At 38.4% G+C, this 72089-nt stretch overlaps 1 protein-coding gene across 3 annotated transcripts; it reads right to left on the reverse strand.

Moving 5' to 3' along the window:
• Positions 1-10871: 10871 nt before the first annotated feature.
• On the reverse strand, positions 10872-58221 carry LOC149223933 (exocyst complex component SEC15A-like). Of its 3 annotated transcripts, none has more exons than XR_016249495.1 (4): positions 57811-58220; positions 55076-57661; positions 11303-11374; positions 10872-11206 (listed from the first exon to the last, which is right to left on the reverse strand). XR_016249495.1 is itself a non-coding variant. In XM_089385974.1 (3 exons), the coding sequence occupies exon 2, from the start codon at positions 57460-57462 to the stop codon at positions 55087-55089; it is 2376 nt and encodes a 791-aa protein (XP_089242100.1). In that variant the 5' UTR covers positions 57463-57661; positions 57811-58221; the 3' UTR covers positions 54333-54676; positions 55076-55086. The 3 variants fall into 3 exon arrangements, 1 of the variants encoding a protein (XP_089242100.1); XR_016249496.1 differs by having other exon boundaries at positions 10872-11230; XM_089385974.1 differs by lacking the exons at positions 10872-11206; positions 11303-11374 and adding an exon at positions 54333-54676 and having other exon boundaries at positions 57811-58221.
• Between the last annotated feature and the right edge of the window lie 13868 nt (positions 58222-72089).

Consider the following 72089-nt stretch of genomic DNA (forward strand, 5'->3'; position numbering starts at 1 on the left):
GCAAACTATATTTTGGGCATGGAAATTAAATGAGATTGGCAAAAAAGAAGCTCTAGTTAAACCAGAGGAAGTATGTCAAGACAATATTGCAGAGGTTTAATATGCAGGATAGTAAACCGGTGAAGGTTTCTATTCTTGTTAGTGTAAAGTTATCTATTGAACAGTGTCCCAAGACACCAGAAGAGGAAGAGGACATGTCCCGTATTCCATATGCAAGTGCAGTCGGTAGTCTGATATATGCAATGGTTTGTACTAGACCAGATATTGCACATGTAGTGGGAGTATTGAGCAGGTTTATGTCAAAACCATGGAATGATCATTGGACAATAGTGAAGCAAGTTTTCAGGTATTTGCATGGCACTAGTGACTGTGCACTGTGCTACCAAGGAAGACCAGGATTGGACAGAGTTTTGGACATCTGTGGATTTGTTGATGCACACTGGGCTGGAGATCTGGATCAAAGAATATCTACAAGTGGGTAGGTATTTAACCTGTTTGGAGCTGCAGTCAGTTGGATGAGCAAGAGACAATCTGTAGTGGCACTTTCAACTACAGCGGTAGAATACATGGTAGCCACTCATGCAAGCAAGGAAGCAATTTGGTTGTAGAGATTGTGTTCAAGTATGGGATTGATACAATGAGCTATAAGGATAAACTGTGACAGCCAAAGTGCAATTTTCTTGGCAAAGCGCCCTGCTTATCATTCAAAAACAAAGCACATTGATGTTCAGTATCACTTTGTGAAGGATATGATTGAGGACAAAAGGATGTTGTTGGTAAAGGTGGACACTTTGAAGAATGTTGCAGATGCATTGACGAAGTCTGTGAGCACTGAGAATTTTTCTTGGTGTAGAAAAACAATGGGGCATTGCAGGGGTGGACTAATGACTAAGCTCCCATGTGGTCCCCCATGGAAAGAAAACAAGAAGTGGGAGAATGTTGAGTGTGTGTTATATTCTTTCCTCAACTAGTCCCATGCGCGGGGGGTCACAGGGGGGCAAAATACCCCTCATGTTTGTTGCATCGGGTGCAGCAGGGGGGTCACAGGGGGGGCGATAGCCCTCCCTGTCAGGGGGTTTGAGGGGGGTGGTAGCCCCCCTTTACAAGGTCCGGGGCAATGCCCCGGGGAAAAAAAATTGGACCCTATATTAGGTGGTCAGACCTAAATATGGTTTTGTGGGTGATTTTCACACATGGTTTTGGGCATGATGGTCTTCTGCCCATGGTATTTTGTAGATCCAGTCAAGGGAATTGTGGTTATGTTCTAGTCCATGGTTAATGGATTGGGGTTTATGGATGCTTTGGCATGTATATATATGTATTGTAACATTGAAAGGAATATAATGAAAAATCAATCTGGTAGTCTCGGTTTTGGGATCCAGGGGAAAATCTTTGTGTATATTTGTTTTACGTTTTATGCTCTCGCCATTGTTTATTTTATGTTTTTAGAATTCGTATGCAAACAATTTCTGTGCGGGGTTAAAACTTACACTTGAAAGGCTAGGGCGCGACCAAGTTGGCGAGGATGTGCATTCATGAGGATTTGAACAGTCAACGCACCATTAGCCACATTTTGTTTTCATAAAAGAGCTTGCGGTTGGGACGTAATTCGAACTCGAAAAAATCAATCTATTCTCGTGAGATTTAAAGCACTTGTCTTCATGTCAAGCACGTAGAATTTTTTTTCATGCAACACAATGTTGGTTGTCGTAGTAGAGGATTGAGGTCTCTTGTAACCATTTGTCATGACTCACGGGAGAAGAACCATTTCCTTTGCGAGGTTCTTTATTTTCAAGGCCATACAAAATAGGGGCCTAGTTCAGGCGAATAATGGGAATGATAGGACAGTGTCATGTGTTTGTAAGCATTAGACTTAGTTAACATAAAAACAAGTAAAATGCTTTGTTAGATGAGAAAGAGAATTTGAAATATATTTAAAAGTTGTACATCGTTATCATTGATTTGTTCAAGGATGAGATCTTAACAAGACAAAAGAATAAATTGTATAGATGATGATATGATGATGGGCATCCCCAAGCAAGCCAGACAAAGAGTTTCCTCTGATATAGAGTTGTGTGCTACATTTTTAAGTATTGTGTAATGCTAATGTGGCATATTGTAATTAAGCCACGCGGGGTTTCTATGGAAAATTAGGATGTATTATTATTGTTGTTACAAAAGGAAATGAGAATATTTAAGATTGTTTTTATTCAATGTGTTATATGAGTTTAAGCATACATTGCAAAGACTTTAACCCAAGGTTCTACTTAAAGATGCACTCTTTGATCTCCATTATGGGTGTGGTGCTCACTGGCAAAGAGAAATACCATGAATGGTCTAGAAATATCAGGCACACCCTCATCTTTAATGACTTATGGAAAGGTGTTTATGAAGGAGAAAGTGACAATGAACCTGCTAAACTCGTGTTAGACAAAGAGCTCGCCATATAGGAGACCAAGGACAATAAGGCTTATGCCCTAACTGTTGCTCTTGTAAGCGAAGAGGTGAGTCGTCATATAAATGCTTATGAAGCATTGAAGGAGTTAAAAAAATTGTATGACTCACACTAAGAATTGGAAGCGGATCAATTGATGATTAAGCTCTTCAACCTTAAATTGAAAGATGATGATGACCCCTTGACCTTAGCCTTAGAGATTAGAGTTATCATGTATGATGTAGACACCATTGGAGTTAAAATGGATATTTCTCTCATGGCCTTTTGTAGAAATTTCACACAAAATCACTAACAATTCTCTTAATACTGATTTTTTTCAAATACTCAGCATACACAAATTTTTGTCTCCAATAAAACTTCAAAGCAAATGCATTTCACTCAACACTCACAACTTGAATTTTATGAGCATAAATACAATGTTAAGTAATTTGCAACACAAAAATAATGACAATAGACAAGCATTCATTGACACAATGGCATTGGAGCAAAGCCCAGGAAATAAACCCCCCAAGGAAATAACCCAAAGAAAGAGATTTTTATTATTTCTTTGAGCATTTAAGAATTAAATGCAACAGTACAACTTAGCAATACACAACAACTTATCTCTTTAACTTATGTTGCCCCTCCTCAAAAAATGTGCTAAATCTCCTCCCTTTGATTTATATGGCAATATTGCTTAGACATATGTACGGTTGTACTGCACTGTAGGGTCAAATTCCAACTTGATCTTTCTCAATTTCTATACATAAATTATACATGTTGTCAAAACAATATGGAATATCCAACCTGTGTTTTCCCTTGGAAATCATGCCTCAAACTACCCTTCACACTATTGTACAATCGTACATTTTAGTAGCAATTAATGTTGAATATTTACTTGGATTTTTATGCCCTTTTCTCTTTGATTTTCACTCAATCTCTGCTTCAAAAAAAAACTTCCTCTGGTCTTCTCTCTCACATTCAATGCACTCATGAATACTCTCTCCCTCTCTCTCTCATGTGAATCTCTCACATTCTCTCATGTGAATCACTCACATGCATTTCTCTATAAAAAGTTTTTTTTTATACTTTTTCTCTTAATGACTTAACCCTAACTTCTCTAACCACCTTTTCAGTGGCTCATATCAGATTAGATCTAGAGATAGAATTTAATCTCGCATTAAAGACAATTTATTTAATTTCTCTTTAAATGTATTTTTAAGTCATTAATTACAAAAATTACTTTTTCTAATATAAAATACAAAACTCACTTTTATAATATAAAATCACTTTATATGAAAAATTCACATCCTAGACAGAGAACTTTAGTGTCCCCCACCATGATAGACGTCAAAACATGGAAGAAGATCTCCTGAGCTATAATTTCTCAACACCTTTGTCAAGGCTCTTTGTCTTAGATACTTGCACTATCGTGAATCTTTGCAAGTTAGTACACAATTCAAGGATATTACTTTTGACTCTCTTGTGGAGAAGTTTGTAGATTGGGATAAAGTGTTTGGGAAGAGGATGACAGCTTCTCGAACACCTAAAGAAGTAGTGTGTCTTGCATAGAAAGAAGAATCAGTGACAAGATTCTTCTAGAGGACAAGGTAGTAGAAGAGGACGTGGAAGGAAGAATCACAAAGGCAGGGGGTAAACATCATCAAGGAGAAAATTATAACCTCCATTGCATTCGTTGTAATAGAGATGGTCATGATGCATCCACATGTAGAATCCCCTGGGAGAGAATCCAGCAAGAATGCAAAGAAAACAAAGGTAAAACACCAAATCCAGTGAAAGGTAAAGCACATAAATCTGCTCATTACATAAATCACTTTATATGAAAAAGTCACATCCTAGACAGAGAACTTTAGTGTCCCCCACCATGATAGACGTCAAAACATGGAAGAAGATCTCCTGAGCTATAATTTCTCAACACCTTTGTCAAGGCTCTTTGACTTAGATACTTGCACTATCGTGAATCTTTGCAAGTTAGTACACAATTCAAGGATATTACTTTTGGCTCTCTTATGGAGAAGTTTGTAGATTGGGATAAAGTGTTTGGGAAGAGGATGACAGCTTCTCGAACACCTAAAGTAGTGTGTCTTGCATAGAAAGAAGAATCAGTGACAAGATTCTTCTAGAGGACAAGGTAGTAGAAGAGGACGTGGAAGGAAGAATCACAAAGGCAGGGGGTAAACATCATCAAGGAGAAAATTATAACCTCCATTGCATTCGTTGTAATAGAGATGGTCATGATGCATCCACATGTAGAATCCCCTGGGAGAGAATCCAGCAAGAATGCAAAGAAAACAAAGGTAAAACACCAAATCCAGTGAAAGGTAAAGCACATAAATCTGCTCATTACATTGTTTCTCGTTGCTATATTGGAGTAATTAAGATTTGTTTCATACTTCATTTGCTTCTTGGAAAGATGCATGGCTACTTAATACATGTGCAACCTGCCATATGACCTTCTGAAAAGACTTCTTTGAAAACCTCAATGACAATGTAGATGGAGCAGTTTACTTTGTAGACAAGTCAAGTCTCAAGTCATCTGAACTTGGCACCATCATGCTTAAATTACCTGGAACTTTCTTTTGTGTGATGTACTCAACCTTCTCGAACTATAGAGAAATTTGATGGCAAAGTTGAGATAAGAAAAGCATCATAAAACACAGTTATCATGACTAGAATAGAGAAAGAAAGATTGTTGAAGCTGCAAGGAACATTTGTCATGCACAAAACCCTACGTACAATTCTTTATACAACGAAGGTACATTTCCATCTAGTATTCTTTGGCATGCAAGATTTTGAAATCTTAATTATGACAGTATTCATTTGTTGAAAAGAAATGGTGTTTCTAGTTTGCCAATTATTCTAAGGAAATTGAAGCAATGTGATGCTTGTATACTAGAAAAACATAACAAACAATAATTTCATGAATATGCTTCCAGAGCACATAGAAAGCTTGCACTGACTCATTCTAGTTTGTGTGGCCCTATGCCTATTTCTTCTGCAAATGGAAATAAACATATTATGACTTTTATTGATGATTACACCAAAATGTGTTGGGCATACCTATTGAAAAGTAAATCAAAAGCTTTTGAAACTTTCAAAAACATCCATGCATGGATTGAAAATGATGCACAATCATGTATTCATCTCTTCATACAAATAATGGAAAAGAATATAGTTCTAATGAATTTGAAAACTATCTTCGTCGACATGGGATTCAACATCAAACAGTTGTTCCATACAATCATCAACAAAATGGTGTAGCTCCAAAAATGAACAAGACTCTTAAATATGGTTCGTTCAATGATGTTTTTCAAAAATGTAAAGACGGTGTTTTAGTTTGATGCAATTCTATGTGTAGTATATATCAAAAATAGATGTCCATCTCATGCCCTCTAAAACAAGACTCCTTATGAAATGTGGTATCGCCACTTTCCACAAGGCATCTCAGTATCTTTGGTTCCACCTGTTATGCATTCATTCCTAAGTAACAAAGAAAAAGCTTGATGCAAAGAGTCGAAAGTGCATCTTCTTGGGGTACTTGGATACCACCAAAGCATATCATCTAAGATTAGGTAAATATGAAGTCTATATTTTCTAGAGATGTGATTTTTATTTAATCTTCCAAGGCTGACAACATTGTTGAGTGGCAACTTGATTGGTTGGATAGATTCAATCATGCAAAAACTTACCATGAATTTGATAATGAGATTCCACATCTTGAAAAGGGGGATCCCTATCTTGGATCAATCTAAGGAATCTTCTTTTGAAGCAATGTCTCCCCCTCATAATGTTCCAACCACTTCTTTAGATCCAAAAGACCCTTTGAGTGATGTGATTGAGAGAATTGGAAGGCTAAATCATGATGCAACCCCAGCTCAATCAACGGAGCAACCTGGAACATCTCAGAAAGAGTCCTTCAAAATGTCTCATTAAAACATTTGAAAGTGTTCATCTTGATGAGATTGGAAAGGCAGAAATTAGAAGTTCCACCAAACAAAATGGAGGTGATGTAGATGATTCTAATTCAATTGAAGATATAGATGTTTCTTATGATTATGAATTAAAGATGTCTGCCAAATTTGAACCAACTTCCTTTAAAGAAATCACTTCTCATGATGAATGGAAAGAAGAAACGCAGGAGTATGATGCTCTCATAAAGAATGAAACATGGAAGCTAGTGGACCCTCCATTTAGAACCAAACCAATTGGCTACAAGTGGGTCTTCCAAAACAAGTATAAATTAGATAGCTCAATTGACAAACGCAAAGCAAGGCTCATGGAAAAAAGGTTTGCACAGAAAGAAGGGGTTGATTATGAAGAGACCCATGCCCCCACAACAAAATGGACCACCATCTTGACTCTTTTTGCCTTGGCGGCTCAGAGTGGATGGAAAGCCCATCAAATGGATGTAAGGACTTCTTTCTTTAATGGAGACTTGAAAGAAAATGTTTTTTATGTTCCAACCAGAAGATTTTATTGTGAAGGGGCAAGAAAAGAAGTATGCAAACTCATCAAATCCTTGTATGGCCTCAAACAAGCACTGCGAACCTCGTATGAAAATTTCCCTGAGCATCTTCTGAAATTAAATTTCAAACACTTTAATCTTGATGATGCAACTTCATTTGTCAAGAGTGTTGGCAAAATTGTTGTCTATTATGTGGTTTATGTAGATGATTTGTTGATAACAAGGAACAATGGGAACTATATTGTATCCATAAAGAAAGAATTGAAGAAAGGATTTGAGATGACAGATTTGGGATACCTTCATTACTACTTGGTCATTGAAGTGACCCAACATCTAAGGTAGAAATTCCTTTGCAAAAAAAAAAAAAAAAAAAAGTACATTGGAGAATTGTTGAAAAAGTTTTGCATGGCTTAATCAAATCCTTTGTGCACTCCAATGGAACAAAATCTGCAATTCACATCTAAAAAAGGAAATGAATTTGAGAATGCAACTAAATACAGACAACTTGTGGGAAGTGTTATCTACCTCACCATTGCTAGACTAGATATTTCATTTGTTGTTGGAATCCTTTCCAAGTTTATGCAAAAGCCTTGTGAAAGACATTGGTCTGCTGCAAAAAGAGTTCTAAAGTACTTGAAAGGAACTTAAGATTTTGGACTCAAATATTCATAAGTGGATGACTTCAACTTCAGAGTTTGATAGAGAGAAATAAAATGGAATGTCTACTTCAGGCTATGTTATGAGTCTTGGATTAAGAATTGTCTCCTAGAGATCACGCAAATAGTCAGTTCTAGCAGATTCCACAACAAAGGCAAAATATGTCGTAATTGCAGAAGCAACCAAAGGAATTGTGTGGCTCATGAAAATTCTTCAAGATTGGCAAGAGAAACAAGTGAACTCTACTCTTCTTGTGATCAACAATACTCTGCAATTAAATTGGCCAAGAATCCCAAATTCCATGATCGAACCAACATATCAACACAATGTATCATTTGATTTGGCATCATTTAGAGGCCAAGACTATTCACCTACGACATTGGTCCGCAAATTATCAAATTGAAGATATCTTCATCAAAGCATTTAGAAGAGAAAAGTTTAAAAGATTCATAATGATGCTTGGACTCACAAACACCCTTTCAGATTAAGAGGGGGAATGTTAAACACCCAATCCTCGGGGATTGGGTGAAAATGTGTAAATTGGTAAATAGAAAAATTTGAATAGTTAGAATGGGAAGAGACTTCGGAATCTGAATCCCAAAGGTCTGAGGATTGGGTGAAATTGTGTAAATATGTAAATAGAAAATTTTGAATAGTTAGAATGGGAAGAGACATTGGAATCTGAATCCCAAAGGTCACCCCTCTTCATGTATATAATGATGCTCACATTAATGCAAAACATAATTTTGAGGAGTTAATCATCCTAGCTTAGCAATGGTGGAGGATGAAAACCACCTTTGATTAGACCAAATTGCATACACATGTATTACATCTAACTTTTAAACTATTTGTAGCACTATAGATCTTCATAGTTTGTTAATTCATGAAGACCAAAGCATTTATCAATTTGTTTCTATCATAAGAACAATGCCAATCCAAATAGAAGGTAAATTAAGTTCATTAAGCACAATTGTGAGCATGCTAAAGGGGTTTCCTATAAGGCAGACAGCCTAATAATTTATTATTTGGCCTTAGGAGAAGCTTCAAATCCCTTATTCAAATATAGCACATGTATGCATGCAAAGATCACAAGGTTGATTAGGCAAAGAAATACAGAAGCCCATAATACAATATGGCTCCCTCCTAGTTGCAAACTTCACAAGGATAATGAGATAAGAAGATTCTGATGGGAAGCAAAAAACTCGCTAAGGACTAGAGACGCATTCTCAGACTAATAATAGTTGCAGAGAAGCTAATAAATTCAGGGCCAGCCTAGAAATTTAGGACCACTCCTTCATGTAAAGTAAATACAGATGCAATCAAAGAACTGTTAAACCCCAATCCCCTCAATATCTCAAGGCATGTGTCAAGAAATCTACTGCATGGAGGATATATCTAGCTTTGCCTGGACTCCCCACTATTGTCATAACAAAGAACACAAAATAGTGGTAGATTACTATGAGATAATGATGTCCAGAGTAATGCAACTGATGATGTTGCGCATAGACTTATGCAAGACCACCCTTAATGAATCAATTCACCTACTTTCACAATATGCATGCCAAAGTCTCTTCTAGAAATAGTAACGGAAGATGTTGATGAGTTATAACCATCGCTGAAAGTTCAAAAGGGGATCCATGGGATGTTATTGTTCAAAAACCACGGCAATGACCATACAACATATTGCGTACTGCCACATAGCGTAGAAAAAGCAAACAGCCCTGGAATAAATCAATAAATTATCCCAACAAGGGTCACTAAATTTCTTCCTAAAAATATTCAAGTCTCTGTGAATCGATAGGATCGATAGATCTTTCTACCACAAACCAGAGGAGGAAGTCAATTCTAACTAGGATGCTTTAAGCCTACAGAAATTAATAAATTCTAGTGATAACAAAATCTTCTTATTGTATTATCTTCTGAATATGTTCTGATTTAAGTTGTTACTTATGTGAAGCAACAACAGGAAAAGTCATTTTCTTAATATAAATTTTGTTATATATAAAGGTCTAGACCTGTTTTATTGACATAATTCTTAACAACCAATAGAATGGTATGGTTGCTTATCGGTCTTACATATAGGTATTATGATCATAGATGGTCTTCCATGTAAAGAAATCTCTTTGGGAAAACTATGACAAATGTTTTTTGCCATTAAAAACTTGTATTTACCTAAACTCAGGAAGTGAAATTTAAAAGGGATAATACAATTTCACATTGCTAAAACGAACCTGTTCATAGACCAATGCTGAAACAATCTGAATCGGGAAAATATCAATGGTTGTCATCAGCTCAGAAAATCGGAAAAAACACATCAAGTAATAAAAATGTAAAATATCTCTTTTGTTTTCTTATATATTTAAATTTAAAAATCAGCAAAAAAAATCATATTTTCAGGTGCAGTTCCTATCACTACAAAAATTGTAGTTTTTCAGTAAGAGGAAAAAATTACGATATTTTCCTGGTAATTAATCTGAAAACACTAAGAAAAGACGATTTTTCCAACTTTTTTCTGATTAATCAGCAATCTTTCCACACTGATAAAGAATGCAATTTATCCACGAAACTGAATGATATTCCAAAACTGGCATCAGAAACAAAGATAACACGGAATGTATCAACCATGCAAAAAGAAAAGCTCCTGTCAAATGGAAGAACATAATAGAAACTCTCAAAGAATCAGTGTAGTTTTTCCCATTGTACTTTACCTTAATTCTGTGGTTTCTAATATCTATCATATAGGCTTTTCATTTTTACTTCAAATTCTCGAGCTATCAAGTTAGTCCAACCAAACATGTGTTTTTAATCAATAAATATTAATGAATATAGAGTTCCCAATGTCCTTTGAACACCGATCAATCATTTCAACAAAAACAGGAGGCTAACATGATGATTGATTATATGGAACATACATGTTTTTCACACTGGACCAATTCTGAGATGAAAATAGGAACCTACAGATGATTTGTTCTTTGTCAGGTATTAACAACTTGACCCAGTATTTTACCTAATATGATTTTGTCCAACCTAATAAACCTATTGATAATGCCGATAAGAGCCTCAATTTCCTTCTTTTGCTAAGCATGAAAGGGATCCAAAAGTTCATCTACATCTAACTAGTAACAACAAAGTCAAAAACTTCTGCCAGCAATTAGGCCAAGCAGAAACAGCATTGCATTGTGTCATTTACTATTTCATACAAATAAATAGAATACAGTCTTCTATAGGTACTAGTTCATATGCTATCTTGAAAGAACACTGATAAAAAAAAATTGAAACTAAAACCATGAAGAATTTTAGTAAATAAGCAACTTAGTAGGTTAGAAATATCGTTGTCAAGGAAAAAAGATATTGGAGTAACCGGTTACATGCTCATCTAGAAAGGAAAGATGAATCTTTTGTCAAAAGAATAGCATGGGAAAACATTTAACAGACACAAAGCCATGAGATTTCAAAGAAATGATAAAAGCAGTTCAGATTACCACTTCAAGCTAAAAGAAATAACACATGTTGAGAAACCCTAAGGCACCCAACTGTGAAAAATTTGGATATTCCATAGCTTACAGTATATTGTTATTTGTTAAATACATCAACCAGCTAAGCATGCTACCTGAATGCCTTTGTAGTCCCTGCAACCAAGGATAAATCCATAACTAAAAAAGGAGGATTATACAATTTCACAATGCAAAAACAAGCCTGGTAATAAGGACCAGAATAAGACTTACAACAGTAACAGAAATATGAATCAAATATGCCAAAATGAAGAGCTCCTGTCAAAAAGCAGAATGTAATAGAACCTGTGAAACAAGGAAAATAATGATATAAGTTTTCCCATTCTCCTCTACCCTGTTGTGCACTCTGTCATGTAGAACCTTCAGCATTACTTCAAACTTTCAAGCTATCCAAAAAGTTAAACAAAATATGTGCTCCCATAAATAAAGTAAGTAGGGGTAGCTCCCTTTAAACCAAGTGAACAAGTAATTTAAATGAAGATAAGTTACATAGAATACCCATTCGAATCAGATGGGTCAAGAATAAGTAGTTTATAGGCACAAATGCCATTACGTATAGGGGATATCTAAATACTCGAAACCCACTACTCCATTTCCATTTTTTGATTCACAGATATAATACAATCGATGCCTGACAAGAAAAGCTATCCTTCAAGCATGTTACAAGACAGTCCATCAAAATTGGAACATGCGGACAAAATCAAGCAATTTATGCCTATGTCACAAGGTTCGTCGAACTTTAACCTTGAGGTTCGAATTTTGGCGAACCTTAAAAAAAAATTGAGGTTCGGCGAACCTCATCGAACCTCATAGCCATTGACCAAGTCCATAGACCAAAACTCGTAACTTCCTGTCGCAACTCAAGCTCGTAATTTATCCTTGTAGTTTCCATGCCTGTGATAGCATTTTTGATGTTTACTGATGTTGATTTCTTACTATTTTATCGTATAATTCATTTTAAATTAATATATATAGACGAACCTAATGACGAACCTCATCAAAACATTTGAACTCAATCCGAACCTAATCATTGTCGAATCCAAACTCGAACCCGAACCATGTGACATTGATTTATGCTACTGGAATCAAGAACATTGTAACATGAGAGCAAATGGATGCTAACAAAATGTATCAAGTTCAAAAAGTGATCTCAGCCATGCCAGAGAAAGCAAAGGGCCAAAATCTTCCAGCAAAAATGGGACCACAAGAACCAAGATTGAAAAGAGGAAGAACATGCTCTTCCTAACCAGCAAATGGCATGTCAACATCTGCATTTTTTTGTTGGCAACCCTATTTTCTTTTGTATAATAAGCGAACAGAATCAAAACAGATATGACAGAATAGAAAAGATAAAGTTTGCAGTAAATTCCTTGCAGGTTTTACTTTGGTATCCATGGAAAACATAACAATGTATGAATAAAAAGTGGTCTTCATTTTCTTTTTTACTTAATGGTACTAATAAATCTTTGCTACAGCACATGACGTCATTGCAAACAGGATAATTGGCAGGTGTGGTATCCTTCAATCTGTGGAGATTAGTTAGACAGCATGACTTGAGTAGCACTATAACAAGGCAACAGCCTCATCATGATGAAATGGCACTGGAGAGATTTTGTAGGAAGTTATTATCACCATAAATGGAAATTAAGCACATTAAGAAAACAAATATAAACTGGAGAGTGAAATGAGTGAAAGCCTCCTTATCAATGGCTACATGCTAGTCGAGTCAATCCACTTTATGAATGTGGGATACACCAAGAAACACACTAAAGTGAAATAAAGCGTAAAATAATCTAAAGTCAAAGTGACTTTATTAATGTCCATGTCTAATGTCTAATTGACCATGATCAAGCCGATATTACTTTAACAGCCTCCCTTAATGATCAATCTACTAACCACACCAAGCTTATCCTGAAATCTGACATATTTGTCAGAACCCAATGACTCGGTAAAAATGTCTATAATTTGATCCCAATGTTATTGGAACCAGACTGGAATTAGTGAAACAAGCCGGTCCAACCTGTTTGGGTGTCCAGCCAGTCAAGCTGGTCCAATTCGAGGTCTAGAACTGAAAATGGCCGGTTCGGTACCGAACCAACCCTTTTTCACTGAATCGGCCAGTTTTGTACCAAACCAATTGGTTCCGTACAATGTAACCAAGGATGTTCCAAACGCAACTAAAAAATACAGACAAACAAAACAAAAAACAAAAATAAAAATAAAAATTAAGTGGGGCAACCTAATATTCAAGCCTATGGCACTACCATTGCTATAAATTTAATGGCAATGTTAAATTCTTAAAGTAAAAGGAACTTACATTTTTAACGTTATCACTAATTGACTCGGATGTTTGAGAGTGGTTCTGACTTCTTTGGATTTTATATGGGGAAAGTAGAATTTTAATCTCATTCAAATTCCGGCTGACTTAACAGTTTTCAATATTTCAGGATTGGGGGGATTGCAATGCTTCCATTGGATTATGTCCCATACGAGGGTATGGAACTAGCATTTAATCAAGAGCAGCATGACCCCAATGTACCTTGTTGTTAGTGGCATTGACTGTTGAACTCCTCTATCATGACCCTCGTAAAAATGTACACATCACTCAAACAAAATCTCAATTTGACATGTGAAGCTTTTTTCTATCTTTGTTTAATGCTTAAAGCGTGATATTAATGATGAAGATCCCAATATAGGCAATGATTTTGATGATATGTAGGTATTTGTTGTAGCATGATTCTTTTTTACACTGCGGGCCATCTAGAGCCTCTTTGTTGATGTATTTTTAGTTCAAAAATGTATTGCACTAAGCAATTTTGGTTATATGCACCTCTTATTTGCAATAAAAATGAGAACTTTTGCATATTTGTGTATAAATGGTTTGGATTCATATGGATGCACATGAATATATATGTTTTTCTTTAAAATTTGAATATTTTGTTTTTTTGGTCGACCAATTTTTTGGTCAAGTTTTTTTACGGGTTCCAGTCTGGTACAAATTGGTTCCTGATTCAAAGAGTTTTTCGGTTTGATCACTAGTTCGATTATGATAATATTGTTTGGTCCTCCATGGGACAGTATTGCAGCCCAATAAATCCATCCTTTACAAGTTGTTTGATGAATAGAAAATGTATCTCAACATGCTTGGTACACTCATAGAAGAATGGAATCTTGGCTAGTTTGATCACCCCTTGATTCTCAGAAAATAGGGGTATTGGCTCTATCGGACTCTATCTGTTGCATCTTCATGGTTGAAAGCATCCTCCTAAGACAACCCACCTCACATGCTCCTTGCACTGCTACTCAATATTCTTCTCCCTTGAAAGGGCTATGCATGTTGCTTCTTGTTGGTCCATGTGACTGCATCTATGCGAAGGTTGAATACATATCCAGAAATTAATTTTCTATCCTCCATAGAACCTGCCCAATCTGAATCAATATACCTACATAGCCTAAGGTCTTTCCTTTTATTGTATAAAATGCCAAAGTCAAGTTCTTTTTCACATATCTTAATTTCCTCTTTGTTGTATTTCAGTGTTCTACTTTGGGCACAATTATATATCTAGAAATGAAGCTCACAACATAGCTCAAATCAAGTCTAGTGGTTGTAAGGTATATCAAGCTCCCCATTAGTTGCTTCTGGATTGACTAATTAACTTGCATGGCCCAAGGGCTCAAGTATAGGCTCTGCTAGATTAATTAGAGTTCGTAAGGAAGGTTGTATATGCTATAGACTCTTGAAACAACCAGCTCAATCATTAGTGCATAATGATATTAATCCATGTCAACTATGGCATAAAATATGTTCACCTTCACTACAAAGCTTTGCCAGCTTTAAATCAGATGGTTTCAGGTGTTCTAGAATTGTAGATGGAGCATGAAGATGTATGTAAAGGCTATGCACTTGGGAAGAATGTTAAGAGGTATTTTCCAAGCAGTGAAAGTAAGTCCAAGGAAATCTTGGATCTAGTTCATTCTTATGTGTGCAGTCCAATGCCAATGAAATCTCTAGGAGGCTCTAGGTACTATGTAACTTTTATTGATGACTTCTCTCACAAGACATGGATTTACTTCATGAAGTCCATGGATGAAGTCTTAAACAAATTTCAAGAATTCAAGGCTGAAGTAGAGAACTTGACAAGAAAGAAAATCAAGATTCAAAGATCAGATAATGGAGGAGAATACACTTCCAACGAACTCATTGCCTTCTGTAAATAAGTTGGGATTAAGAGGGAGTTGGTAGTCCCTTACAATCCACAACAAAAAGGAGTTGTTGAAAGAAAGAATAGGTCCATTGAAGAATTTGACAAGGCAATGATGCATGATCAAGACTTGCCCATGTTCTTATGTTGCGAAGCATCCATGACAACATTCCATATTCAAAATATGGAGTCCTCATCGAATCTTGGAAGATATGACTGCTGAAGAAGCATTCACTGGACAGAAACCAAAGGTTGGACATTTGAGAATCTTTGGTTGCCCAATTTACATACATGTACCCAAGGATAAGAGGAAGAAACTAGAGCCTTTAGGAAAGCAAGGAATATTTGTTGGATACAGTGAGTCATCAAAGGCCTATAGAATCTATGTTCAAGGACAGCAACAAGTTGGAGTTAGTAGGGACATTACCTTTGATTAGAATGTTGACTATTGGAAGTCCAAAGAAGCTCCCATGGACTCTGATGATGACAAAGAACATGAAGCTCCCAAGGAAGAGGATTTGGGTCCTTCCAATTCTATAGAACATCTTGTAGATCATCAAGAAGAGCCAGAAGGGCCTAGTGAACCAATGGATCAAATTGTTGTTCTTGAAATCAAGAAGAAGCAGAAGTACATGCATCTCCACGTGGCACCTTCAAGGAAAGCAAGAGACCGGAGAAGTGTTCTGGATATGAAGCATTGATCACTAATCTCATTGATTTTGAACCTTCCAACTATGAGGCAGCTAGCCTATAAGTTTGGAAGGATGCTATGATGGAAGAATACCAATCTATTATGAAGAATGGCGTATGGGAGATTGTGTCAAGACCTAAAGGGAAATCAGTGACTCCAAATGGATATACGAAATTAAGCATGCAATGAATAGCAGTGTTGACAAGTACAAGGTGAGATTTGTGGCTAGAAAATTCTCCCAGAAAGAGGGAGAGGATTATGATGAGACATTTGCCCGAGTTGCCAAGTACATTACTATTAGATCTATTATTTCTATTGCTTCTTCTATGTGTTGGAATTTACATCAGACGGATGTAAAGACTTCTTTCCTTGATGGTGTGAGTGAGGAAGAAGTATACATAGAAAAACCTCATGGTTTTGAGGTTCATGGGAAGAAGTATCACATTTGCAGATTAAAGAAAACCTTGTATGAACTTAAGCAGGCACCTAGTGTTGAAAATGTAACTAGTATCGGTCTTCATAATTGTTGTTTGGCTCATGACATAATGTAATTCTTATGTATTTGCAAAAGAGAAGAAAAGAAAATTATTATAAAAATCAAAGAAAAATTATTTTTATAAGCATGAGTTTCATGCTCAAATTATTATGTTTATAGGTCAAAGCAACCATTGAGTGCTTCTAGGGTTGTGTCATGAGTCATAGTCCTTGTCATTACGTATTAGACCCTTCTTGGGATTTTTTATGTCAAGAAAGAAAAATTATGTGTGTCAAAAATGTATTTTGTACCTCCTCCACCAAGTCGGCCTGTCCTCTTGACAAGTCGGCCTCATTAAGGGAATTCGTCCACACTTCAAGACTATATATAAGTGAAGACTTCGACCTCTTGTGCTCTTAATCATTTAAGGTTCGATCTGCAATTAAAAAGTGTGAAGAAAGCTAAAAAGGAAGGTCTTATCATTGCAAGAAAGGAGCCCAAGCGAAGAAAAAGCAGCCCTAAAATTCTTTGTTTTATGTCACTTGTGCGAGTTGCAATGGGTAACTAGGATTACCACAAGTCCAAGTTGTTGCAGGGTGAAATTGCATACTATATTAAGAAGATTGAGGCTTTTGGTTGGGCAAAATATTTGTGATCATCACTTGTTAACTTGAACATCCTTGTCTTGTTTAAAGAATATTGGTTGGAGGGCCGATTTGGTGATTGAAGGAAATATGTTGTCTTGGTCTTAGGTCTTGGTTGTCTCACTTTGAATTGGTTCTACAAGAAAAAGAGAATTTTGGTTGGGTTTTCCCCTTGGAGAGGGATTTTTGCCTTGGCTGACAGCCTACACACTATGTTCTTTGTTATTGTGATTTTCGTGCTTTTATGTTTTGATAGTTGTTTGATGTAAAGAAGATAATAAAGCATAAATATTTCACAAGCTATTATCAAGTTAAGAAAATCTTTCTGCCTTTCTGATTTTCCAACAAGGTTTCAAAGCTAAGGTGAAGAAGGAAAAAGGCAGCTTGAAGATCATTTATCATAAGAAGAGGCTCCTAAAAGAGAAGATGCATCTATTGAAAGATACTATTTGGGAGAAAGAAGAAAGTTTTGGAATAAGTCTTGGGACCTTCTTGAAAAAGTCTTAGGAAGAATAAGAAAAGACCTATAGAAGGGTGGGTTTAGGTCTTGTGATCTTTGGCTGACTTCATGGAAAGGTGTATGTGGATGTTCTGAGCATAAATTCTATTCGTATTTTCTATAGGAATCTTTGTAACAAGGTCGTGTTAAAATCAGTTTGCAAAGAGAGGGTTGAGACCCATGTCTAGGTTAGAAGACTAGGCCTAGTAACGATCAAGTCCCCTCAAGAAGTAGCGTTAAAAATTTTAAGGTCTGAGAGGGAGGATATCACAATGAATATGTGACTTCGGTGACCATCAGTCTGAGGTGACCGCAGGGTTTGTGATGTTCACGGAAAAGTGTCATCAAGGCTGAATATTTCTATCATAGTCATGCCCAAAACTGAGAGCTATGTTGAAGTTCCATTTCATGCATGGTTGTGATCTTATGTTTCAGAAATCGCTAGTTTCGAAAGGTAGACAGTTGGTGGGAAGTGTTATGAAAATCTATGTTCAATCTTCTTGGAGCAATAGGAGGAAAAAACAAGAAGAGAAAAAGAAATCAAGCCTCAGTTGTTAATGATGATGAGTCATCAAAGAATACCAAAACCGAAGATTCAAATATCAAAGACTTGTTCTATTAAGTCTTAAGGGTTGTTATCCCTAGTGTATCCTTTGCTTATAGTTTAGGTCATTGACTTTAGGCATTGTGAAATTTTCTGTATAGATTGACTTTGATTTGGATTCCTAGGGTTCAAAAATCTAAAAAGATTTGATAGAAAGTTCTTGCATTGTTTTGATGAGTTGAAGAAATCCTTCTATAATATCGGGAGCCACTACTTTTTCAAGAGGGAGCCACTACTTTTTCACAAAAGATAAGTATTTTATTCTTTATTTCCTTCATTGCATTGTTGTTGATTTCCTTTATGTATCTAGCTCTATTTTGTTACTTGATTATAATCCTTTCTTTATGATTTCCTAAAAAGAGGTTTGCAAGTATATTCTACAAAATATCTGTGAAAGAAAGGATTGTGGCTAGATCCAGAGGGAGCATCTAAAGAATACCTTGAATCTTGAAGAAGCCTTGTTTCAGAGGGAGCCAATCAAGGCTTGTAGAGGGAGCAACTCAAAGTATGTTCTTTTAGAATTAAAAATTGAAATAGTTCTCCTCCACCTTGAAAAGTATAAATCAAAGAAAGTACGACCACTTTGTTTTCGTATAATTTCTTTATGACTTTTTCATGTCCTTACAATCTAGGGTTTTGAATCTTAAAGAATCTTGATATCTTTAGGGTGTTTGACCTCTAGATAGTGTTAACCCTTGTAATATTAATTTTTACTTTTTGTTCACACTAGCTTTTGTTTTCTAGGGTTTTTCACATAAAATCTAGGGTATATGATAAAAGCTAGCAAGGATTGAATTGAGTAAACCCTAGCGCTTGAAAGTTAAAATCCCTAGGAGTGATGTTTCCGCTGAGAGTAAAAACCCTATTTAGGGTCAAGTCATGGAATATCTAGGGTTTGCAACTAAAACCCTAGTAGTATCCTTTGGAAACCCTGGACTAACAAAAATTAACATCATGCTCTTGTACATGTATATTTTGCTTGGTTGTACTTGTTGACAAAAAATGTAGGTACATGATTATATGAAAAAGGATGTAAGAACAAGACAAAAGTAAATCTCATGCTTAAGGAAGACTTCATGGTGGGCATGATGGAAAGAGGGAGCTATAGGAACATTGTTGATATAGATTACGGAAGGAGGAAAGTGAGCATGAAGGAAGATTAATATGGAGATGGACCTTGAAGATGTTGATGAAGATAAAGTGGTCACAATAAGGATATCAATTTCATAAAGAAGCTATTATCAGCTTGAAGTTTGAAGAGAAGTAATATAATCCCTTCATTGATGACAAGACAAAAGTAACACGAAAAACTAATGATTTGAACCTTGTCACAAATGTTAGAAGATGGCTCCGTGATGTTCAAAAAGATCGAAGTTCTTTGATGACATGATGATGCAAAAAGAAGAACCTGTGATCTCCACAAAAAGAACAAAGTATATGATGTTGGACACAACTCCTTAGTTAAGAAGGACATTGGATATATTCCCTTTCTGTGTGAAGGAACGTATATATCCTCCCTAGAATGGACATGATTCTCTACTTCTTGTGTCATGCACTAGGACAGGACTAACAGTGATACATCTAGTGAAAGCCATGAGGAGAGAATGACGATCGAAAATTAGTAGAAGCACTACTGGTGGTTGTTTTTAGTTTGGGATCCAAAATGATTTCTTGGATGAGTCGTAATCAAGACTCAGTTGCGTTGAGTAGTGTTGAGTATGTTGTTGCTTGTGAGATTGGAAAAGAAGTTGTTTGACTAAGGAAGCTTTTGACGAGATTTGTTTGAAGGGATCATGAATCCCACAATTGTGATAACCAAAGCAGCATCAAAATGATTGAGGACCATGTGTTTTATACTAGCATAAGTACCACTACACTGGAAGTTTGGTATTGGTTGGGGTCGTGAAGCTACAATGTTCCGACAGTTGAACAAGTGTCTGATGTGTCGATCTCTCCCTGAAAAGTTTGAATATTTAAGAAGCATGCTTGGATTGATATCTCTAGTTTAGTTGAGAGGGAGAGATGAGTACCTTAGGCTATGAGCCGGTATGATGGTACTAGGGAGGTCATTTTGATGATATCTAAATCCCTTTCTAGGGTTAATGATGTCCTGATACCTGTTGTGTTGGTGTCTTGGCCTAGATGATGTTCAAAGCTCTGTTGGAATTGATATATTGGCCTAGATGAAACTGGGATCCGTGATAAGTAGGTGCCTTGGCAAGAAGCCTAGATGACATTGAGGCCTCTAATGAGTTAGTGTCTTGATCTAAGTCACCTAACACAGGGACACGGGACATGAACGACACGAGGATTCGAGTGTCAGACACGTTGACCCCCCGAAACAGGACATGTTATGCATTATTTTATTAAATATCTATATATATATATATATATATATATAGATATAGATATACAGATATTTCTTACACAAATTCTCATTCATGATACAAATTCCTTGATTCAAACATAGATTTTCATCTAGATGTAAGTTTTACAAGATTACAAAGTAACATTATGCATACAAATACAATTGTGACATAATACATATTCATCAATGATCCAATAGGAGAAAGACAAGATACAGTAGTTTTTTCATTAAGTCATCAAAATCAAAATGTGTTACATAGGTTGTAGCAATGTCAATGGCAAATAGAAATAAAAAAATACAAAACAACTACAAGCCTCAAGGCATTAGGTAGCTCATGAGTCATCAATCCTCATAATCAAAATCAGCATCACTATACTCATCAGCATGTTCACCACTACTCTCCTCTGTTGCATCCTCCTCTTTATCCAATGTCATCTTTGCATCTGCTGGTGTGGAGGATGACCCCTCTACAGTATCACCATCATCAAAAGTGACAGGCCCTAGCACTGGCTCATTAAGATCCAAGTTGGCCAATGCCAACTCAACACTGTTGTCTAAACCCATAGCATCAGGAAAGACATCCCACATCTTTGTCTTTCCCTTCAACCACTCATCCCTCTGCCTATAAATAAGACGACAGTTGGTATGCACATACACCATTGTCTCTACCCTGGACTGCTCAAGCCTGCTCCTCTTGACACTATACGAATTCCCATATGTGCTCCAATTCCTCTCGCAACAAGATGATGAAGTCACCCGAGAGAGGAGCCTCACGGCTAACTGTTGTAGAAGAGGGCTTGTTGCCCCATGAGTTGCCCACCAAGAATAGGGTTTCTTAGCCACCCTGTCTCTAATCACATCGTATCCTGCAAATCGACCAGTGCCAGTGTAAAACTCTGCAAAGGCATCCTCCACCTCATCATGGGATGCTCTATCCTGAAAAATATACCTCAATGCATCTTTCCTCCCCTGTGAAATTTCACCATCCATGTGAGGAGGGAATTTGCAGGAAGGTCCACCATTCAGCCACTCATGGTTGTAGTATTTTGGACTCAATGAGTGAGCCAAACAATGTAAAGGTGTAAAATTATTGTCCCATCTGCTAACAAGAATATCTTTTATGGTAGTGAAGAAGGCGTCTAAAGATGTCTCATACTCGGGGCACTAACTCTGTAAAATAATGCTCCTCACAGACTCAATCATGGAATCTCATCCCTCATAAACCTCTCCTAAGAAGGGTCGGTTTATATCTACAAATCGAAGCAAAGAAATGATAGGGTCCATGATCTGAATAAGTAGATATACCCTCTCCCACCAAGCATCATCTAACACTGTGTCCTTCACTCTTTTTTAGGCTGCTTGATCTGTCTTTCTCCAAAAAGACCAAAATTTTGAAATAACCATGGCCCCAAAAGGGTCGTGACCTCCCTCAACCTCTTCAACATGATGAATGAAGAGGCAAACCATGTATCTGCAATCTTCAACAATGATAAATTGGTGTACTCCTTGTAGATAGTGAGGGCATTTGTATGATTTTGTACAAAATTGCGAATATGTCGTGCATCCTCAATAATGCTTCCAACCCAAAGCACATCAAAAGCAATAGATTTAAGTGCTAAATTCAAAGAATGGACAATGTAAGGTGTCCAAATTACTTATGGATATTTAGCTTCCACAATCATGCCAGCAGCCTTGCAAACAGGTACATTATCTGTAATGATTTGCACACAAAAATCAACATCTACATCTTCAATAACTTTAATAAACAACTCACCCATATGTTGTTCATCCTAGTATTGTCCAAGTGCATCCACTGATTTCAAGAAAACTGGACCATTCAAGGAACACACCATGAAGTTGATGAGTGGGTGTTGTGTTGGATCTGTCCATCCATCAAAAACAATGCTAACCCCATATGTTGGCCATGCTCATTTAATAGGCTCAAGCATTTTGTCCACCTCTTTCTTTGCCTTTGTCAACAATGTGGTTCTAAGCTTCTCTGATCTAGGAAGCACATACCTTGATGGAGCCCCTTGAGTTAGAGCTCGGTACATCTCAATAAATAAAGGTAAGCGTGCAACATTAAAGGATATGAAGTTCTGATAGAAAAAAATGCAATGGTGAGATCAAACTCTTCCCATTTCTCTTTCTGAAAAATCTTGTCCACTAGACCAAGTGCCATTTTCTTTCTTTTTACTACTTGTCCCCCACAAGAACTATCAAATGGAAATTTGTTACTATGCTTTTCCTCAAGAATGGAAGGGGGTCATCATTCTTGTTTTTTTAGATGTTGCAGTCACCTTTGCCATACCAACATTGGCCTCTTTTTCCATTTCTTTCCTCTTAGCTAAAGATACATGTGTACATGTTGCAATTCCACAACTTGGTAAAGCCAACAAATGAGCTTTCACACGGTAATATGTGCTCATGAAATGATTGTTGCTATAGTTGCATTTCCAAGCAACAATGACTCCTCCCTTCATGTTGTTTCCTGGCCCTTTCTCTCTTGTGACATATTTCCACAAGGGATATTTGTTATCTAGATGTTGTTGTCTTTCCTCAAAATTTAAAGTTGTTGTTGCAGCCCCACTTCCAATAGAGGGAACACTTGCAGACCCTAATGAAATTGGAATAGGAGAAGCATCTCCAATGGGGACTTTCATCCCCTTTGCCCCTTCCATGCTTCCCTTGATTGAGCCATAAATGTTGTAAAAAAATAAATAAAGAATGCACTAAAAAAAATGTGCATGCAAACTATTGTAATAAAAATGCAAAAAAAATAGAGACAAAATGCACTTACATGTTGCTTGAATCGCCTCCAAAACGCTCCCACACTCTTTGCTCTTCGCTCTCACACACCCACAGCAAACCAACAGCAAGGGAAAATGAGAAATGTGATGTTAGAATGGCCCAAATATGCCTTTTATGGCCGTGTGACAGTCCAAGAATCGGGACACGTGTCCCAAAATCGAGACATGATCGTGTCCCGATGGGACACGATCCAGAGGACACCTGTCCCGCCGAATCGCATCTAATTCGCCCAATTCGGGACACGAGGGGGCCTAGGCACGAATCTGATTTCTTAGGTCTTGATAGATGACATTTGGATCCCTAATGAGTTAGTGTCTTGGTAATTGACACTTGGATCCTTGAATTAGTGTCTTGGCGAGTAGCCTAGATGACACTTGGATCCTTGATAAGTTGAGTTGGTGTCTTGGCAGGTAGCCTTGATGACACCAAGATCCTTAGTGTATTGATACCTTGGCAATTTTGGCCTAGATGGTATCTAGAATTGCATATGTTGTTGTATTCTTCTTAGAACATTTCAACTTGAGGTCATCCTTGTACCAGTTAAACAATTATGAATAAATCCCTAAGTTATGAGAGAGTGTTGAAAATGTAACTAGTATTGGTCTTCATAATTGTTGTTTGGCTCATGACATGATAAAATTCTTACATATTTGCAAAAGAGAAGAAAAGAAAATTATTGTAAAGATCAAAGAAAAATTATTTTTATAAGCATGGGTTTCATGCTCAAATTATTATGTTTATAGGTCAAAGCACCCATTGAGTGTTTTTAGGGTTGTGTCATGAATCATAATCCTTGTAATTATGTATTAGACCCTTCTTGGGCTTTTTTATGTCAAGAAAGAATAATTATTTGTGTTAAAAATCTATTTTGTACCTCCTCCACCAAGTTGGCCTCTCCTCTTGACAAGTTGGCCTCATTAAGGGAATTCATCCACACTTGAAGACTATATATAAGTGAAGACTTCGACCTCTTGTGCTCTTAATCATCTAAGGTTCGATCTACAATTAAAAAGTGAGAAGAAAGCTAAAAAGGAAGGTCTTATCATTGCAAGAAAGGAGTCCAAGCAAAGAAAAAGCAGCCCTAAAATTCTTTGTTTTATGTCACTTGTGCGAGTTGCAGTGGGTAACTAGGGTTACTGTAGGTCTGAGTTGTTGCAAGTTGAAATTGCATACTATATTAAGAAGGCTAAGGCTTTTGTTTGGGCAAAATATTTGTAATCATCACTTGTTAACTTGAACATCTTTGTCTTTTTAAAGAAGATTGGTTGGAGGGTCGATTTGGTGGTTGAAGGAAATATGTTGTCTTGGTCTTAGGTCTTGGTTGTCTCACTTTGAACTGGTTCTACAAGAAGAAGAGAATTTTAGTTGGGTTTTCCCCTTGGAGAGGAGTTTTTACTCTAGTTGAGAGCCTATACACTGTGTTATTTGTTATTGTGATCTTCATGCTTTTATGTTTTGATAGTTGCTTGATGGAAAGAAGATAAAAAAACATAAATATTTCACAAGCTATTATCAAGTCATGAAAATCTTTCTGCCTTTCTAATTTTAAAACACCTAGACCCTAGTATTCTCGAAATGATGGCTACCTGACAAGACTTGGTTCCTCCAAAAGTGATGTTGATCCAAACCTATATATCAAGGTTGAGAAAAATGAACCTATGATGTTATTGTTATATGTTGATGACTTATTTCTAACAAGTATAGAGCATCTCAATATTTAGTGTAAGAGGGAGTTGGCTTTTGAATTTGATATGAAGGATCTTGGCTTGATGAATTATTATTTGGGACTAGAAGTATGGCAGAAGCCTGGTAAAATCTTTCTTGGTTAAGGAAAGTATATTATCAAGATCCTTCAAAAGTTTGGAATGATGGATTATAAATCTATGGCAACTCCCATGGTGACTAATCTAAGGAAGTTGAGAGACTTTGAGTCAAATTTGGTAGATCCATCCATGTACCGGAAGTTGATTGGCTCCTTGATGTATTTGGTTAATACTAGGTCGAACATTTGCTTTGCAGTACACACTATGAGCCAGTTCCAAGTGGAACCAATACATGATCACTGGATTGTAACAACGCATGTATTGAGATATCTACGTGGTACAGTTAATTATGGTTTGAGATGTCTCAAACGGTCATATACAGTTGCAAGGATATACAGAGTATGATTGGGCAGGGAGTGCAAAAGACAGAAAGAGTACATCTGAGGTTGCTTCAGTTTGGGCTCGGCTATGATTTCTTGGATGAGCGAGATGCAAAGATTTGTTGCACTCATCACTGTCCAGGTCAAGTATATTGCAACCAGTTTAGCGAGTTGTGAAGCAGTGAGACTTTGGAAGTTACTCATAGGACTATTTGATTAGGTGCTGGAACCAACTGTGATATATTGTGACAATCAAAGTTGCATGAAGCTTTTAAATAATTCAATTTTCCATGACAGGTCAAAGCACATCGAGATCAAGTACCACTTCATGCGTGACATGGTGCAAAAGGGAGAAGTGAAGCTCCATTACGTCTCTATTGATGAGTAGAGAGCTAATACTCTCATAAAGCCTCTGTCCAGAGCGAAGTTTGTATACTTCAGGGGTAAGTTTGGACTTGATGAGAATGCCTCCCTTAGTGAGAGGGAGTGTTGATGTGATAGCATCAGGGACAAACATTCTCCCTAGGTCAAGTATGTTGACCAAGATTAGGGAGAATGGCCCGGCAAAGGATAGTCATTCTTCCTGGGTCAAGTATATTGACTAGGATTATGAAGAATGGTCCTCGAGGAACAGAATCACTCAACCATAGAGTTGAGTAGGTGCCTTTCAGCATCAAGCTCAGGATTACTCTCCAGATAGGTTGAGTGAGCCCATTTAGCATCATGGCCTAGAATGAGGCCTTTGGATTTGGGACCAAGATTACTCAAATAGATTGAGTGTGTCCCTAGGGTTTCACTAGGGGTCAAAGAGATTGACTAGGATGATAGTGAACAAGGACTAGTCTGTGTACCATGGGGTCAAAGGCACCGACCAAAATCATGGTGACTAGTCAATGCTAATGATGTACCATGGGTTAGAGATGCTAACTAGAATTATGGTACCTAGTTGATGCTATAGATTTTACCATGGGTCAAATTTGTTGACCAGGATTATGGTAATCGGATGATGATAATGTTTATGATGTTTTTTTAACCTTTTCTTAGAGAAATTTGTCAACAAGAGAACATCTAGATAGTCATTATGAATACCTCCCTAGCTAAGAGGGAGTGTTGAATTTTGTAGCTATGGTTAGTCTTCATAATTAATATTTTAGCCCTTGAAATATATGTAATGATTAATATAAGACATGTTCTTCATGTCGGTTTCAAAAGAGAAAATTTTGAATTTTGAATTTTTGGCTCCAAAGTTGTCAAGTCGGCCCTCCCTCAAGTCAAGTCGGCCCTCGTTAAAGTGTCATATCCCCATTTTTATTTTCCTCCATAGTACAGCCAAGGTGGATTTCCAGGGCACTGGATGGCCAGATCATCAGAGCAGGTTTATGTCATTAGGGATTCCAAGGGAGTTTTGAGGAGTTTTTATGGGATCTGATGGCATTCGCTTGGAATTATCCATCACCCACACAGTTTGCCTTATGTTTCGTTGCATTCCGATAACTTTAAAAAAATGGCATTATTATGGGGCCTAACTTAATTAATTATGCTCGAGGTGGCATACAGGGAGGATTAATTGATAGAACACCTCAGTGTAATAGCTCGTTGGAACCGGAACGAGAAGATCTACAGGATGGGATGTTGAGAAGTGGCTTTCAGTGGTCGGAGAGAGTATGGTGGCCAATTTACCATTTTCCCACATTAAAAGGAATATTTAATTGAAATAAAAAAAGAGAAAAGCGCTTCATGATTAAAATAATAATAATAAAATAGGAGGTTGTAGAGGGGTCCATCAAATTTATAAAAAGAGGAGTAGGATGCCATTAGTGGACACCTTGGATTTGACATTTCTCTTGTATGAGGTTGAGAACCAAGTTCTCTACGTAATTGGTGGCCCAAGGACGGAAACCCTCAGGTACGTTGTTGAGTGTTAGACGAAAACCCTACTCTCTTGAGGAGACTTCATCTAGGAGTTGCATAGAGCTTCAGGGATATTGGAGTGAGGATCATTCAAGTCCTCAATTGGTGCTTCATCGTCTTTTAGTGGATTCAGTGTCGGTTATTGTTGGAGGGGGAGTGCAGTAGTTGTGGAGTTTTGAGAGATCAAGATCAGCATATGAATTATATATTTGGAGGTCCACTCAGCTATCATCTTTCCTATTTTGTCTCAAATATTTCCAGCTATACTCTGCATGCTATATTATAATAAACGAAGCTGGGTCATTTCTTGTGCTACATTTTCTGATGTTATTTGAGTTTCTGGGTTTACTTCTACAAATTGTCAATGTATTTGTTGTGCTTGTATAATTTATGGGTTGCTATTTACTGGTGCATTTTGAGGCAATTTCGTGCGTTTTTGGCGAAAATGCTGACATAAAATTTTATAAAGAAAATTCTCAGAAAAATACCAGAAAATTCCCAAAAAAGGATATTACAGTGGTATCAGAGCAGTGCATCTTGCCAGCCTGCAAGTTAATTGCAAATCAACTTCAGGGAGATCAAGGGTTTAAGAGAAACCCATCATGCCAACTATTTTTCAGAAGAAATATCTTTTTGTTAAAGAGGGAAAATAATATTTTGGCCAAAATATTTGTTAAAAGCTAAATTATTTGGTTAAAGGGCCAAAATCATAATTTTATAAGAGGTCCAATTATAATTTTGGTGTGGCATATTATTTTGAAGGGTCGTGAAACTGATACCTAAAATAGCCAGGTTTTGGAGAGGCTGTAAAAGGCCAAATTGTTTATGAAAGGGCAAACCATTTAAAAAAGGGGTGTGGGGTAACACTGCTTACAAAAGCCAAAATCATATAAATTTCCAAGTGGAGTCGTATTTATGAAAAGTCGTGCAAATTTTAAAAGAGGGTCGTGAGCAATTAATTATTACAAAAGGGACTTTACAATTGGCAAACCATACGTGATTATTTTGGAGCCAGGCTGAATTTCAGTGAAGGCGGTCTTCCTCTCTCCAGATCAGAAGGTCGAGCACAAGTTCTGGCCAGCGAACAAAATTTTTTATGCAGGATCGATCTCATTTTTGTGGAAACCGAGTGCAAGTCAACAGGACGAAGGGAAAGAAATTAACCGTGGGCCAAATTGATCTATCGCACTGCCACAGACAAAAAGCGATATGCTAATTACGTGGGCGTTGACTGCCCAAATTTGTGCAAATTCTCACCTAATGGGGACGACAACTCATTGGCCAAGAATGCATTAAACATATTGGAGCTCACAACATGGATTGAGCTAGATTCTTCAATTTTCCAGGAGTCACACAACAATGGAGCCGCATCAAACAATCGTTGTATTGTGGAAAATCGTGAAGACCAAGTCGTGGTTGTTTGAGTATGATTTGGACCGAAATTTCTTGGCATCTAAGTTCCTTGACTCGAATAACCATCCAAATTACTTTTGAAGGAGGGCAGAAAATTTCTATTCACTAAATTTTTGCTGAGGATCACAATTTTTGAACCCGATACAGTCGTTTTACCGGTTCTAAGTGATCTCAGGAAGAGTCATATGAAGCTGACCCCGGTGATCGTATAGCCTGCTATAGTAATCAGTGCATTTGGAAGGAGTGGAAGAAGAGTTATATATGAAGTGAGGAAGAATGTTGGTGGCAACTCAAGAAATCAAAATTAAAATAATTGTGTGCACGAGGAAGCATGAACGTAGCTGGAGGAAAAATGTGATTCAAGTTGTGATTAATTACAGTGATCAGTTGCAGACGTATCAGTACAGAGGGCCGTGAACTGTGCATGCGGTCACATTCTTCCTGGAGAAAGCATTCAACAGTAAGAATCGAGGAGCCACATCAGTGTTTCCTGTGGCAGATGAGCTAGGTTGTCGCATATTCTTGCCGGCAACTACTGCATATCAATTCCAGATTTAGTATTTCCTTAGCCGCTCAAGTTTGTTGTAGCAAATGTTGGGATTCCAAGACCTGAAGATCACATATCATATGCCTGTAGCAACCTCTCCATGAAAGGAAGAATTGGTATTTGACTGCAACAACTCACCAACAAGGACCGAGCTGGTTTTTCAAGGCATCTCATCAAGCTCTGCCGACCAATAAATGTTCCAGGCTCCTTTATCATCTCAATGTTTCCTTGCCTTGTGAACATTTGTGGAGTTGATGTCACTATTGCATTTTCAGTTAATTGCATTGCTTCTTTAATGAGATACAATTGATGTATTAGGTCAGTAAACACAAAAATAAAACAAACTACACCTGTTAGTGTCCTAGGTCTAGGCATCTTGGTTATGATACTCTTACTATGTCAGTTGAGGTCATGTTTATAAGTTCATGTTAGTGTATTTTTTTTGGTTTTCATGAGTGTCATGGCATTAAAAGGTTAGATTTGTCAAAGTATAATAGAGTCAAAAAGTCATTTTGTCATCATTTGAAATGTAATGGTCACACAAGAAGTCATGATTAGAAATTGTAATCAGAAAAGGTTGGTTGTCATTATAAAAGAGTCTAGGTATCAATGTAATCAAACTTTGGTTATCATATTCCAAGCATGGAAATCAAGTCCACATCAAAAAGAATCATGACAAGGGAATGGGCACAGATTTGGAGGTGGTGATGAGTCAGTTTGGAAGTATTTTCAACAGCAGAATAATGATCTCAGCAAAGGAGGTAACGGTTATGAGTACAGTCCTTCTCTCTTCCCAAGCACTGCGAATATGGACATGCACTGTGTTTTCATGATTGGTCATTCAAAATCGTGATCAACATCATTTTTACCTGCTCCAAGCTATTTTGCATGTTCAATTGGGTTATTATCTTCACTCCTCAGCGCTTAGTTCTTCGACATTCTCATTGGAGGCTCCAATTCACTTGTTTTGTTCGCTGTGCAAAGTCTGCAGGGGCGCTGCGAGTTCAGACAACGTTTCTTTTCTTGCATATAGGTGTCAAATTCTTGCTCACATGTGCAAATTCAGTTTGGTTTTTATCCTTTAGACTTAAAACAATTGTGTAATTGTGATTAGAAGCCAGTATAGACCATGTCAAGCTTGTAAAAGAAGTGAAATTTGTTATCGTTGTGTTTCTGTGTTTTTGTTGTGTTTTCTCCTAATCTGTCGTTGCGTTTTCATCCTGAAGTGTTGCGAATCCACACAGTGGATCACACCCCTTCTTCTAAGCTGCCAATTTACCTCTTTCCGATGTGTAAACCTTGCATGCAATTGTGTTTTTAGCCTAGGGATTGTAACCAAAGCTTTTCCCTCAAAATTTATGCCCAAAAGTGTGTTTAAAACCAAAATTTCCTCTGCGTTGTGTTTCTGACCCTCTACATTGCGACTATCCCTGGTCAAATTACTTGTCAACAGTTATCAAATATCTGAGTTTTAGAGGGATAAGTTAAGAGTTCCTGTAGTTGTGAATCTTGACATAATTGTTGGACTATATTTTAAAACATTGTCACAAGGTTTGGGAACCAAAGAACACCTCCATTTGTTGCCTAATTAGTAATAACCTTACTAAATTCATTGCTGCAAAATTGAAAATATGTCAACACCAGACGACAAAAAACACAAAGGGGGAGCCATTGTGCATTTTGAACCACAGGACATCACAGCCATTGTGCGTTTTGAACCACAGGACATCACAGCCATTAATGCAGATCCAGCTATTAGGATGGTTTTTGAACAAGTAGGGTGCATGAGATTCTGTGAGAGAATTCAAGGATATCATTTGCAATTAACAAAGGAATTTGCTAAAGGTATTGATGGTGTACAAGTAAAAGTGGGACGCATGACATTTCCAGTTTCAGCCCAAACAATGTGTAAGGCCACTGAGATTCCTTTAGGTGGAGAGGAGTGGTTCAAAGGAATGGATTTTGATTTGGTTGCCTTTAAGGATTTTCTCAAGCCTAAACACAAGAAAGGGTATGGTTCATTTGTTCCTAGAAGTTATTTACAGGACCATGGCAAGTTGTTAGAGGTCATCCAAAGGTACTTTACATGTGAGGGAAGATTCAGTAGGGTTTATCACTACCACATCAGGCTCTTAATGCATTTCACTGGCAAGAAAGCTATGAGTCTTCCCTATTATTTGTTCAAGAGTTTATGTAAGATGGTTGATCGAGTGCAGACAAAAGGAAGTCAAGTGGAGGCCAGTTTATTTCATTTTGCATTGACTAAGTTGTTGGTCTTGAAGGAGCTTGAGAGGAGAGAGCAAACATGGCAGGAGTTCTTGGTCTCTTCAGGTTGGGCAGCACAGTCTTCAAACAGTCAAAGGACTAGGAAAGACACTCCTTCAGTTGTGATTAAGGAAGTTTCACCTGCAACAAGCTCAGTCAAGAAACCTTTGACCAAAGGAAAATTGGATGGTAAGAAAAGTGCCAAGAGCAATTTTCCCCTGAGATAGAGAAGGTGGTAAGGGTGCCAAGAACAAGGTCTGCAGCGAAGAGATTACCAGTGATCCCTCCATCATCTCCTATTCAAATCATGGAATCAAAAAGCACACAAAGAGAGGTGGAAATTGATGAAAAAGACCAGCAAATTAGGGAATTACAAGATCAGTTAGACAAGGCACATGTGACTATAGCTTATTTGCAGCAAGAGAATAGGGAGCTTAGACATAAAGTGTCTCAAGAAACTATCCATTCTAGAAGAGAAGAACCATCAAAGGAAGCATTGACACATGATGCCAAAGGCAAGGGTAAAGTGGTGATTGATGTTGAAAAGATGAAAGAGCCAATTTAGTATTCAAGGAGACCTAAGACTAGGTCTATTGCCAAGGTACAGGTACAAGAAAAGGAGATTGTGCAACCTATGGTTTTTGATGAACAAAAGAAATATGAGAAGCTACTGGAGCAGCTTGAAGGTGTACAGCATCAAGTGGATCAACTTACAGAGAAAGACCATAGGGATAAGATGGCCTTGTTTAAAGAGGTGGAAGTTGCTTTGCCTGCTCTCCAAAAGGCCAAACACAAACTAAAATGGACTTTGCCTCTGCATAGGCAAGTGAAGAATTTATATGTGCAAAACCTGGTCCTGAAAAGAAGACTTAGGTTGGTGAAGAAAAGGCTTAATGAAGTCAGAGAAGTTGGAAGAAAGAGGAAGATAGGTAAGTTGGACTTGCTAGTAGAGGTTAGTACAAAGATGAAACTCCAGCAAGAAACTTCAACCCAACCCTAAAAACTTCATTTTTGTCTTTGTTATTGCTCAAACTAGCAAGAAACCTAAGGGGGGTCCCAAAAGGGAAAATGTTAGGCCAAGGGCAACAAATGGAGACTTAGCCCATTGACACCTCAGTTAAGGCTCCCTTCTATTTACGAACTTTCATCGATGGGAGGAGACATGGTATGTATGGACTCACCAATGAAGGATAAGTCAATGGATATGAGTGACCCAAATAAACCTTTTCCCATAAGAGTTTGAAGGATGGAGCTTGCTTGCTTTCTAAGCAAGGTATTATGGGTTCTAGGGAAAGGAGGAGAGAATTTGAGGGTTAGGTTTATGGGATAGGACTTGTGAAAGAGTTTCCCAATCCCTAAAATCTTTGTTAGAATTGGCATTCCGGATGGTTCTTGAAGAATGATCTTTCAAAGAAACGAGACCACACGAGGCCAACTAGACCCAGTCTAGGGTATGAGGGAAGAATGTAGCACCCAATGATATTCTTACCCTAGACAAGGAGGGGAAAGGGTCAAAGAAAGAATTTTCACTTGAAGGTGTTGTTTTGACCCTATGAGGTACTTGCCTTGGGGATGGCAGGGCAAGTTTCGATCCTGAAGCTAGGGCTTGGCTTTTCTCCCAACTCCACCATCGAAATGGCTTCAAAATCGGAGGAGAGCTTGAGGAAAGGCCAGCACAGGAGACCCGAGGAGATCGAAAGCTTTTATATCTAGCTTGTCGGGAAAATGATGCCCTAGCTACCCCAACTTGCCTAGACCTGAAAGGAGGTGAAGGAATATGAGTTTTAGTGACCACCCTTGGTAGATCAGTGCCTTAATCATTGGGAAAATGGAGTCTATGATGAATATGAGTAGGATTTCTTGGTTCCTAGTCAAAGAGGCCTCAAGGTCACTTCGCTTGCCTTCTAGGTCAAGAAGGAGCAACCTTGCAGCTTTTATACTTCGATGTGCAAAAGGAATGCCTTATCAAGGTCAAATTCTTTGATAGAATTGCCCCCTAGGACATTTCGCTCATATTACATGGCCCATACATTGAGAGATGGAATAGAGACAAATTCCACAAATTTGAGCAGTAAATGCATGCAGCAATTAGCCCTAATACAACGAAAATCCCAGTCCCTTTCGTGTGTCCATGCCCATGCCCATGAAAATCTTATGTGTTTTTCGTCCCTTTAATGTACATCTTTCTTTCTCGGGAAAAACCATATGATTGATTCAGAATTCATCTTTAATGATGCTCTGAGTAGTTTTCCAAGTTATTAATGTTTTTTAGCTTTAGAACAACATTTTAGAATTCATCTATTGTTTGATGCACTAGTGTCCTTCACTTTTTCTTCCTTCACCTTCCACAACAATTTAATCTAAAACCACCACCAAAGTTGCCTACCTTGCCCCTGTGGAAACAATCCTCTCTTTTCCCTCCTATCACTAGACAAAAAATAAGTTGATTTAACATAGCTCCATGCCCAATGGATCTGCCCCTTTCCTCATCAACAGACCATTGAAAATCAAACTTCATTGAGCCTATTTACCTAGCTTAATATCCTATTTGTTGAGTGACCTAAGTGAGAGAGCCCTCTCGAGGTCAGACAGACTAGATTCTAACCTAGAAGTGGTTTGTAGTTACCTCTAGGATTCCTTTCTCAGTGTAGGGAAATCATAGAGTGATAACAACACCTACAGTAGTTTGTCATGAAACTGTTTGTCAAAACACTTCACTGAGAAATTCAACAAACCCAAAAAACAATGATCTCATCATCATTGTACTTGTCATCATTAAACATGGATGAGACCTTCACAAAAGCCCTTAATAAACTAGCAGCAACCATCAACCAATCCCTTTCCAAGGGGATACTTTTTATGCTACAGCGAGGGTAGCCACAAGAAGAGCACGAATTGGAACACAATTTTTTAACTTGGGACAGATTTGAAACAAATGAGGATCACGATGAAAGCTCTTTTCAAACTAGAAGAACTGGATGCACTTCTTTCCAAAGTACACCAGTTAGAGGGGAAGAAACTAATTTGGGCCCTAAAACCAGCTATGTTTGCCCTAATACAAAACAAGTTCTTGGAGTACCCTTGTGAAGGGGTCACACTTCTAGTTGCCTCCTGTCTCAACAGTATCATAATGTTGACCGCACCTATACCTCCTTACAGTGATGACATAATGAGGAGAGTCTTCAGACTGATAGTAGAGACCTTTCAGGATTTGGATAACAGTGAGGGTCCTACTTTTGGGAAGAAGCTTGAGATTCTAGAAGCCATGGCCCTGGTTAGATCTTATGACATCATGCTTGATTTGGAGTGTGATGACCTGATCCTGTAGATGTTCCAATGCTTCTTCAGCATTAGGAAACATCATCCTGACACAGTCATAGCACACATGCAGTCCATTTTGTCCTCATGTATGGGAAGCCATGATGCCATTTGCAGAAGATTGCGGACTAGATTGTTGACCATTTGGAGGAGAGAACAACTGGTCTCACCTGCTGCTTATGAACTAGCCAAAAGGTTGGTTGAGCAGAACATTGGGTTGTTCAGAAGACAATTGACCAAGGAGGAGCTGCTCAAGTTTGGTGGATCATGCAGCAAGAATGAGTTGAGGAGGAAGGGACTTTGCTTCATCTGCAAGGGACCTTGGGGACCTGACCACTCATGCTTGAGTGACACTGAGGAGATGACAGAGGTAGAGCAGGAGGAGATTCCTTCTGACTTTCAGGGTGAGGATTCTTCTTTGGACGAGTCCATGGGTTCATACGAGGATGCCTCTGAGGAGCATGAGTCATGTGGGATTGTTGACAATAAGCCAGATACATATTTGGATGTGTATGGTGAGCAGTCAGTGGACCTTATGGGAGACATTCAAGATGATGAGTCACCAGTGATGATTCAGCATGAGCAGCATATGGTGGAGCATGTGTCAACTGAGGAGTAGGATGTGCACAGTATGCCTGATGAGCCTCTCTGGGAGAGCCAGTTGGAGGATCATATTGAGCCCGTGATGGAGGATGAGCAGCCACCCTTGGGGTCAGCCATTGATGAGGAGCAGACAGATGTACAGACAGCTAGTAGGGTGGCAGTAATTACAGACATTTGTCCTTAAAAGATGTTGGAGGTTGACAGGGTAGTTTTGAAGGAGGCTAGTAGACGGCAAGAGGGAGGAGTTTCCGATCAGTGGAGGGAGGGAGTTGTTGGACATGGTGGTACATCCATATTTGGGCCGACCCACTGATGAGGTGTAGATGTTCCAAATTCCAATGCTTCTTCAGCATTAAGAAACATCATCCTGACACAGTCATAGTACACATGCAGTTCATTTTGTCCTCATGTATGGGAAGCCATGATGCCATTTGCAAAAGATTGCGGACTATATTGTTGACCATTTGGAGAAGAGAACAATTGGTCTCACCCACTGCTTATGAACTAACCGAAAGGTTGGTTGAGCAGAACATTGGGTTGTTCAGAAGACAGTTGACTAGGGAGGAGTTGCTCAAATTTAGTGGATCATGTAGCAAAAATGAGCCAAGGAGGAAGGGACTTTTCTTCATCTGCAAGGGACCTTGGGGACCTGGGCACTCATGCTTGAGTAACATTGAGGAGATGACAGAGGTAGAGAAGGAGGAGATTCCTTCTGACTTTCAGGGTGAGGATTCTTCTTTGGACGAGTCCACGGGTTCATACCAGGATGCCTCTCAAGAGCATCATGGGCCATGTGGAGTTGTTGACAGCAGGCCAGATTTATATTCGGGTGTGTATGGTGAGAAGTTAGTGGACCCTATGGGAGACATTTAGGATGATGAGTCACCAGTGATGATTCAGCATGAGCAAGATATGGTGGAGCATGAGTCAGTTGAGGCGGATGATGTGCACAGTATCCCTAATGAAACTCTTGGGGAGAGCTAGTTGGAGGATCATATTGAGCCCGTGATGGAGGATGAGCAACCACCCTTGGGGTCAGCGAATGATGAGGAGCGGACAGATGTGCAAGCAGCTAGCAAGGTGGCAGTAATTACAGACACTTGTCCTCAGGAGATGTTGGAGGTTGACAGGGTAGTTTTGCAAGAGGCTAATTGTAGTATACTTAGGGTAGGGCAACACCATACACTCACTCCTTAAGGAACAAGAACACTCCACAAGCCATATGCTTGTTCATATAATATTCCTTGATATCTCTCAATGGGGAGTCTCTAGCCTCTATATAGGATTCATACATACAATGTCATGGGTCATTACCATGGTTCTCTCAATACCATATATCTAATACCATGGGCTTATCCCCTTATTGCTAACTACTTGTAGTCTCTTACATGATACGGGTTAACCACTTTATTTATTACTATGGCCCATCCCATTATTACATTATTCCCTTGAATACCTCCCTCTGTACCCCATAATATCCCCCCTAGGTATACTACACTCCACCCCCCTTAAACATGTTTTGTCCCAGAAACATAAAAAAAACACAAATAATAAAATCTACTCAAAAGAGTAGTCCACTCGTACCATGCACGTGCATCTAGCCATCCAAGAGAAAGATGAACCCTTGATCTAGCTCGTGCCTCGCTCGCTTGAGATGGAAGTTGATACTGGCGGTTCCTCTGTGTTGATGTGCTATGGTTGGATCTTCACACCTCTCTATCTGTCGTGCGAGGGTTGTTGTCCTTGTTGCTAAATCGTTGCCATCGTGTTGGTTGTTTTCTTGCTAGGTGATGTGGGTGGTGATATGTTGAAGTTTTAACCAATGGTGTATCTTTCTTGAATTCACCACCTAATGGAGCCTTATTGTTATCTGGTACATGTTGTGGCATCTGTTGTTGTTTCTTACCTTCCACTATTACTTCAACCACGGATTCCCCATCTGATGTGTCAATCCCTGGAACATCTTCTACTTCAGCCTCCTTGGACTCTACCTGTTTATTGATGGAAATATCATGTAATGTAATTTTCTTCTTTTTATACCAGAGCTTCAGGAATTTTTTCTGCACATTAATGTTGATAGTACCAATAGACTCCATCCAAGGGTATCCCAAAACAACATCCACATTATCCATATCTAAAGCATAAAAATCATAATGCAATACATACTTATCCATAGAAATCTTCAAATTTTGCTGGAACTTGCAAATTTTTTGCCAAATTAACATTTAAAAGATTTTGCTTGCAACTAGGATTTATAGACACAATGATCTTCTCCTTCTGAATATATCCATGAACATATCATAAGGAGATACCAGTAGAAAATAACCCCACATGTTTCTCATTATCTTGTTTTCCAGCATAAGACCATTTATCTAAAAAGAATTTTTCAAATTCTTCATCGGGCAGGGTTAACCACTTCATTATGTTAAGTGATTCCCACCATGTGGTCGCCTCATCATTAAAATTAGCCACTACGAAACATTTCCAATGTTTTGGCCATAACCACTTTTGTCTTTTTATGAATTCTTCAATAATAGGACCACTATCGTTTCTTGTAAAAAAAATCTTGCTAGAAGCCATGAAGAGGGTTTTGAAAAAAAATCACTTACTTGGCGAAAATTTATAATGGCCACAGTTTAGTCAATATTGTTCAAAATCTTTATTACGACCTGATTTCGAAAATGGAATAAAAATCCTGATCTAGGCACTCTGGAGTTCAAATTTGCATTGCAGTTGTCCCATCGTCACCAAAAATTTTTGAAAAAAGAGTTGATTTTGAATCAACGATATTTCCCTCATCCGGACTCCGACTCGACCAAATTTTTTTTTGAAATTGGATAATTTTTCAAGAGGATCTCAGATTTGCAATTAGTTTCTCAAAATTCCCCACAAAAACAATAAAAATTAACTGGAGATCCGCCATCCACGAATTTTCATCAAAAAAAAATTGCAACACAGCTAATTTTTAAATCAGCGATATCTCCCTCATCCAGACTTCGATTCGGCCGATTTTTTTTTTGAAATTGGGTATTTTTTCGCAAAGAATCCAGATCTGCAATTTGTTTCTTCAAATTTTGCACCAGAAGTTACAGATCTGATCTGCAAACTCGCCACCCCAAAAAATTCCTACAAAAAATTAAAATAATAATAATAATAAATATAAAAATAAATAAAAAACTCTGCTTTGCCCAAGAAAATGCTCTAATACCACTTGTAATAGATTTGACCTGAAAATATATAAAATATATAAATATAACCAGAAATAACAAGATCGACCCAATAATATAACATGAAAATTCTTCTCTTTATTGATCAAACCCTTGAAGTAGGGTAACACCATACAATCACTCCTTAAGGAAGGTGAACACTCCACAAGCCATATGTTTGTCCATACAATATTCCTTGACATCTCTCAATGGGGAGTCTCTAGCCTCTATATAGGATTCATATATACAATATCATGGGTCATTACCATGGTTCTCTCAATACCATATATCTAATACCATGGGTTTATCACATTATTGCAAACTACTTGTGGTCCTTTACATGATACGGGTTAACCATTTTATTTATTAATTATGGCCCATCTCATTATTACATTATTCCCTTGGGTACCTCCCTCTGTACCTCATACTATCCCCCCTAGGTATACTACACTAGGAGACGGTAGGAGCGTGGTGTTTCCGATCAGAGGAGGGAGAAGTTGTTGGAAATGGTGGTGCATCCATATTTGGGTCGACCCACTGATGAGGTGCAAATGTTCCAAATTCCAATGCTTCTTCAACATTAGGAAACATCATCCTGACACAGTCATAGCACACATGCAGTCTATTTTGTCTTCATGTATGGTAAGTCATGATGCCATTTGCAAAAGATTGCGGACTAGATTGTTGACCATTTGGAGGAGAGAACAACTAGTCTCACCTGCTGCTTATGAACTAACCGAAAGGTTGGTTGAGCAGAACATTGGGTTGTGCAAAAGATAGTTGACTAGGGAGGAGTTATTCAAGTTTGGTGGATCATGCAGCAAAAATGAGCTAAGGAGGAAGGTACTTTTCTTCATCTGCAAGGGACCTTGGGAACCTGGCCACTCACGCTTGAGTAACACTGAGGAGACGACATAAAGGTAGAGCAGGAGGAGATTCCTTCTGACTTTCAGGGTGAGGATTCTTCTTTGGAAGAGTCCACGGGTTCATACCAGGATGCCTCTTCGGAGCATGGGCCATGTGGAATTGTTGACAACGGGCCAGATTTATATTCGGGTGTATATGGTGAGAAGTCAGTGGACCCTCTGGGAGACATTCAAGATGATGAGTCACCAGTGATGATTCAGCATGAGCAAGATATGGTGAAGCATGAGTCAGTTGAGGAGGATGGTGTGCACAGTATGCCTGATGAGCCTCTTGGGGAGAGCCAGTTGGAGGATCATATTGAGCCCGTGATGGAGGATGAGCAGCCACCCTTGGGGTCAGTGATTGATGAGGAGCAGACAGATGTACAGAGAGCTAGCAAGGTGGCAGTAATTACAGACACTTGTCCTCAGGAGATGTTGGAGGTTGACAGGGTAGTTTTGCAAGAGGCTAGTAGACAGCAGGAGCGTGGTGTTTCCGATCAGAGGAGGGAGGAGTTGTTGGAGATGGTGGTGCATCCATATTTGGGTCGACCCACTAATGAGGTGTGGGTAGATGCACAGGCAGCTGGCAGAGCTAAAGTACTTTCAGGGAGCAGCCCTCTTAGATTTGACATTTCTTCTTGTATGAGAGGTTGAGAACCCAGTTCTCTACTTTATTGGTGGTGGCCCCAAAACGAAAACTATTAATTTTAGGCAACAATGGTATGTTCTATGCTTTAGAGCAATCAATATCAATTTCTTTATTAGCCCAATATCAATATCCAGTTTAGCAATCACATCAACATGATAGTAAAATGTAGATAGATCATAGAACATAAACATAAACAGTAGAAGACAAGCCAAGACAATAGGACACAAGATGTGGCACCAACCAGGGACAAACCCCATTGTGGGGAAACCCTTATTTAAATCTTCTTTTAGTCTTCAATAGTTCAACAGAGAGAGATAGATCATAGTACAATTTACAAATTCTGACAATTTATAACAGCAGGAAAAGAGTGCTAACCAGAAAATTCAACGTTGGTTAACAGGGCAAATTTGACCCTCAAAAGATTCGATCAACTTCAATCAACTTCGGCCTCCAAACAGCAAGATAAAACAGCCCTCAAAACAATCAAATTCAGGCCAGTCAAAGTTTGGTTAAACAACCCACCTGCGGTCAACCCTAGCTGCAGTCAACGTTGGTCAACACTTGGTCAAACCACCCAAAAATTCGGTCTCCTAAACTTCCGGCCTCCTGAAATTTCAGCCTCTTGAAATTTTGCTCTCTTGAAATTTCGGCCTCTTGAAATTTCACTCTCCTGAAATTTCGGACATGTGGAGAGAGAGGCCCAGAAATCCGTACCTAATCAATGAGGAGAGAGAGAGAAGTGTGAAGATGAGTGTGTCCAAATGAGGCTAAGTCACCTTCTATTTATATGCAACGTAGAGGATGAATAGACGTGACTGTTGGGCTTCTAAGTCTACATAAGTTTGTTGGCCGACCTGAACAATTTGACCATAATCAAAATAAATTCATAACTTCATTTGTACATGTTAGAATTGGATGATATTTAGATCAATCCTACACTTCTCGAAGAGAGGAATCCAGGAAAAATATCAGTTGTCATAAAGAAGATGACCCATGTGGAGTTTGGTCCTAGTTTCCAATTTTAACACTCCCTCTCAACTAGAGAGAACTCCATCTGCTAATCCATCTGCCAATCTGTACTATCTCTGCCATCAATGCACTACTTTGCTCTGCTGAACTATGAAGAAGAAGAAGTGATCGACAATGTATCATACCATTCTCTACTAACCCGAAGTCAGTCCCAATCAAAGGAGAGTGTGTCATACCACTCTTACTGACCTGAGGTCAGTTCCAATCAAAAGAGAGTGTCTCATACCACTCTTACTGACCCGAAGTCAGTTCAAATTGATCCCATATCAATATCGATCACCCTAGCACAGGGAGTACGGTAGTACACGATGCATCCAAATGAATAGTGTTACCTTGATTCAATTGAAGGGTAACATTCCGTACTCCCTTCACAGGATAGGTGGCATCGTCTCCTAGGATGATCTCCAAGTTTGTCTCCTTTTCTCTCAGATTAGAGAGGGCTTCCTTGTATCCGATGAAGTGCCTTGAGGACCACTATCAATCAGCCAATTTCCCAAAGTGTCCGGAGGAGAGGCAGTGGAAAGGCTCGATATAAGATAGTACTATTATTGCTTATTGTTAACAACATTGGATTAATCATACCTGGAATTCCTTGATTTCTTATAGGGTCGACCATTTCCTTGATGTCCCGCATTCCTTTTTCCTTTGCCATTGGACCTGCCATTCCTTTGATCGTTGTTCTTGAAGTTGCCCTTGGAATGATTGTGATCATCATCATGCAATGTGTCCCTTCTCTTTGGACACTCCCTTGCATAGTGGCCAAACTTATTGCAAACAAAGCACCTGCCCTTCCCTCCTCCCTTAGATCCAAGTTTTCCATGAAAATGACCTTTAGACCCTACATTATTTCTCCTTTTGGCATGAGTGGAGAATGTAGTGGGGTTGCTTCTATTAGAAGGCATTTCTTGCTCCACCATTCTTGTTTCTTCTTGATTGCATCTCGACATCAATTCTTCAAACCCCGGAATTTGATCATTGTTAAGGACAGTGGTTCTAAATACATACTGCTCAAGTGGGAGTCCTCCAAGGGTGGTGAGAGTAAGTTCCCTGTCAGGAATGACTTCTCCAATCGAGAGTAGATCATTCTTGATCTCAGTAATCCTCAAGAAATAGGATTGAATATCCTCGTCCTTGCCCTTCTTAATATCCTTCAACTTATTCTTGAGAAATAGAATTTGATTAGCATTACTAACTTTGAACATGCCGACCAACCTGTCGTAGATCTCCTTGGAGGTCTTCAATTCGGAGATGTAGGTCACCAGATGCTTGTCAATGGAATCCTTGATAATCTTTTTTGCTTTGACTTTAGCCCTATTGTACTTGGTCTTCGCAGCAGCCAGTGCATTTGAAGGAGATTCAAGGATTTTACCCTACAAATAGTCCATCACTTCTTTTTCTTCCAAGGTTAAATCAAGAGACATCTTCCATCCATGATAGTCAGATTTATCATGGAGCTTCTCTTCAGCGGGGAAGTAGGATGAGGAACCCATTGAACCTTTTGTCCTTGTCCAACTGTCTTTGATGATTGCTCTTTCACTCTTGCTTGGGCTTTGTCTTCACCTCAGCTTTGATACCATGTTACTTTTAGGCAACAATGGTATGTTCTATGCTTTAGAGCAATTTTACTTCAATTTCTTTATTAGCCCAATGTCAATATCCAGTTTAGCAATCACATCAACATGATAGTAAAATTCATATAGAACATAAACATAAACAGTAGAAGAAAAGCCAAGACAAGAGGACACAAGATGTGGCACTAGCTATGGACAAACCCCAATGTGGGGAAACCATTGATTAAATCTTCTTTTAGTCTTCAAAAGTTCAGCAGAGAGATATAGTACAATTTGCAAATTCTGACAATTTATAGCAGCAGCAAAAGAGCCCTAACCAGAAAAGTCAACGTTGGTCAACAGAGCAGATTTGACCCTCAAAAGATTTGGACAACTTCAGTCAACTTCGGCCTCCAAACTGCAAGATAAAACAACCCTCAAAACAATCAAATTCAGCGCAATCAAAGTCTAGTTAAACAGCCCACCTGCAGTCAGCCCTAGCTACAGTCAACACTTGGTCAAACTATCCAGAAATTCAGTCTCCTGAAATTTCGGCCTCTTGAAATTTCGAATGTGTGGAGAGAGAGAGGCCTAGAAATCCGTACCCAATCAATGAGGAGAGAGAGAGAGAGAAGTGTGAAGATGAGTGTGTCCAAATGAGGCTAAGTCACATTCTATTTATATGCAACGTAGAGGATGAATAGACGTGACTGTTGGGCTTTTGATCCTACATAAGTTTGCTGGCCGACCTTGACAATTTGACCATAATCAAAATAAATTCATAACTTCATTTGTACATCTCAAAATCGGATGATCTTTAGATCAATCCTACACCTCTCAAAGAGAGGAATCCAAGAAAAATATCAGTTGTCATAAATAAGATGACCCATGTGGAGTTTGGCCCTAGTTGCTAATTTTAACAGAAACCCTCAGGTACGTTGTTCAGTGTTGGATGAAAACCCAACCCTCTTGATGAGACTTCATCTAGGAGTTTCATGGAGCTTCAGGAATATTGGAGTGAGGATCAATCAAGTCCTCAATTGGTGCCTCATCGTCTTTCAGTGGACTCAATGGTGGTTGTTGTTGGAGGGGGAGTGCAATAGTTGTGGAGTTTTGAGAGATTAAGATCAGCGTATCAGTAGCATATTTGGAGGTCCACTTAGCTATCAACTTTCCTATTTTGTCTCAAATATTTATAGTTGTACTCTGCATGCTATATTATAATAAACAAAGCTGGGTCATTTCTTGCGCTGCATTTTCTGATGTTATTTGAGTTTCTGGGTTTATTTCTGCAAATTGTCAATGTATTTTCCGTGCTTGTATAATTTTTGGGTTGCTATTTACTAGTGCATCTTGTGGCAATTTCGTGGGTATTTGGCAAAAATGTCGGCATAAAATTTTATAAATAAAATTCTCAGAAAAAATACCAGAAAAATCCCGAAAGGGATATTACATAAAGAGACACTCATTCATGCTAGCCAGAACACTATATATACTCCACTCGTCCTCCTCCATAAGACAAAATTCGGATCACACAACAACAAGACATCTTCTATGCATCTAAGCAAAGGAGAAGAAGACAAAGGACGAAGACATCTCTAGCTTTCTCTCTCTACCTTGCACGTGTGAAACCCTTCTTCTGCAGCTTTGCATGTGTGGTTTCTAGGTAGTTTCTGGGCAGCAGGTTCGAAATTTCTGGCAGCAGCTTATGGGCAGCAGGGTCGAGTTTGTTGAGCTGATTGGAAACTTGACAAGAGGGCAACTTGACCAAGTTTGACCATTGTATTGTTAGTCAGTTTGACCATCATATTTGACTAAAAGAATTGGGTTATCTCTTATTGAACTAAAAAATTTCTCTAAGGAAAAGGTTGTGGGGCTTTTCCCCAAGTGGATTTTCCCAAGGTAAATCTTTTGTTATCTTTGTGCATTGTGATCTCTATTGTCCTATTGCTTTTGGTTGAATTTCTGAAGTGTAGTTGCTTAATGATAAACTGAAAGTGCTAAAAGAATATCTACATCATTGGAAGCAATTATCAGTTTTCAAAAATTAGTGTTTGTATATATTGCACTTGCAAAATCAACACTGGTCACCTTTTGCCCTCAGAGATTGAGATCAAGAGACTTTGCTCTTTCTTGATCAGTGCGAAGGCATCCAGTCTCAAACTGTCACTTTGTATTCACTACACCTATGACACTATTATATATATTTTGGCTTTTGCTTTACTTAGACCTAGTGATTAGCTCAGCTAGGCACTTATCTAGGCTGCACTTTTTCTTTTTCTTTCTTTATCTTACCTTCAGCATTACCTAGGAGCTGCTTCTGCACTTCCACATTGTACTCACAATGGAAATATCCTTTAGTCCCAATAACTTACCTTTGTGGTCATTTATTGGACACTAATAAAATTATCTTATTGGAGGCATGCTAACACTCTTAAAGAACGTCATGGAAGCAACCCCTGTTCTAATGGATGTCTTTGGCTCAAATTCCCAATAAAATCAGGGAGAACCCCTTTAGGTACATATGGTCTACGAAGAAGGAGAAATCAATTATCTCTTTGGTTAATTGGCAAAGAATAGCCAAACAAAATCAGCGGGAGGATGGGGTTTGAAGAACCTAAACATCTTCTTCAAAGCACTAGCTGTCAAAGGTGTTTTGAGAATTATATCTACAGACGATCTTTAGCAGGAGGTAACGAGAAAGAAACACATAGATCCAGGCAGCACAGAGGAATGGATTAGAAATCCATCGAATCATGGAAAAGGAGGATCAATTGCATGTAAGACTCTAATGACAGATATCACCTCATTGAGACCAGCTAGCTTGGCTAATAGGAAATGGACAAAGGGTACAATTGGGGGCAGAGCCATGGATTGGATGCTCTCACACAAACGCATTATCAAAACCTCGCTCACCATCTTCATACCAGAAACTGTCAATATCTTGCAGATGTTTAGGACAGGGATCAGCATGGCATATGGGAGACTGGGTGAAAAAATGCAGAGCAACTACCTCTGGTAGGCAAAGGGACAGAGGAATGAATGTTAACAGATGAAAGTTTGTGGAGACAATGATCAGAATGAAGGATCATAATGACCCCTTATTTTGGTCACCAAACAAAACAGGAGGTCTCCTTAGGTTACAAGAGAGTTAGTTATTCAAGCAGAGGACGACATGTGGTAACAACACATATTGTGGAAACACCAAGCTCCTCATAAATCAAAACTTGCAGTTCATCTTACACAGCTGCATCCTAACCTGGGACAACTTACAAATAAGACCATGACAGGGACCAAGGATTTGTGTTTTCTGTACGAAGCAAGGAATGTGACCCACCTCTTCCTCACCCGTTCTTACACAGAATAAGTTTGGTCAGCTGTCAATATGTAAGATACCTTCTAGGAATATCTTTGACTTTTTACTGAGTTTTTCTGTTTTGTGTAAAGTTTCAGCTTGTCATTTTGTCAAACAGTTCATGAACCACTGACTGTAGGTACACTTTAATAAATTTAACAAGTGAGGTATGCACAATACTCGAGATTTACCACAAAACCATTCAGAACAACAAAATGCCTAAGTTACCAGGATTTGGATACGGATGCGGATCCGGATCTGGATTCGCTAGATTTTTTAAAATCCAAAATCCGGATACGGCAAGGATACGTCCAGTACAAAAAAATATAATAATATTTTAGAATTTCAAAAAATTTAACATACAAATTTAATATTTTAATGTTAATGTTAATAAATTTTATATATAATTATAATATTTTAATGTAACAGGTAGAAAATGTAATATTATAATATTGGATAGAAACATCAATCCAAAGCTAGTCTCTAAGTAACATTATAATTGAATTATAATACTCTCGAGTCTCATTCTAAGTTAAAAATATTTACACATTATGTTATATTTCTCTAATTACACATAATAACATTATAATTTAATTATATTTACACATTATTTTATATTTCTATAATTACACATAATTTAATTACAATACTCGAGTTAATTAGAATAATAACATAACATAATATTCGAGTCTTTCTGAACACCATTCTGTAAGACGCTTTGTAAATTACAATACTCTCAAGCAATGAATATAATATCGCCGGATTTTCTTTCCTATCAACGACGATGAGGAAGAAGTTGATGTTTTGTCCATGAACGGTTGCCGCCAAGTTGGATGAGGAAGAAGTTGACGTTTTGTCCATTAACGGTTGTTGCCAAGTTACAAAGCTCACCTGCTCTCAAAGCTCTACAAACTTGTGCCTTCACCGTTGCAGTCAACTTACAAACCGTCGCTGCCTCTTCACTGTCGCTTCCTCCTCCGCTGTTGCTTCACTGCTTCGCTGTTGTGGCTGACCAAGACACAAATCAAGACAAGACAAAACCTGAATTTTAAAAACCGGCTTTTAATTTTTGAAATCCGTTGATTTTTTGTGAAGGATCCGGCTCTGTCATCGGGATCCGTTTCTGGGCGTCCGGATACGATTCCGAATTTCATGGATCCTCCGGACTAAGGCGTATTTTTGCCGGTTCTAGCAGGATCCGGATCCGGATCGGATACACGGATCCGTGGATCCTGGACCCTCGACCAGCAGATCCGGTAACATCGCAAAATGCTACTGCATTCAACTCAGGAACAGTCATTCTGGTTTATATTTATTACAGCAGTCAAATCTCTACTTGAAACAACCCAGATTTACAATAACACAGTTCTAGCAATATTCAGCCACTTTATTACTGTTTTAACAAAGCTTACAGAGGTCAGAAATGATGAAGAGGAACCTAGGACTTGTTTTAACTTTTGATAATGCAGACTTTAATATATCAGTCACATAAAAGAATAGCACCAGCAGTATAGTCTTCAGATATCAGCTCCAGGATAACCATGAAATCAACCCCTTCCCACTGGGATATCAGTCCCACAAAATTGTTGTCTATTCAGTCCACTGAACCAACCAGCACTCATCCCCTTGTCTTGATGCAGAAATAAGCCACAATATTAGCTCCACAGCCCACAAGAAATTCCACAGGCTCAACTCTCTGTAGCAAGGGAGAACTCAGCCCTTTAAGTAGGCAAACACGGACCAGCAAAGGACAAACTCAGCTCATAGATACTTCACGTGCTCATGTCCAGCATTAAAGAGTAAACTCAGCCATATGATATCAGTTCTCTGCCCTTTTTATCAACACTAAACTCAACCACACAAGAGTAATAACTGGGCCTGCAAGCCCGGGAATATATGTGACCATGAACAGAAGCAAACTCAGCCAACAAGTGTGCAACTTGACCCTAAACCAAGGATGTAAATGATCTGTAAACTCTCGTGGCTATTCCACTAGACAGTTCGTCACAACAGATCTGATAATAAAATATTAAAATACTGAAATTGTACACTATTACAGTTTAATAAACTTTAAGATCTGTAGATTTAATGCAGAAAAGTAGAGAACGACAAAATAAGCCCCCACACACATAAGACACAAGATATAGTCTCTAGGAAACCCTTTCACTAGACAGTTCGTCACAACAGATCTGATAATAAAATATTAAAATACTGAAATTGTACACTATTACAGTTTAATAAACTTTAAGATCTGTAGATTTAATGCAGAAAAGTAGAGAACGACAAAATAAGCCCCCACACACATAAGACACAAGATATAGTCTCTAGGAAACCCTTTCAAGTTTCAGGAGAAAAACCCAACTGGAAAGGTGAGGTCGCTTCGCTCTCTTTCTCTGTCTGGAAATATGGCTGTAGATACAAAAAAGTAATGTTTGTGGCCCATGGGCTGCTACAGTGCACAGATCCTCTGTGTGCTCTACCTCCTATCTCTCTTGGCTATCTTTACTCAGCTATGGAACAAAATGCTCTCGAAAGAATGGAATGCCTCTTCCTCGTGGTGGCCCGGTCATAACACAGCCCAATAGCCTACCAATGGTTAATTTTGACTACGTCAACTATTAACTAGAGTTACAATAGAGAGTCTTTTACATCACAAACACGTGGCTAGCCCCTTTTCCATAAATAATGGGAGTTAATGCAGCATTAAGAAACGGGATTCGTGCCTAGGCCCCCTTTTGCTCTGAATTAGGCGAATCAGACACGATTCGATGGGACACGTCCTCCAGATCGTGTTTGATCATGTCCCGGGACACGATAAGACACGATTCTATGGGACACATGTCCTCCGAATCGTGTCTGATCGTGTCCCGATTCCGATACACGTCTCGGTTTTTGGACTGTCGCGCGGCCATAAAAGGCGGACTTGGACCATTCTAACATCACATTTCTCATTTTCTCTTGCTACAGGTTTGTTATGGGTGTGAGAGAGTGAAGGGAAAAGGGCATGGGAGCATTTTGGAGGTGATTCAAGCAACAGGTAAGTGTATTTTGTCTCTATTTTTTTTGCATTTTTATTACAACAGTTTGCATGTGCATTTTTTTTACAAATTTGTGCATTTTTTCTTTATTTTTTTATAGCATTCATGGCTCAATCAAGGGCAGCAGGGAAGGGGCAAAGGAAGGGGAAGAATGTCCCCATTAGAGATGCCCCTCCTGTTCCAATTTCATCAAGATCTGCAAGTGTTCCCTCTATTGGAAGTGGGGCTGCAACAGCAGCTTCAAATGTTGAGGGAAGACAGCAGCCTCAAGATAACAAATATCCCTTGTGGAAATATGTCACAAGAGAGCAAGGGCCAGGCAGCAAGATGAAGGGAGGAGGCAATGTTGCTTGGAAATGCAACTATTGCAACAATCATTTCATGAGCACATATTACCGTGTGAAAGCTCATTTGTTGGCTTTACCAAGTTGTGGAATTGCAGCATGTACACAGGTGTCTTTAGCTAAGAGGAAAGAAATGGAAAAAGAGGCCAATGTTGGTATGGCAAAGGTCGCTGCAACATCTAAAAAAAACAAGAATGATGATCCCCTTCCATTCTTGAGGAAAAGTAGCAACAAATTTCCATTTGAGAGTTCTGGTGGGGGACAAGCAGCAAAAAGAAAGGCAATGGCACTTGGTCCAATGGACAAGATTTTTAAGAAAGAGAAACATGAAGAGTTTGATCTCACCATTGCATTTTTTTCTATCAGAACTTCATATCCTTTAATATTGCACACTCACCTTTATTTATTGAGATGTGTCAAGCTCTAACTCAAGGGGGTCCATCAAGGTATGTACCTCCTAGATTAGAGAAGCTTAGAACCACATTGTTGACAAAGGCAAAGAAATAGGTGGACAAAATGTTTGAGCCTATTAAATCAACATGGCCAACATCTGAGGTTAGCATTGTTTTTGATGGATGGACAAATCCAACACACCACCCACTCATCAACTTCATGGTGTCTTCCTTGAATGGTCCAGTTTTCTTGAAATCAGTGGATGCACTTGGACATTACAAAGATGCACAATATATGAGTGAGTTGTTTATTAATGTTATCGAATATGTATGTGTTGATTCTTGTGTGCAAATCATTATAGATAATGCACCTGTTTGCAAGGCTACTGGCATGATTGTGGAAGCTAAATATCCACAAATATTTTGGACACCTTGCATTGTCCATTCTTTGAATTTAGCACTTAAATCTATTGCTTCTGATGTGCTTTGGATTGGAAGCATTATTGAGGATGCACGGCATATCCGCAACTTTGTACAAAATCATACAAATGCCCTCACTATCTACAAGGAGTACACCAATCTATCATTGTTGAAGATTGTGGATACACGGTTTGCCTCTTCATTCATCATGTTGAAGAGGTTGAGGGAGGTCAAGACCGCTTTTGGGGCCATGGTTATTTCAGAGTTTTGGTTTTTTTGGAGAAAGGCAGATCAAGCAGCCTCAAAAAGAGTGAAGGACACAGTGTTAGATGATGCTTGGTGGGAGAGGGTAGATCTACTTATTCAGATCATGGGCCCTATCATTTCTTTGCTTCAATTTGCAAATACAGACCAACCCATCCTAGGAGAGGTTTATGAGGGATGAGATTCCATGATTGAGTCTGTGAGGAGAATTATTTTACAAAGCGAGTGCCTCGAATATGAGACATCATCATAGGCCTTCTTCACCACCATACAGGATATTCTTGTCAACAGATGGGGCAAGAATTGCACACCTTTACATTGTTTGGCTCAGTCATTAACCCAAAATACTACAACCATGAGTGGCTGAATGGTGGACCTTCCTGCAAATTCCCTCCTCACATGGATGGTGAAATTCACAAGGGAGGAAAGATGCATTGAGGCGGATTTTTCATGATAGAGCATCCCTTGATGAGGTGGAGGATACCTTTGCAGATTTTTCCACTGGCACTGGTCGATTTGCAGGATATGATGTGATTAGAGAGAGGGGGCTAAGAAGCCCTATTCTTGGTGGGCAACTCATGGGGCAACAAGCCCTCTTCTACAGCAGTTAGCCATGAGGCTCCTCTCTCAGGTAACTTCATCATCTTGTTGCGAGAGGAATTGGTGCACATATGGGAATTTGTATAGTGTCAAGAAGAGCAGGCTTGAGCAGTCCAGGGTAGAGACAATGGTGTATGTGCACACCAACCTTCATCTTATTTACAGGCAGAGGTATGAGTGGTTGAAGGGAAATACAAAGATGTGAGATGTCTTTCCTGATGATATGGGTTTGGACAACAGTGATGAGTTGGCATTGGCCAACATGGATCTTAATGAGCTGGTGCTAAAGCCTGTCACTTTTGATGATGGTGATATTGTAGAAGGGTCATCCTCCACACGAGCAAACGCAGAGATGACAATGGATACAAAGGAGGAGGATGCAGGAAAGGAGAGCAGTGATGACCATCATGATGAGTACAGTGATGTTGATTTTGATGATGAGGATTGATGACTCATGAGCTACCTATTGCCTTGAGGCTTGTATTTGCTATTTCTATTTGCCATTGGCATTGCTACTACCTATGTAACACATTTTGATTTTGATGAATTAATGAGAAAACTACAATACCTTGTCTTTCTCCTATTGGATCATTGATGAATATGTATTATGTCAAAATTGTATTTGTATGCATAATGTTACTTTGTAATTTTGTAAAACTTACATCTAAATGAAGATCTATGTTTGAATCAATGAATTTGTGTAATGAATGAGAATTTGTGTAAGAAATATCTAATATATATATATATATATATATATATATATAAATGGGTTAACGTGTACGTGTCCGACACTCGAATCCTCGTGTCCTTCGTGTCCCTGTGTCAGGAGAATGAGGTGACCATGAACAGAAGCAAACTCAGCCAACAAGAGTGCAACTCGGCCCTCAACCAAGAAGGATGCAAACTCGTCCCCTACTACACTGAACTCAATCCTTCTCCTTACAGCAGTTCGACCAGCAAGCAAGAGATGAACTCGGCCTTTCCTGAGATCAGTAATATGGCCCCATATTTGGCATGCAGACCACTGAAACATTCACCTACAAATTGGCTTCCAATAATGGGTGTATGCATCAGCTCCACTTCTCCAATAGATGTTATGAATATGCCCTTCTTGGCACAACTTGCAAATCGATCCCTTCCTTAGCTTGAATAACTCAGCCTCTAATCAAAATAATTTGGCCTTTAAACAAGTCTGCTCGACCTTTGAATTTCTGGGCAGAGAATTCTTTCCTTTAATTTGTGCAACTTGTGCTTGACAAATGTCTTCAGAAATCGAACCTCCAGACCTTTGGAATTCGGCTCTCTTGAAAGAGAATAAACTCGGCCTCTTGAATATTGTATGACCCTGCAATAAACACAAATGGAAGACCTGAAGTGATCTTCGCCGAGAACTAACTAGGGTGGCACTTGAAGCCCACCGAAATCAACGTAAAGTTTCACTTGAAACCCTTAAGTTTGAAACCCACTTGAGTTTCTTTTCAATGTCAAGGAGATATGATAGGAATCGAATGATCAACAAATGAGTCCATCCTCCTTTTATAAAATCTCCCCCGTGCTTCTAGGCACCTTTTTAATATTATTATATTGGTGGGGACCACTTTCCACTAAGTGACTTTTTGTCATCATTTTAATAAAATAAAATAATAATTTACCATCATTCTCCAATAAAAGAATAATTTTCTGCTATTCTCCAATAAAATAATATTTGCTGTCATTCTTTTAGAAGATAATATTGGCTGCCTTTCTCCAAAAATAATATTCACCCCCTTTTTAATTAATATTACCAAAATTGGGCAAAACTCCTTAGTGATTTCCATACTCACAAATTGGGTATATTACACAATAGCATTACTTCAGTACAAGGTTGGATAATAACGAGGTTGAAAAGACCCATCACTCCATACTTTTCTTCGTTCTTTGGGCACTGTGGATGACCAGGAATTCCATTATTTTCCATGAGAAAGCTATCACATCAGTCGTGGTCGTATAAAATCTAGGCAGCATGCAAGTACTTCCTACAGGTGGAAAAGCCAAGACAGCCTAGACAGATTTCTAACTTGGTCATTAACAAAACAAAACCATGTGAATTTTCAAATCGGGCCTTCAGGAAACCCAGGCCTAGTGGAGCAGGAGGTGTTCTATTCTTATCAGAACCCCACAAAACCCTCTTCGAGTGTGGCATGTGAAGGCCTGCTAATAAGTGAGAACCTGGGCCAGCTCAAAAACAGTGGAGAATGGTGGTAACAGTAAGGGAGAGCAGTGAAATTAGAATAGAAAGCAACAATTATGTACCAGTTGCTGCTCACTCAAAGAAGATTCTGATGATCTTTACCAAAGGTACTTTCCTGATCTTGAGCTAAATGGGTCGGTATTTACCTTGTTAATACTAAGTGGGAATGGGATATATGCAACAGGGGCATGAGGGCAGAGACAAGAGAGGTGCAACAAGGCACAGATGGGCAGCATAAGTTGCTTGTCACAGAGAAAAGTAAGGACGGGTAACAGTGAAAGGGAAACAGGTAAATCTGCACATTTTAAGACTGAGAAAGAAGAGATGTGAAATTGGTAGACTAGATAGCAGATGGGGTTCCGCTGCCTTACCCCTGAAATTTCAAAATCACAACCTTCATTTTAAAAACACTTTCATATATCATTGTATCCTACAAGTGTCCACATTGGACATTGTTTTTATAAACTAACTGATTATTGTAAGTTGGATGGTGATTTACCACAGTCCAGGGGACTGTATATGTAGTCATTATAGCCCTTTCCCGACAATCATGACCTTATACATATAACAGCATCATCATTAAAATTTAATTTTCTATCTTTTTTATATCATCTCAAATACCAATTATTATTACAAGGTATTAAATACAAACTTAGAATGTTAAGACGCAATAGAATCTGAGACTGAAAGATACCTGACAAATAATACTGTTGGTTAGGTAAGGCTAGGCAAAGCAACACTCCTGAAGAGAGAAGCTTCGAGGATTTTGTTCAGCACTGAACTAAGTTGCAAATCTTGTGCTTGGAAGTGATATAGCTTCCATAGCTATGTTCTACCAATAGAGACTCCCCACCTTTTCCCCTCTAAAAAATACAAATATAGATTTCAAGCATCCCAAATTCAGTGTCCAGTCAAGCCTTATTCAAGAACCATTGCCTCCTCTTTGGTGAGAGGTTTCTAGAGTATCTTTTGTATTTATGCACCTTCTTTCAATTTACACCATAAAATGGTTAATTTCTCCAAGTTTACACATATTTTAACAAATTATAGGCATTCTCGATGCTCAGTTTCATTGCTTGAAGATACTTGTTGACTGCACTTCACAGATCTGCCATGCAGAAATTGATTCAGGACCATAATCAAAGGGCCATCATAAGCAAGGAGGTTTTTATGCATGTAAGACAAATACATATAAAATGGGAAGTAAAAACATAAAGGGCAAGGGGCAAAACAATATTGCACATGACATAGTAGATCAGAGAGAATTTCTTTATTAATGATATAATTCACCAGTCTCATGGGCTAATCTGTTGATTTTACCGAGGTTTTTAACTTTTGTAGCTAGACAAATACTCCATACAACAAATTGTATTTTTCCTAAACGCTCTGAGAAACAGAAAGCATATTGCTATAAACCTGTAACACCTAAACAGCTTTTAATCAAATGACACAAGGGCATGAAAAGAAATTAGATATCCAGTGTTTCCAGTAGTGACTTGAAACATACCATTGAATCTGTCAGTTGAAATCTTTCAATCTCCTTACTAAAGTATCCATGGACTTCTTTCTGGGATTTTGCTTTAAATTCCTACCCCCCAAGCTTCCAAATAGCCTTTCAGGCGCATCTCTGAATTTCTCAGAAATCACTGCAACCTTTCTATAATCCAAAGCATTGTAGTGTTTCTCCCTTATAACAGGGTTCATGAAGTTCTCTGGCTGGTTGCTCAATAAAAGATTAACCAGCTGCCGCACTTCTGCCAAGCAGTCCTTCAAACTTGTAGCACCCTGAAGCTCACTCAAGCCAGTGCTGTGGAATCTCTCCTCAGCAAAGGACTCTAGCACTCTTAAATCATTATCAATACCCATTATAGCATTTATATTGAATCTTTTGACATTGTCCCTCATAAGTGTCACCATGAGGCAGTCTGATATGTGCTTCAACACCCCCCTTCCTACCTTCTCCAAAGCATCCAATGGTAATATTTGCTGTGCTGTAGAAACCAACGTTTCCAAGTAAATTACCACCTCATTTAGATACTCATTGCCATTTTGTGGAACTTCATCTGGGTTCCAATTGATGTTGTCAGTTAGCAACATAAACTCATCCACCTTAGACTTGACTAGCCTCAGCATCGCTTCATGTGCAGCATCTTGAGAATTCTTCAAGACAGTTCGAGCAGACAATGCAGCATGTGGCCTTTCTGCCAAGCGCATAGGAATGCCACAAAGTTGGGCAGCATGCTGCATAAAAAAGTCACAAGCTCGCTCCAAAACTGTCATATTGGCAGCAATCTGCATGGCATGAGATACCCCCAGCGTGGAAATGTTGATCAATTTGAGTAAAGCCTCATTCATAACATTGATCAAAAGCTTGTCTAGATACTTCTTCACAACATCGTAGAAGTCCATGTGACCTCCATAGGACAGATAGCTCACAGAATCCTCTATGAAAGACCTCACAATACGACAACAATCAGGCACTGTGGCAGAAAACGGTGCAATGTAGGGGAAAGCAGGCATGATATCTGATGTCTGTAAATGGAATGCCAACACGTTCATGTTGTACTCATACTCTTTTTTCATCACCATCTGCTCGTATTTGTCATTAGCAAGGACATCATTGATCTGTTTTCTGCATTCATTGAGAAGAAGTTCATGATATTTATCTCTGTTCTTGTCCAAAATATCAAGCAAAGGACCCACCTGGTAGCCATATCTTCTCAAAGTCACACCAAGTAGACTCACATAGTCCTTGATAAGCAGAAGATGGCTTGCAACCTGCATACGCGAAAACTGATCCTCTAAAATATAGCTCATCTTTGCTACAGCTGTATCCCACATTATTTCCACCTGGGGAGTGGAGATTAATCCTCCAGCCATCCTCAAAACACAGTCTTCTACTATGAAAAACCCAGCAATCTGAGCAAAGAAAAACTGATGTGATTCTAGAAAAGGCTGCACTGATGAGATTTGCAAATCTGAATTAAGCTGCAGCTGACGATTTGTATAGTAGTAATCCCGGAACTGGTCTTGGAGCCCAAGACAAGTCTGGATATGGTGTGCCCTATAAACTGGAGTGATGTCGAATTTCAAAACAGAATCAGCATCTTCCGTATCCTCCGTGTCTAAAGCATATACACATTCCCTTACACCTGACCTGCTCTGTTCCTCTGCTTGCTTTTGCCGGCCTCGCAGCTCCTCTTCTCTCTGCCGAGCTGAAGAAGCTTGCCCGATTGCCAACTGACCAATTTCTTTAGCAGTACTCCTAATCTTCACTAGCCAATCATTGAATTCCTTGTTCACTCTTTTCTCGATGTGGGATTTGATTTCAGGGATCTTCTTTTCTAGCATTTGCTGGAGCGCCTTGGCCGGAATTCTATGCAAGTAATCTCTTTCTATCGAGTCTAAAGTTTTCAATGCGGGGTAGTAACTATCATTTATAACATGTTGGTTGCATTTCACACACAACTCCATGGCCTGTGCACAGATTTTCGATGACTGGATCGCTTCTGTTAAGTTCTTCTTAATCGCATAAGCCTCTAGAAGCTCTTCAACTTTAGCCAGGAGAGAATTACCCACTTCTTGAAGCTGATAATTCTCATTGGCTAGCCCATTCTTTAACTCATCCGCGTCTACTAAAACCCCACGGAGCTCATCCACTGCATGGATGAATTCCTCATAATGAACTTTACATAAGTCCTCTATTTCAATCTCTTTTTTCTTGACAAAATATTTGAGCTGTTGCAATAGAGATTCTGGCTTCCCAACCTCAAATGCTTGTCTAATGATTGAACCCAAATCTTCTCCATTACCGATTGCAGAGGCTAAGGCTAATTCCTCCCCTTTGTCACCGCCATTCTCTACCACGCCTCTCCTCTTGGTTTTAGTCTGCATTTTATCTTATGTGCATAATCTTAATCCTAAAAAGGGTCAACTGGTCATCGATTCTGGTCCAGAAAATTCAATAGTTTCCTATTAAAAGCCCCAAACATCCCTCGCCCTCATATCTGAATGGGTTAATTGATCATCGATGCCGGTTCAGAAAATTCAAGGATTTTCCATTAAAAACCCCAAACATCACTCCCCCTTGTAGCTGAATGGAAAATAGGTAAAAAAATCACAAAACAGGAATTCATTCTTCATTAGATATATTTCATTCAAAGTTCAAACAATGCATTAATGAGTTTGTAATGAATAAAACCGCATTCTATCATCAGTGAGGTGAGAACAATTAACTGTTACCTGGATCTCCATTTGGGTAGATCTGTTTCTGGTTTTTTTTACTGTGATGGGTAGAGTATACCGTACGCAGAATTCGAACCCGTAACCTGGCGCATCCACCTGTTTTTATAGCAATGTCAGAGATTCCAGCGGCCACTCCACTAAATACCCCTATTCCTCCCCTCTCTGGTTTACCCACCTGGCACCTTCCAACATTTGGTGGTCTGTTGGTTTGGTTATGAATCCATGATCACCGTGGTTGCTTCGCCGATCAAAAAATGCTGATGCCAAATGTGACAGCTTGAGAAAACAATTATTTTTGGGGAAAGAATCATGAAGCAAATTTGATCATTTCGAACTAACACACGGAGAAATAGAAAACCGAGTATTTTTCGTTCTTTTCTCTTTGATTTTTTCAAGATATTGAGTTGGAATGTCACAGTATACGTCACAAATTTCCAGTGTGTAACTATCTTACAAATTCGTGGATTTAGATGATTATTCAATGATGTGACTTTTTGAAAAATTAGCCTCATTTTGTAGGGTTATTTCGTTGTAAAATTTTAAATTAATTTAGTCAGATATATTGTAAAAAGTTATATTTTAAAAATTACAGGGTGTGGAATAGTTATATTTTTATAAATTTTAAATATTAAATTATTTGTGTTTTAAGAATAAATAAGTTTGATTTTGTAATTAGATTACAATGATTTTAAAATTAGATTATTATTATTGATTTGAGAGGTTTATTTCTCATTTTACATACTAGTATGAATGAGAGATGTGTAAATATGTTTGTGGGTCTTTTTTAAAATTAATATATATATATATAATTTTAAAATATAATAAAAACAAAATAAATATATATGTTTGGTTTGTTTAATTAAAAATATTATAAAGCAATTGCAAAAAAGTGATTGAAAAAATGTAATATATATATTTTTATAGTTAAAATATTTTAAGAAGTGGCACTATTTTATGCCTAGATAAATTTTGATCCATTTTATATATTCAAAAATGCAATATAAGCAATGAATAATTACAAGTGGTTTCTCTCTTTATGTGTGTGTGGTCTTTATGTGTGTATATATATATACACATAAGATTTTGCACTCTAAAAGAAGTTTTCACATCAAGAGATTTGATCTCTCTCACTAGATAGATGGATATATACTGGTTAATAATTAATTAATTATGTAAGTTTTTAAGGATTGAGTTTCATTTATAAATTTGTAAGGATGAAGTTAATTTTGTAAGTTTTTGAGTTAATTTTTTAGTAGACATATTTTTTATTGGACCATAAATTTAATGAGAATTTGGTAAAAATTCCAAGCATCAACATAGTTTGGGCATGATTCAAGATGTGTGTATAGTTGAATGCCATGTCCTCCACCCACCTAAGGCAAAGGCATGTGATTGTTCATCTAGAATGATTCAAGATGTGTGTATAGTTGGATGTCATGTCTCCCAGCCATCCCCACAAAGGCATGTGATTGTTCGTCTAAAATTCCAAATTTCCATTGTACTTGGCTCTTAATTCCATAATTAAGAAACTTTGATACAAATTAATAATATGATCTGCATAAAAACAAATATGCAAGCCTCGCATCTATTCAACTGTAACAAACAAAAACATATTATGCAACACATAAAACGTAATAACAACAACAAATACTAAATACAAATTAAATATAATAAACCACATTAAGGCATTCATAAGCATGGCAATATTTATCTATGTGAAATCACTAATTGGCTACTAACTAAGGACATTCTTCCCAAAATTGGGCATTGTTGTTTTAGAACTCTCAATAGTAGGCCACCCCCAAGCCAAGGCTATGACACCATAAGGGCAAATAGTCACTTTGTATCACAACCCAAAAGTCCTTCGAATGCATAAATTTCTAACTCACTTGGTCATCCCAATCATCAACTCTCTTTTCCCCCTCAACCCACACAACCCAAGAGGGGATCACCTTTGTTGCAAATGCAATCCCTCAAGCTATCTCACCTCTTCTAAGGTTTTAGTGCAAGCTAGCTAGGCAAATCTCTATGTTGGGACATAAGAGATGTCTTATGGCAGTTAAACCTCATATCTCCCATGTAATTCAACATCCTTTACATGTTCATACTCTTTATTGATTACCCATACTAGGCTTGGAACAACAATTCCAATTAGTGAAAGTGATGGAATGAATGGCCTCAACTCACAAAACCATAACTTTTATGTGCATGCTTTCTTCTTGCCTGTAACAACCCTGCTAAATTAATCCATCTTATAAAGTTTTAAACTTTATAATAAAACCAATTGTGTGGAAATTTAAACTATAAGTATGTTAAGATTATATATATAATTTAAATTTAAAACATATATAAGTTTAAATTTTATATAATATACCATTTAACCTTATAATATCTATATATATTAATATTACAAAACATGTAACTCAATTATATAAAGTATATATATATATATATATATATATATATATATAACTTTGTATAAAGTAAAATGTTATAAAGTATAAAATGAAACTTTATATGTAATGTTATAATATATAAATGAAACTTTATATATGATGTCATAAAGTATATATATAGGAATGTTATAAAGTATATACATTAAAACTTACAGATTATACGAAAGGTTTATATGTTATAAAGTCAATAAATTGATTCATGATATTACTATACAATAACCTACCTATGAGTCACCCCAGCCATTAATAAAAGCGCGTCCGAACCAGCTAAATATTGATTGCTAAACGAAGAAGTCAGTGGAAAATATCCCAGAACCTTGAATGCAAGGAAGGCGGTGGCTGCAAGTGGGAGGGCGGCCACCGCCAGACCAGGGATTAAATAGCAGGGCCTGAACCTGAAGTGGGGGGGAAAAAAAACCAGAGAATTATGGATTCATCAGCAGGAAACCAGGAGAAGTAACTTTGCAGTGGAAGAGTCTTGAGTGATCTGAGTTCTGGGCACGGAGGGATAGAGAGCCTCTGTGGAGAGCTTCTCTGGATTGAGCAACCAGGTTGCTCTGTCTGGTAGGGTGGTATTGGCTATCTCGAAATTGAATTAAATCAGTCAGCAGTTCAGGATTACCAGTTCAGCAGCGAAATCGGAAGTCAGCCAGCAGCTCAGGTAGGTACAGATTACAATTTTATGCATTACTGTTTTCAAATTTCATATGAGTGTTTATCTGGTTACTGTAAATTCGAAATTAGGGCACTACACATGGTATCAGAGCGCAGTTTTAAACTCTGCGGCACCTTATTGGCCTACACCTGTAAAACACGCTGTTGAAATCTCAAATTCTTGCAATTTCACACCCAAAACTTGACCACCACATGTGTACACACCCAGAAACAAGTTTGGCACTGATTTCGACCTCTGCTCTGCTTCTAAAATCGACCCACAATCTGAGGATGAACTATGGCTTGACTGGAAATGAAACTCGTGCTACAGGATTCCAGAACTCGTCCCTTCTTTCTCCTTCAGATTCAACATTAATTATAATGGATTCAACCAGAAAAATGAGAGAGAGTAAACTGGTCTCTCTATGCCGACGCTACCATCGAAACAGGCTTCGGGAGATCGAACCTCCAAGACCACAATATCGTCGTCCAAATTCGAAGAGGAAGCGGCTATTACGGAAAGGAACAGGGGAGGGTGTAACCACGACAATGAAAGTTTTGTCCGGGATTTGGTTTTTCTGTGAGCGAATAGGGTTTCTTTATGTTTAATATAATTGTTAGAGCTAGATCAGTCTGTCTTCTTGTTATTGCCTCCGTAAGCGAAATGGAACAGAGCAGGTTCTTAGTGCAGAGGTTGTCTTAGGGTAAGTCATGTACTGGCCTTTTCGATTATGGGAAATGTTGCGATTTCGTTAGAGATTTGTCGTTTAAACGAAATTTCTTAGTTGCCTTCTTTGTGCTGATGAATTGCCATGGATGGAATAGAGCGAAGATCTTTTCTTTGAAGTTAAGAAACATATTTAATCATTTGACGGGAAAATAGTCGGTTCCGTTTTACATACAGAGTGAAGCGTTTCCTCGTAGCTTGAGTACATTCCCGTCATTTGGCGAGGAAGAAAGCTTGTTTTGGTTTTAAGATGGGTGTGCTTTGTTGAGATTCTATTTACTTGTGAGTTTTTCAGTTTAACGCTTTCGGTAGGGTTTCAGTAGTTGGATTAGTGAGCTTTGGCCCTTTGCAACAGCACTTCATGGGTAGATGAATTGAACATGGAATTTCGGAAGTTCACGATCATCGATTGACCTTCACGATCATCGATTGACCCCGCCTTTCCAGCAGCTGGGTCCGTCCAGATTCATCGTCAAAAGTAGAATATAATAACATAAGCTTTACAGATTTTCCAAATTGGGGTTTATTGGGTATCTCCAATATCACTGTGTTTATCGTATGACTGTCTTTAGATTTTATTTTTCCATTGTGCATGTATATTATTAAAAATATTTTATAAAAAATTATATTTTCATATAACCCTTATTAATAATTCAATTAAAATTTTAAAAAATCATATATATATATTATCCGACGGTTTATTAATATTAATTTTTCCATCTGCCAAAATTTACAGCATTCTAAATTAGAACTTCCAAAACTTACGGTGTCAGTAAGTCGCGTGATCACATTTAACTTACACCGTGCAATAAACACAAAATGCCAAAAAGATTCAACGCTTATTATTATGATAACGAAAACCTTTGTGAGTGTCGTAGGCTAGAGGTGGTTCAGGACACCTTGCATTCAAATTATTATGGTAGGACTTCCATCTCATTTCTTGTTTTTTTTCTTGCAATTTATAGTATTACCAGACCATCCACAAAATAAATTGGATTATTTCCGACAATATGCCAGCCCTTGTTGAGACATTCTTGAGATATATTTGAGTCATCTCTGAGGCATATTCGAAATCATTTATGAGACTCTTTTGGGTGTACTGAAGCTGTTTTAATTCTCTTTCTGAACTAGACCGAAGCTCTTCTTAGTCTTTTTCTGTAGTGGACTAAAGCCTGTTATGCGGCACACAGAGGCCTATTATAAGGCACATCTAGAAGAAATTAGTTTGGCCTATTTTAAGGAGCTATGTTAAGGTTTCCTTAGTTCTGAGTTAGGATTGTTACAATTGCCAAATAAGACTTGTGTTAAGGACTGGATAAGCAACCAATAGGGTTTGGCCAAAAGCACCTTCAAACATTGAATAGAATGTTCTTGACACACCATTCTGTTTCAAATTCAGCAATTTTCTTTTAAAGCATTATAGCATCGCTTTATTGTTGTCTCTGTTCTCTTGTTACCGGTAAACATTGCTACTGCCACTATTTTTCCTTTGTAAATATAGACTCTCACTATCTTATTTAATTGTTATTCACATCATATACCCACCTGGCGGCTATTACTTTATATTCAAATCGATTAATCAGACGTCCTATATTGAACATGTTTTCCTTATTTTCAAAATTTTTGCCAAAGATGGACACATACCTTGTGGAATTAGTACCGTTCATGTGTAAATTTTCTATAATTAGCATACGCTGAAGTGGGCAGAGGGGAATGCTGGAGGGTATTCTGCGTAAGTCCTCCACTAAGGCAAATCACATCCCAGACAGAGAAATAGTTCCAATCGCTAGGAGTCTATAACCATACTTCTGCATTGTTCATACTAGGATAGAATACCCTGCATTAGGACAAGGAGGTCGCGTGGCCACCCTCCTTGACCTCGGTACCAGTAAGATCCGCCTAGCGGGTAAAAATAGCAAAACTATACCCATTTTAAATGTGAAGTTGCAAGGAAATTGGTGTGTTAAAATTCGGTTATCCGCCTCATTTTTTTTATATATATACATTTTATTTTTGTTCAGGGACCATTACTATGGTAAAGACGTATGAGCGACGACGACGTGACCAGCCAGCATCATCACCATTAATGCCGCCACCGTCGCCATCGCCATCCCCCTCACCCTCGTCACCACCAAGGCAACCGTCAACATCAAACGCTCCAACACCAGAGTTGACTGTGATAATGAACTCTTTGGAAGCCTTATTGGAGACACTAAAGGAATCAGCTGAGGCTAAAAACAAAGAGGAATTTCAACATGTAGCCACCAGTTCAGCGGAACCAGATAATTTGGAGCCCAGAAGATTGAGAGAAGACATCTCTAGGGAGCTTCAGAAAATTAGACTCCCAGAATTTTCGGGAGGTCGAGCTAGTGAGCGCGCTGAGGCATGGTTGGAAGGGATGAACCGGTGCTTTAGGTTAAGAGAATATTCTCCTTCAGCAAAAACAAAAATTGTTGTGTTTCAACTAAAGGAAAGTGCCTTGATTTGGTGGGGAAATCTGGAAAAGCAGTTGCACCTTACATCAGATAACGTTCCTTGGGATCTGTTTGAGGAAAGGTTCCGCGCGAAGTATTTACCTCCATACTTTCAACAACAGCAAGCCAGAGCCTTTCATACACTAATCCAGGGAGGTAAAACGGTGGAAGAGTACGAAATAAGGTTTATGGAGCTGGTAAAATACATTCCCTACTTAGACTCTGATGAACGTCAAGCTGAACGCTTCATATTTGGGTTAAACCCTCGCATCAGAGCCTTGGTAAGTATGTGGAAACCATCATCTGTAGTTGAGGCAGTCGAATGTAGCCGTTATGCAGAGGAGCACCTTGGAATCAAAAAGGATATGGGGCCAGCAGGGCCTTTTCAATCAGGGTTTCCAGGGAAGGCTCCCCGGAACGTTTTCAGAGGAGGTAGCTCGAGGCCACCTTACGGTAACAGGTTTACCCCAAGTATGGGGACAAGAGTTCCCATGGCTGTAAACACTATAGCTGCGGAATCGTCCAGCACCAGACCTTGGGCATCGCGAGGGACTACCGGCAGAGGAAGGAGCGCGAGAGGAATCAACAGGGGAGGACGCGGCTCGTTCTCTAGAAATTCACACCTTGACTCAAGAGGATCAACGCAGCTCAATTGTTGGGGGTGCGGGGGGCCGCATTTCCAGCGTAACTGCCCAGAAGCGTCATCAGATATATGGCAAAGGACTGGGAAGGAGCCGGTATCAGCCAACGGAAGTAATCATAGAATTCATGCAGTAGTCAACCACGACCAAGCAGTCCATCAATCCACTATAGTGGAATCTTCAGGTATTATCAATGGTGTAAAACTCAAAATCTTATTCGATACTGGTGCCACAGATAGTTTCATTTCGTCATATGCATTAAACAAATGTGGGTTGGCAGCTCGTAGACAAAATGATTTCCACCAAGTGGAAATGTCCTCAGGAGAACTCCAAACCGTGGGCTTGAGTGTGGATCAATGCAAAATTGACCTAGGGGTCTGTTCGACTAAACTAAAAGTCTATGTCACAGCCTTAGGGACGTATGACCTTATCATCGGTATGGATTGGCTGGAAGCTCACCAAGCTTGGGTGGACTGTTATGGAAAAAGGATTTTAGGCGTAAATGATGAAGGCGAAGTAATCCAAATTCAAGGAATCAAGAGGGAAGTTTCCTTACGCTACATTTCGGCAATGCAGGTGAAGCGTTGTTTAAGAAAGGGTTGTCAGGCTTATGCAATTCACGAAGTAAGCCAGGAAAAGGGGCCATCCTTAGAACAATATCCGGTGTTAGCCGAGTTCCCGGATGTATTTCCAAAGGAACTGCCTGGATTACCCCCGGTAAGAGAACTGGATCTCACTATCGAATTAAAGCCAGGTACCCAACCGATCTCAAAGACGCCTTATAGAATGACAGCTCCAGAACTTCAGGAATTGCAAATCCAGTTGAAGGAACTACTCGATATAGGGCTTATTCGGCCCAGTACCTCACCTTGGGGCGCTCCTGTAATTTTTGTGAAGAAGAAAGATGGATCCTTAAGATTATGCATAGACTATCGGGACTTGAATCGAGCTACAGTGAAGAATCAATACCCTATGCCGTGGATCGATGATCTTTTCGATCAAATGAAAGGAGCTTCTGTCTTTTCAAAAATTGATCTTCGATCAGGGTATCATCAGCTAAGGATTTCTGAAAATGATATCTCTAAGACAGCATTCCGGACACGTTTTGGGCACTATGAATTTACTGTGGTACCATTTGGTTTAACAAATGCGCCAGCCGTATTCATGAATCTTATGAACAGTGTTTTCCGTCAGTATCTTGATAAATTTGTACAAGTCTTTTTAGATGATATTCTCATCTATTCCAAGAATGAAGAAGAGCATAAAGAGCATTTACGGCTAGTATTGTCCTGCCTTAGAGAACGTCAGTTATATGGAAAATTGTCCAAGTGTTCCTTCTTTCAGGAAAAGATTCATTATTTGGGTCACATCATATCAGGTGAAGGGATTTTGGTAGATCCTGAGAAGGTAAAAGCGATCATGGATTGGCCAATACCGAAAAATGCACATGAGATACGAAGCTTTATGGGCTTAGCAGGTTATTACCGGAGATTTGTGGAGGGATTCTCCAAAATCGCAAAGCCAATCACAACCCTGCAGCGTAAAGGTGTTAAGTATGAGTGGACCGAGGAATGTAATAAAGCATTCTCTGAACTCAAAAGACTACTCACCAGTGCACCAATCCTAAGAGTCCCTGATATGGGCAAAGACTTTACAGTATGTACTGATGCATCCAAGCAAGGGCTAGGTGCAGTGTTGATGCAGGATAAGGGAGCGATAGCTTATGCTTCCAGAAAGCTAAAACCTCATGAAGAACTCTATGCTACTCACGATTTAGAATTGGCCGCTGTAATGCTAGCTTTAAAGATCTGGAGACACTATCTGGTGGGACGAAATTTTACCCTTAAAAGCGACCATCAAAGTCTACAATATTTGTTCACCCAAAGAGACTTAAATGCCAGGCAAAGGCGATGGAGTGAATTCCTAAGTGAATATGACTTCGGAATATCATATATTAAGGGGAAGGAAAATGTGGTAGCCGATGCCTTAAGCAGGAGACCCCGGATATTTTCTCTCATACCCGTTAGAGTGGACTTAAGGCAACGAGTACTGGACCGTCTTATAAAAGACAACTGGTATTTAAAGGTGAAGGCAAGTCTTGAGGGGATTAAGGCAAAAGAATCTAAATTTGCGGGTTATGAATTAGAAGGCGATGGAATCTTACAGTACCATGGAAGGATGTACATCCCGGATGACAAGGATCTTCGAGACACCATCCTTGGGGAAGCCCACAAGGCAGTATATTGTGCTCATCCTGGAGTAGGGAAAATGTATGCGGATACCAAGAAACTCTTCTTTTGGGCAGGCATGAAGCGTGATATCACTCAATTTGTTGCAAAATGTTTGGAATGTCAGCAAGTAAAGGCAGATCATTGTCACCCAGCGGGTCTCTTACAGCCCCACGACATTCCTATGTCTAAATGGGAGACCATTTCTATGGATTTCATCACTGGACTACCTCTTACTTCTCAAAGACACAATGCCATTCTGGTAGTGGTGGATAAATTAACAAAAAGCGCCCATTTTATTCCGGTAAGAGATACTTATGATGTTGCTGACGTGGCTCGAGTATTCATAAACGAAATTATCAGATATCATGGAGTACCTAAGAAGATTATATCCGATAGAGATTCGCGATTCACTTCCAGATTCTGGACGTGCATGCAGACAGCCTTAGGTACTCAGCTAAATTTAAGCACTGCCTACCATCCTGAGACTGATGGGCAAACTGAAAGAGTAAATCAAGTACTTGAAGACATGTTGCGAATGTATGTAATGGATCAGCAATCACTCTGGGAAAAGTATTTACCCTTGGTTGAATTCGCATACAACAACAGTTACCACAGTTCAATTGGGATGCCTCCATTTGAAGCTTTATATGGCAGACCGTGCAGAACACCGTTAAGTTGGGACAGGTTAGAAGATCGAGTGATAATAGGACCAGAATTAATCCATGAAATGGAAGCGCAGGTCAGGCAGATTAGACAGCGATTAAAGGAAGCACAGGATAGACAAAAGAGTTATGTTGATGCTCACCGATCTGATAGGAGGTGTGAAGTAGGGGACCAGGTCTTCGTCCGCATCAAGCCAAATAAAAGTACTATTCGATTCGGAAAAGGGACAAAGCTGTCACCCCGATTTATAGGACCGTTTAAAGTCGTGGAAAGAGTTGGACCTGTGGCCTATCGTCTTGCCCTGCCACCTCACCTGCATAGAATTCATAATGTATTTCATGTTTCTGTATTAAGGCATTATGTAGCTGATCTATCTCATAACATCCAGTGGAAAGAATTGCAGGTATCGGACGAGGGAGTCATAACGGTCGAGCTGTTACGTATACTGGAACGTAGAGTTCGACAGCTGAGGAACCGCCTGGTGGACCAAGTTAAGGTCCAGTGGGACAAGTATAGTCCTGGATCAGCGACTTGGGAGAATACAGAGGACATATGTCAGAGATACCCTAGTTTATGTCCATTTTGAAGAACTTTACACTATGTTTAGTATATATATTTACTTCACCTCTGTCAGAAAACCAAAAACATTTGAATGATTAGTGATAAACATGAAACTTTGCGGCATAATATATGTTTAAATTCTTGCTGGTACATGGATACCAAAATAATACATGTTTAAATTCCTGCTGGTACGTGTATACCAAAATAATATGTGTTTAATTCCTGCTGGTACATGGATACCAAAACAATATATGTGATTATATTACTAAATTATAAATGTTGAAGTAAAGATTAAGACCGTCAAATGAATTTACTTCTGGTAGAAATTGAACAATATAAATCTGTTTTATTTTATGCATGTCAAAACGAGCAACTGAAATAAAAGACAGGAAGTGAATACACCCTATAGAAAAGTCAGAATACATGCATAGAAAATAAACAAAATTCTGTTATATGTAGATAATACATAAGTTATTTCGAATATGATGATGCACATTTTACAAATGCTGGGTAAGTGTAAGATTGCAGATAAACTTGCAGATAAACTATGATTGCAGATAATTGATCCAATTTTCGAGATGACCACGTGATGACAGAACTCAGATCAGTTAAAGCTCAAAGTGATTCTATGATAGGGTAGTAGCCCTGATTCTACTGGAGGGGTGGAGGTGTTACCCACCGTTTATCCTCCGAATCCTGGAGTCATGGGAGGACTGTGCGAGTCACGCTCCCCTAGACGTGTGATGATGACTGCCGGATGCCTACTGGGAATCAGGTCGGTATAGTCGACGCTGTTACCTTTGTGTTATGAATGGTTAGGTCAGTAAATTGACGCCATGGCATACTCTAGTAGAGGACGGATAGGATGGGAGCAGAAGAGATTAGGAAGGATAGGATGAGTTTGAATAGCTTGGGAACCTGGATAGGAAAGGGCATGTCCGTTAAAACCTTGAACCTAAAGCTCTAACTTCGGGACGAAGTTTTCAGAAGGGGGAATGTATGTAACAACCCTGCTAAATTAATCCATCTTATAAAGTTTTAAACTTTATAATAAAACCAATTGTGTGGAAATTTAAACTATAAGTATGTTAAGATTATATATATAATTTAAATTTAAAACATATATAAGTTTAAATTTTATAAAATATACAATTTAACCTTATAATATATATATATATATATTAATATTACAAAACATGTAACTGAATTATATAAAGTATATATATATATATATATATATATATATAACTTTGTATAAAGTAAAATGTTATAAAGTATAAAATGAAACTTTATATGTAATGTTATAATATATAAATGAAACTTTATATATGATGTCATAAAGTATATATATAGGAATGTTATAAAGTATATACATTAAAACTTACAGATTATACGAAAGGTTTATATGTTATAAAGTCAATAAATTGATTCATGATATTACTATACAATAACCTACCTATGAGTCACCCCAGCCATTAATAAAAGCGTGTCCGAACCAGCTAAATATTGATTGCTAAACGAAGAAGTCAGTGGAAAATATCCCAGAACCTTGAATGCAAGGAAGGCGATGGCTGCAAGTGGGAGGGCGGCCACCGCCAGACCAGGGATTAAATAGCAGGGCCTGAACCTGAAGTGGGGGGGAGAAAAAACCAGAGAATTATGGATTCATCAGCAGGAAACCAGGAGAAGTAACTTTGCAGTGGAAGAGTCTTGAGTGATCTGAGTTCTGGGCACGGAGGGACAGAGAGCCTCTGTGGAGAGCTTCTCTGGATTGAGCAACCAGGTTGCTCTGTCTGGTAGGGTGGTATTGGCCATCTCGAAATTGAATCAAATCAGTCAGCAGTTCAGGATTACCAGTTCAGCAGCGGAATCGGAAGTCAGCCAGCAGCTCAGGTAGGTACAGATTACAATTTTATGCATTACTGTTTTCAAATTTCATATGAGCGTTTATCTGGTTACTGTAAATTCGAAATTAGGGCACTACATTGCCACTTGGCATTCTAGAAAGCTTTTCCCAACATTTGAGCAACAACCCTAAGTCGGTCCCATTTACATCATCTAAGGTATTGTACTTTGGCTTACAATAAAATAATGAGTGTTTTCACTTTAGCCCCTTTGAGCCCCTTTAGCCTCCTCTCATAGGGTCATAGCCCCCGACCATTCTTAGTTCCCTTGCGATGCAGTCAATGGTATATTTTTATTTATAACATTGTGTACATTATTTACGTTATATAGTTATGCCCTTTGACCATATGATTTGGCTCACTAGCCTATGTTGCATGTATGTACAATTATATTATAAAACAAGGGTGTTACATTCCCCTCTTCCTTATTGTATAGTTTTGTTAGGGCACATACTACATAGTGTTCCATTTATATGCATTTTTTATAACAAAGTTTTCAAATAGTTGTGAATATGTCTCCCACATATCAACCTCTAACTCTCACATAGCATCCTCGGGGTTGTAGTAGCTCCACTTGACCTTTAGGATCCATATGGCTTTGTTGCACTTTAACTTTATGGTGTGGGATATGCATTGGTTCTACCTAAAAGTCCCCCTTAGGCTCCAACTTAATCATATTCCAGACAATAGCATGGGTAGGATCGAGTAGATACTTTTTCAATAATGAGACATGAAATACATTATACATGCACATAGATGCAACATGTGCAGCATGTTTCTATTCTACTCAATATCTTGAATGGCCCAAAAAATATGTATGTTAACTTTTTGCAACTTCCCAACTTCAGTAAACTCCTCTTAGGCTTCACCTTTAAAAGCATACAATCACCTGCTTTGAATTCTATGGCTACCTTGACCTTATCTAAATAACTCTTATGCCTATCCTAGGGTACCTTTAAATTATATTTTATTCTAATCATTTGCTCTTCTATGTCCTTGAGCGTATCTAGCCCAATCACCACTCTATCTACTAGATTTTCCCAATTGATTGGAGTATTACACTTCCTACTATGTTATGCTTCAAATGGATTCATTTTAAATGATGCCTAGTACTTGTTGTTGTAGGAAAAATCAACTGAGTGTAAATAATCTTCCCACTTGAATGGTTTATCGATGACATACCTTATAAGTATCTATTTAACGATCTAATTAACTCTATCTATTTTCCCATCTATTTGCGGATGATATGTACTGAGGTTTAAATTTATGTCCACCCCCTGAGTAACCCTTTCCAAAAAATTGAGGTAAATATAAAATCCCTATATGATACAATAGCTTTGGGCACTACATGCAATTTGACAAATTCTTTCATGTATATTTGCACAATATCTACTACCTTGTAACTTATCTTGACTATAATGAAATGTGCAACCTTAGTTAAGTTGTCCACCACCACCATGATTGACTCATGTTGCTTCATTGTTGTAGGTAATTTAGTGATAAAATCAATGGCAATTGTCTCCCATTTCCACTCTAGAATGGGAAATGGTTGGAGTGAACCAAATGGATGCCCATGCTCAACCTTCACATTGTGGAACTTCATGCATTTAGCTATATAATCAGCTATCTCTTTCTTCAAGTCTAACCAAAAATATTGGTTTTTTATGGCTAAAATGGTCTTCTAACAACCAAGATGTCCAACATAAGGAACATCATGCATTTCTCTTAAGATTAAAATTTTCAACTTTTATGAGTTTGGCATGTAAACTTTGCCCCCATACATAAAGATTCCATCATCTTTTACTTCATGACCCCTATACCTCGGCTATAAAATTTCCTAGCTACAATGCATCATTCACTTGCACATAGTTTTGATATGTATTTGCAACTATTAATATTTGTATTTTTAAATATGTGATATACATGTTTATGGTTAGAGCATGCATCTCATAAATCCTCTTGCTA

Source organism: Pinus tabuliformis, chromosome Q (genome assembly GCF_031772625.1).
Source record: "Pinus tabuliformis cultivar Carrire ecotype Pingquan chromosome Q, CPIR1, whole genome shotgun sequence".
NCBI classification, from domain to species: domain Eukaryota; kingdom Viridiplantae; phylum Streptophyta; class Pinopsida; order Pinales; family Pinaceae; genus Pinus; species Pinus tabuliformis.

Bases quoted from the DNA above. Each gene is read 5' to 3' on its own strand.
- LOC149223933 (XM_089385974.1), bottom strand. From the start codon at position 57,462: ATGCAGACTAAAACCAAGAGGAGAGGCGTGGTAGAGAATGGCGGTGAC.